Source organism: Triticum aestivum, chromosome 5D, assembly GCF_018294505.1.
Source record: "Triticum aestivum cultivar Chinese Spring chromosome 5D, IWGSC CS RefSeq v2.1, whole genome shotgun sequence".
Taxonomy (NCBI): Eukaryota; Viridiplantae; Streptophyta; class Magnoliopsida; order Poales; family Poaceae; genus Triticum; species Triticum aestivum.
This window is the reverse complement of record NC_057808.1, coordinates 501,998,104-502,069,974: the sequence shown is the minus strand read 5'-3', so window position 1 is coordinate 502,069,974 and position 71,871 is coordinate 501,998,104. Positions and strand designations below refer to the sequence as shown.

General features: G+C 46.8%; 3 protein-coding genes and 1 pseudogene across 3 annotated transcripts in view; 3 read left to right on the top strand and 1 right to left on the bottom strand.

Moving 5' to 3' along the window:
- LOC123125775 (trihelix transcription factor ASR3-like) overlaps positions 1 to 78 on the top strand; it is a 1,383-nt gene extending 1,305 nt beyond the window's left edge. The window contains exon 1 of the mRNA XM_044546233.1: positions 1 to 78. This exon is cut by the window's left edge and continues 1,305 nt beyond it. The gene's annotated coding sequence lies outside the window, so the exon portion shown is untranslated.
- A 903-nt stretch (positions 79 to 981) lies between these two features.
- On the bottom strand, positions 982 to 7,849 carry LOC123123229 (E3 ubiquitin protein ligase DRIP2). Its single transcript, XM_044543701.1, has 7 exons — positions 7,510 to 7,849; positions 3,492 to 3,591; positions 3,182 to 3,395; positions 2,169 to 2,521; positions 2,028 to 2,078; positions 1,872 to 1,944; positions 982 to 1,598 (listed from the first exon to the last, which is right to left on the bottom strand). The coding sequence occupies exons 1-7, from the start codon at positions 7,694 to 7,696 to the stop codon at positions 1,365 to 1,367; spliced, it is 1,212 nt and encodes a 403-aa protein (XP_044399636.1). The 5' UTR covers positions 7,697 to 7,849; the 3' UTR covers positions 982 to 1,364.
- Positions 7,850 to 42,679: 34,830 nt separating this feature from the next.
- Positions 42,680 to 47,250, top strand: LOC123123228 (diphosphomevalonate decarboxylase 2). Its single transcript, XM_044543700.1, has 10 exons — positions 42,680 to 43,042; positions 43,595 to 43,793; positions 44,495 to 44,558; positions 44,890 to 44,953; positions 45,049 to 45,129; positions 45,300 to 45,386; positions 45,645 to 45,802; positions 45,887 to 45,935; positions 46,594 to 46,715; positions 46,810 to 47,250. Exons 1-10 carry the CDS (start codon positions 42,827 to 42,829, stop codon positions 47,030 to 47,032), a joined length of 1,263 nt encoding a protein of 420 aa, XP_044399635.1. The 5' UTR covers positions 42,680 to 42,826; the 3' UTR covers positions 47,033 to 47,250.
- Positions 47,251 to 51,493: 4,243 nt separating this feature from the next.
- Positions 51,494 to 62,362, top strand: LOC123121018 (ankyrin-1-like; annotated as a pseudogene).
- Positions 62,363 to 71,871: the final 9,509 nt, after the last annotated feature.

Genomic DNA, 71,871 nt, shown 5'->3' with positions numbered 1-71,871 from the left:
TGTACTGTATGTAGGGTAATATAAGGTTATATATAATATATATACTGTCATTCAGGTGATCTGATTCTGAACTAGAGAGATCTTGATTGTGTATTGCGTCTTGTGCTGAAATGGAAATATGTATCTTTTGCTGAGTACAAAAATTGTTTCTAAGCTTATTTGCCCTGTCACAAGTGTGTGGGATATCATCAACCCAAAATGTTTCCTATGCAATAGGGATTTCGAAGACTTCGGGCATCTGTTTTTTCAAGTGCAAATTAGTGAAGCAAGTGTGGAGAGAATGTGGATTGGAAGAACAAAGGGTGATCCTTAGCTCCAAAGTAAATTAATGCTAGAGGTATGATGGAATGCAAGGAATCTGCAGCATGAAGGAGGACAGAATTTGCATTATAGTGTTGTTGATGTGGACATGGTGGAATGAACTCGACAAAATCCAGAGAAGGGGAAAACGCAAAAATTTCTGGAGAAGTAGCGTGGATGACGATCAAACACCAGACAGCGGAGTTCCTGGAAATATCAGTTCCAGGCTGCGGGTGAAGCACTTGCGATCGCCAGCGAGTCGGGAATGGGCAAGGTGCTCCTGGAAACTGGTGATATGGAGTTGAAGCAGGGTATGGAAGCTGAGAGCTCTAGTTCGTCGCCCCTGTGTGCGATTTTTCAAGACGTGAAGGCTTTTGCTACACTTCATTTTCTGAATTTCAAAAGTCTTGTACTGCCCAAGAACATGTAATGATATTGCTCATGACCTTTCAGGTTTCAGCAATGGTTTCCATATGCCTGATGTAACGGCTCTGTGCCTGATGTAATGTCTTTATTGAAGAGCAATTTAGCTCTTTGATGTAATCTCTTATTGGAGAGCAATTTAGCTCTTTCTATTAGTTGTTTACATGCTTAGGCATTAAAAAAACATCAGCCAACCAAATTGGCCATTTGGAGCTACAAGGCCACAGAAATTACTTGGAACTTGCAAGACAGTATCCATCAATCAATATCAGTACTCCACACGCTACTCCATATATAACTAACCAAATTTCCGGTTCGACGACAACTTGTACAAGAGCTTACAGTAAAAATAGTGCTACAAACATTACAGAGGCACACCATAAAGGCTTCAAGTCCAGTTACAGCAGCACTCAACAACTCAACACAGGATTACAAACCGCATAGGTACAGCTACTCCGTCAGGTGAAGAAAAATGGTAAAGAACAACAGATCGGATCAGAATCCCCGCAAGGCATGTGAACCGAGCATCTATCTACATATCACAAGGTGAGGTGAGCCGAGCTGAGCCTCACGAGGTTGGCATCAATGTGGCACCAACCAGAGGGCTCCGAAATAGACGACTGGAGTGAGGCCGAACTGGTTCAGGCATGAGGCTGCGCTCTGGATAAGCCATGGTGACTTTCAGGTGGTGGCGGTGGTGTTGGGGGTGTGGGCAGCTCCGGCCTGCTGTAGAACACCGTCGTGATGAACCCGGTGGCAGGGGAGCCCACGGACGACCGCACCCAACCGTTCGGTCCTTTGTCCAGATAGCAGTCCGTTATGTCATGCAGGGTGATTGCTGGGTCCACTTTCTTGCCAGCGCACATCAACTCCACCTGCAAGCACACCATAGGTCGATACATATGAAAAATATTGAAAGCTATCACTTGCTAGGAGGTTTTGATGAGCCGAGACAATGCTTCTCTTATTCTATACATGTAAAGCGGTGGCATGCACTCTGTTGCTGCATGCCCAAATGGGATTTATGATTACGCCCAAAAGAGGCAAAAGGATGTCCGACACAAATTCGGACTGCAAGCTGGGAACAATAATTTGAGTTTTTTCTCAGGTCTAGCTTATCACTGGCACTGGGAGAAGGGAAAACATACCTCAGCTTCACTTGAAAGATTGAGTTTCTGCACAAGGTACTTTTGTATGAAGGAAGCAGGCAATTCAACATCCCTAGGTCAATGTGATAAAGGCGCAAGTTAGCACAAACTTAACATATTGTGTTTGTACATGAAACAGTAGCCTGGATAACTCACTTGATCCTCAAAAAATTTGTAGGTAGCTGTGGTAAAGGAGGTTGTCCCTTCCTGAAACAAATGAAAACACCAAAAGCATGATTTCTGTGTTTCCTTCAAAACGTACAATAAACGTCATAAGAGAAGTCTAGTGCTTCTTACTGGTCAAAAGCAGCCACTAGATAGAACCATAATGCTCGCAGTCTTCTCTTTTTCCTAGGTTGTTTTGCCTTGAATATTTTCTTTTTCCCCTTCAGAGGGAACACTTTCTTGCTTCCAGTCTTCTTCACTAGATTCTCCTTTCTTGTCGGGTATTCCTTAGACTCCAACAAGCGTTTCAAGAGGCTAGCCTTTGCTTCATTGGAAGGAGCACCATGCTCTGGATCACCAGACATGATTCCAGTTCTATTGTCCTCTTCGGAACCTGATTTGAGAGATTTTTTACTTTTACCAACTCTAATATGAGAGGCCAAAGGTTTCCATCCTCCAACTTTCTTTGTTGCATCTTTACTGCCCTGCAAGGTAGAATACTGCATATAAATCATGTAAAGCATGAAAAGAATAATTAACCATATATGACTTATATATTCAAAAAGAGTGAAACCCAAACAAAAATAGACCAATACATACATTGCAGGGTCTGAAGGGTGTGGACAATACTTCCCTTACAAACAGTTATAGCATTTGATGCATGCATAAATGACATTAAGTTTCCAACACAAATTTAACGGCATTGTGCATCATATGTGTATAGAAAACTAATAAGAGTTCAAGACGAACACAAAGACCGTGTTGTGCATCTATCCTAATGTCACCAACCGATACGTACGTGTGTACACACCGTAAATCTCACCAAGGTTGATTGAAAAGAGTCAACTAAATCGATGTTAGTATGATCCCTTACACAGTCGATGTTGATGCTACTCAATAACGACCTATATGATTAAACAAGAAAACCTCAGATGCACATAAACACTTCAGGTACCAAACAAACAAAGGATCAAAGGGCCTCATGTTCTATTCATTTAGCATACCAGAAATGCAATGTATAAAGAAGTGCCCAGAACCAAGATGTGCCCAAGAGAATAAAGTCAACCGACATGTTTTAGCCCCAAAGTAGTCACATAGTGCTGCTACGAAATTACAGCCTTCAGATTAAAACAAAAGCTACATACCAAAGACAAGCTGCGTAAGCACGAAGCTTTTGTTCTCCTCTTTGTAAGGCATTTCTGTATAGACACCCGAGGACCATGGACTGTCAGTGAAGATAGAGATCGTTCTTTTCTCTTGACAGGTGATTCGACCGGTGATATGGCTTCTTGGTCCACAACCTTCCGTCTTTTAGAAGGAAATATCTTTGACCTCACATATTGTAGGCTGTGATCAACTCTGAACAGAAAATTGATTGACATGAACCATAAGCTTAAGTTGTTTATTAAAAAACAGACAATAACGTCTGCTTGTGATATGTAGGTTGAGACAAACCTGAGTTTCTCCTCTGGAGCACAGCCTAAATCAATGTTGCAAGTAGGGCAGTAGCAGATCTCCTTATCGATGAACTCCTTAGATATGCACTTTCTGCAAACTGATCAAAGGTATAAATCAATGGCTGAAGCACAAAAATGGAAGAACCAATTAAGATTGTACAGATAATTTCTGAAGGGCTGTTTTTTACAGTAACCTTAAAAGGCTCAAACACACAGAAATCTAAGAAGAATAGCTGAAAATGCTCACTCCTTTCCAAAGATAGATGACGAACTGCTTTGCAATCACCAATACGCAACTTTAACCATTATTTTTTAGGGAAATACAAGTAATATATTACAAAAAAGTTATTATTGTGAAACTAATTTTCATGACAATCAAATGGTCTCGTCTACACCTAACCAGCCTAAATAATTTTTCCTGACAACTAATGAAGCTGAAGATGCCATAGAGGATCCACCAATCACAATCTGTCTACATTTCCAGTAACTTTCTTTACAGTTAGCTGGTGACCTCACTGTCTCCTTGTTTTTTTATTAAAGATAATACTCACACGAACAATTTTCCTATGACGCAGTACTGTAAAATTCTATGGGAGATAAAAGTCTTTATCATCCACTCCATTGACCGCCACCAAAATGCTTCCATTTTGTCCTAATCACAATTAAAAAATTATATGACAGAGAAAAGTACGCATTTCAAACCTAAACAGGTTTATTTAATGAAATGTACCTAATGACCTCAGTTTGTTCGCTGAAAATTTTAACCCTTCCCGGTGCCCCGACAGGCTCATGACCAACCAAAACAAAATAGCACCTAAGCCTCCTATAACGACAAATCCCTAACAAGCATTCAAGTAACTATTAAGCCTGAAACAATGTCAGCACCAACATGGCCCTGACACCGTTGATCACCAAGACAGATGAGAAGGGCTGCCATGGCAGCGAAACAGAAGCAAGGTGTCTGGAGAGGCCGGAGACGTATGCGGATGGAAGTGGCTGACAGTGGGACCGGGTGCAAGGGGTCAGCGCCTGACAAAGGGGCCCAGGCAGAGGGTTAGGTGAGCAGCGTGCATGTGTGAGCTGGTGTCGAGCTGGGGTGAGTTGTAGCGGTATTGATATAAACAGTGGGAATCTCTCTGTAGTGGTATCGAAGAAATGAAATAGAATCTATTTTCTCCCTGGTCTCTCTTCTTCTTCCTCCCCAAGCTATCTTCTCCCTCACCTGACCGCTATTTACCAGATCTCAACGATCCATGGCTATCACAGTTGGTATTCAGAGCTTCATTCGGTCAGTGCGCGCTTCCATATTCTCTTGATTGTGTGCTAAAATCCTGCAGAAGGTTGTGGATCGCCCTCGGGCTTGATCTATGTAATTCCCGAAGCGGGTTCACCGATTCGGGGCGGGGATCGCGACGGCGCCGTCCAAGCCAAGTGCTCAGGCAAGGCAAGTGTTGTCCTCCATGGAAGCATTTGAGGAGAGGTTGATGAAGGAGCTGGAGTCGCTCAAGTTCGTCAGGGACAATATGGAGGGGATCGACGCGATCTCGGCTAGGCTGGACGTTCTGGATAGGCGGATGGAAGAGCAAACAGGGCGCATCGACGCGGTGCAGGCTAAGGTAGATCTCACCATGAACTCCCTGGCGGACGTAAGGCAGGACCAAATGGCTGCGGCAAGGGTGGCCAAGTCGGCCGCAATTCCAAGCTCGCCAGGGGCTACAGGGCAGGAAGGGATCATTCAATCGCCACCACCTCGTCCCCCTCTTCCACCCTTACAGATTCCTCGGCCGGCTACATTTCAGTATCAGCCCGACATGGCTCGAGGAGAAGATATGCAGTTGTCTGCTCGCCGAAGCTGGATGCCCAAGATGAATTTCCCCAAATTTGATGGTACGGACATGCAAATCTGGCTGGATGGTTGTGATGCTTACTTTGCCCTGTATGATATTCCAGAGAATTTCAAAGTCACTTCAGCAACTCTGCATTTGGAGCGTGATGCAGCTCACTGGTATCATGCATTCAAACTGTCAGTCAGATGGGTGTATTGGGTGAGTTTCAGAGAGGCTGTGCTCGCAGAATTTGATGTGAATGTGCATAGAGAAACAATGAGGACCCTGCTTCTTCTGAAACAGAAGGGAACTGTTGAGGAGTGCAAAAGGGAGTTACTGCAATTAGTGTATCAGGTCAAGCTATATAAGCCAGCAGTTAGTGACACATTTTTGGTAACCAGATTTATGTTAGGGCTTAAGGAGGAGCTCAAGGGAGCTGTAGAGATACAATTTCCCATCACCATAGCTGCTGCAGCAGCTTTTGCAATGGTGCAGGAAGCCACATTGGCTAGACAAAAAAACAGCAAATTTCAGTCTAAAGCAACCTTCAGCAAACCAGGGAACAGAATAAGCACTGGGTCTGGAGAATTGTGGAAGGCAAGGCAGTTGAAGGAGTACAGAAGGGCAAATGGGTTAAGTTTTGGTTGTGGAGAAAATTTTGCTCCAGGGCATGTTTGTGTGCAGAAGCCAGCTGGTCCAGCCTAAGCTATGGCCATCACCACAGATCAACAAGACAATGCACAGATATCTGATAACATATTGGATGCTCTAGCAGTGCAAGAAGCCATTGAGGAGGAACTGTTGCTGTTTGTTAATGCCCTGTCAGGAGCTGAGCACCCAAAAACAATCAGATTCAGAGCTCTAGTGGGTAAAAGTTGTGCTGTCCTGTTAGATTCTGGCAGTACACATAGTTTTATTGATGCAGCTGTTGTGCCTAGAATAGCAGCAGAGACCAAACAGTTACCCACTCCTTTAACTGTCAAGGTGGCTAATGGGGAAACTCTTGCATGTTCATCTGAAGTTCCTGCTCTAACTTGGTGGTTACAGGGCAATACCTTTACTTATGCTGCTAAAGTGGTGGAGCTGGGAGGCTATGACATTATTTTGGGCATGGATTGGTCGGAACAATGGGGTCCCATGACCTGCCATTGGAAGGAAAAGTGGATTGAGTTTCAGTGCCAAGAAAAGATGGTCAAACTGCAGGGAATTCAAACTAACCAACAGTCTGAACTGAAGGAAATGTCTATGGATCAGGTTGTCAAATGTTACAAAGGGAATGACATATGGGCCACTGCTATTTTATTTCCACAAGACAAGACCCAACCAGAAGAGCCTCCTGCAGAAGTACAGCAACTGTTGCAATCCTTCTCTAATGTGTTCCAAGAACCAACAGGCCTGCCTCCTGTCAGAGCCCTAGACCATACCATCCACCTTATTCCAGGAGCCACTCCAGTAAATTGTAGACCTTACAGATACTCTCCTCTGCAAAAGGATGAGACTGAGAAGCAAGTGAGCAAAATGCTAGCTGAAGGGTTGATCGCACCAAGCATGGGTCCCTTTGCTATCACAAACAAGTTGCCTACAGCCTGCTGGCAAACCATAATTCATCTGATTTCACTTGGATCACTGACCATGCTCAGAATCTCACTGTCCTTCGAGCACCCAATCACTCATGTTATCTCCTGAATGGGCGAAACACTCGCGAAAAGCATGAGCCGCAAACCCATACTTGCGGTCCTGGGGAATTGGTAGAAGTTAGCCTCTCCGAGACAAGCTAACAGAGCATGTATATACTGAAGCTACCACCTTTCCACATCAGACATTCAGACGAGCATACCTGCTGCATATATAACCTCTATAACCCATACAACGAAGCAAATGGCAACGAAAACGCCAATTCTCTGACGAGACAGCCAACGCATCCACCTTCCACGCGCAGCACCCAGAACAGCACACAAATCGCAGCGCGTGGGAAAGTATGGACGCACGCCGCCACCTTTCCACGCATCGCCTCGGACGCGCCGGGGCCAGGGGTCACCGCGGCGGGCGCAGATTTGGCGCGCGGAACGGCCGGAGCAAGCGGCCGCCTTCCACGCTATAATTCGGCCACATCGCGCTACGGTCGCAAGCGAGAGAGCAAGAAAAAAACCGTGGAGCGGGGAGGGAGCGGGAGCGGTGGGGGGAACTCACAGGTGTGGAGGCACTCGGTGATGGTGGCGGCGTCGCGGAGCAGGCGGCGGCAGAGGGGGCAGGTCAGGCACGCCACCAGGGCCGCGCGCTTCACCATCACGACGCCCGCGCCCCCGCCCCCGACCCCGCCGTCTCCTCCCGCCCCTCCGCCGGACGGCGCGGGGCACGCCAGCACGGCGTTCTGCATGCCGGCCGGCGAGGGCCTCCCTCGCAGCTCCGCCTTTCTCCCCGGAGCGGACCGGACGCGAGCACGACCGGACGGAACCCCCCTCGGTCGCTCCCTCGTCCCTCCTCTGCGACAGCGACAGTGACGGCCGCTGTGTTGAATGTCGATCGATCCCAGGCGACGTGTCGGCCGAGGTCTAGGTCGCCGTGGACCCAGCCCACTCGCTCCCGCCCTGGCCCGAGCCCACCAGCCCATCCACCGCCCACCGCCGGCCCGGCCCATGAGCCCGCAGTCATCGAGCCTTAACCACTCGCGTGGCGTGAATGCTTCACGTGGAGCACACTAATCCACACTCCCAGATCTGGAAGCCTCGGTGACCGCACGCCTCCCACCCACCCACGCGCCGCCCCGCCGCGCCGGAGCGCCGCCATGGAGGAGAGCGAGACCCAGCGCTGGGCGTCGCTGATGCCGGAGCTCGTCGACCGCATCGCCAACCTGCTTCTCGACGCCGCCGACGTCGACTGCTACATGGCCCTCCGCGCCGTCTGCCACAGCTGGCGCGCGGCGACCGCCGACCCGGGGGGCACGCTGGACCCGCGCTTCCGGCCGCGCGGCTGGGTCATGCTCGACTACCCGTCCCACGGCGTCGACGCGCGCCTCCTCGTCAACACCGCCACGGGCCGCTTCCACGGCCGGCGCATGCCCATCCTCCGCGCCTACTTCGTCGTCTCCGTCACCGCCGACGGGCTGCTCGTGCTGGCCGCCAGGGACCCGCCCCACGCCGCCTGCGTGCTCCACCCCTTCACCGGCCACGTGGTCCGCTTCGCAGCCCGCATGCGCGCCCACGTGCTCGCCGCCGCCGTCTCCGGCTCGTCCCCGCCCTACCTCGTCCTCTACTGCCAGGACACCATGAAGCTCTACCGGGCCAGCCCCGACAGCAAGGAGTTCGTCAGGTACAAGAAGAGGTACGCGTACCCTCTGGTCAGGAAGGCCGTCCAGGGCCTCGTCGCCGTCGACGGCCACCAGGGGCATCTGCCGCCGCTCCCGGCCGCGCTGGTCGCCAAGATCGCCGATCTGATGAGCCCTTTCAACGACGTGCCCGCCGACGTGCCCGCCGAGGAGATCGACACCGCCTCCTGGAAGCGCTGCTTCGTGGTGGAGTCCGCCGGGGAAACGCTGGTCGTCTTCAAGCTGGAGAGCCGCGTGGAGGTCTTCAAGATGGACATGGCCGCAAGCACGCTCGAGCGCATCAAGAGCATCGGCAGCCGCGCCATCTTCGCCGGCGGCTGTCACAGGTGCGTCTGCCTCGACGCCGACAAGTTCCCGTCCATCGAAGCCAACTGCGTATACTTCACGGACCGTCTGGGCTCGGAGTCCACCGACGTGTACCAGCTGAGCGACGGGGAGCAGTGTGAGAGCGTGGTGATGAGCGCTGCAACCGGAGACGCGCCGTCCGTGAACCTGAACCTGCCGGCCTTCCTGTGCCATCCTATGACCGCGCACCCGTTCACCATCATCCAGCTGCTCTCCATCTACACTTTCAACATGCAGTCTGGTCAGGTGACCCAGGTCGTGGAGGAGGAAGACCGTATCCTTGAGAAGCTCCGGACTGGTGAAATGTCCTTCTCTGACCTTCTCCGGTCCTGTCAAGCGGATTCCGATGCCGACGATTGAGCCAAGATTGATTCAGCATAGATACCGACGAAGATCGTATTTTGTCAAGCTTCATATGGTTAATCCATTGCAGTGTGTGTACTTTTGGTTTCACTGTCGTGGTTTCTTGAATGTTCTGTTGATGAGCCTTAAAACGTGTATCAATGCAATGCACCGTCTCTTTTACTTATGCAAGCTTTCTCGTGGTAATTCAATCTGGTGACCTGGCGATACAAGTGTATATCATGTTCATGCCAGTTTTGGGAGGAGATAAAGCTTACTTATTGAAGTGGTAATTAACTTGTTTTCAGTCTTTCTTTTCATTATCTGTTTGTGCTTACGTAGCCTCGGTCTTCCTCTATTGTTTCCCTAAATCTCTATCATGCTCTCTCTACCTTTCTTTCCTGAGGAGTGCTATACATTTGACGAATTGTCTTCCGATATTGCTCGCACGACTGTGAGCCATGCATCACCCTTTTATCAGAGCATCTCCAACAGCTGCGCTACATGTCGCGCCCCGTTCGCCTGGTTTTGCGCGGCCGCCAGCGCTGGCTCCAACAACCGCGCTAAAATGCAGCGCGCAAAAAATTTCGTCGAACACGTTGTGCGCGTCGGCCGCCGGCTCAACGAGTGAGCTCGTCGGCGCTTCGGTAGCCGCCGCGCCTGTCACACGCCCTGCAAGCTTCTTCCTCCTCGCCTTCGAGGTGCCGGAGCCGTCCGCCGCCTTGTTCTTCTTCGCCGATGCCTTGCCCTTCTTCGGTCGCGCCGCATTGGGGAGCTTTGAGGGGGGCGCGGCGGCTCGGGCCGGCGCCGGCGCGACGCCACCCGCTGCCGAGGTCATCCGCGGCGGCATGAAGAGGCCGCGCGCGAGGCCGGTGGTCGGAGGAGCTCCAGCGGAGGCGAGGCCAACGCCCCCCCCCCCCCCCCCCGCGCGCGCGCTAGGGTTTGCGGCGGCGGTGGACGGGTCGCGGCTATAGGATGGGATGAGCGGGGTGCTAGCGCGTGCGTCCATGGGGTGCAGTTCGCCGGCGCCGGCGCGCACGGGGCGTAGGAGGCGGAGAGGAGAGAGTGCGGCGCGAGCGCTCGAGTGTGCCGAGCGCGAAAGCGGGCGCTCCAAATACACCGCGCGAGATAGCGAATCGACAGCGACCCAACTCCTTATACCGCGCGCGCGGTTATTGCGCGCCCGCTGGAGACACCCGGCGGGTTGCGCGCGCTAAAATGGCCAAATTTGCGGCGCAGAGCTTGTTTAGCGCGGCTGTTGGAGATGCTCTCAGACGTGGGACACAAATCTGACGATGCAATGGGAGTGTCGGATGGAAATCGGACAGGAAATGTCGTACCTGAAGCTTCTTCTTTCTTTTCTCTATCTTTGTCTACTGTCTTGTTTCCTGAGAAAATACCTTTTGCATTCATTAGTGCTTATTCACTTGTTCAAAATCTATTGTCAAACTACCAACATTTTCCTGACAGCACCCACTTACTGTAGCTGACATCGTAAACGCTGACATTTCTTCCCGCAAAAAAAAAACGCTGACATTTCTTAGGATCTTTGTTGATTTATAAGTAGGTCATGCTCAATATTGTCTTGCCGCAACACACCATGATATTCAATGATGACCAAAAATGCTTAGAGAATACTCCCTCTATCCCAAAATGTAAGATCAATTTTGGATGGTGTCAAAAAATTTGGGACGGAGGGAGTACATTTGAATAGCCAATGGTCCCGGTTTCACAGAGTAAATAGCATAAGGCTACTACTTTACGGGCTAGGGTTTCAAAAAACTACCAAATTTGTTTTTTTCTCTGATAACTACCAAATCGGGGGTCGGCTGTTTCAAAAAACCCAAATCATCGAGTTCTTACCAGTTGATCACAATTATGACAATTAGGTCCCAAGATAGTCGTTTGTTTGACCGTCACTTTGACTGTTAACTTACATGTGGGTCACGTACGTCAGCTTCCTCTTCCTCTCCTTTCCTTTCCTCTCCTCCTGTCTCCTCTGACCTCTTCCGAGCCAGTAGTCAGCGACCCTCTCCCCTCCGAGCTGGCCATCCTTTCCTCCCTCCCAAGCCAGCAACAACCCTTCCCTTCCCTCCCTAACCTCTCCATGGCTGTGGTCGGAGCTCGCTGGAGATCGCCAGAGCTCTTGGTGTTAGATGTGCCGCCGAGGAGGCATACCAGAGGCCGGCCTGGACCGCGACGGGGGTCCCCGCTTCGCGCCGCCTAGAGACTCCGCCATGCGCCACGGGGCTCTGGCCCGGGTCGCCGCGCCTCCTCCCGCTCCTCGACGTCGTCGCGGGCTCCGGCGTGGCCTTGGACCTGCAGGACATGCTCCGGCGCTTCTACTTCGACAACGTCTGCGGCGTGGCATTCGGCGTCGAGAGCTCCACTCTGCTCAAGCTCGAGGCAGGGGATTGCGGCAGTCGGAGGCACGAGGCATTCTTCGTGGCGTTCGACGACGCCGTCGAGATCTCCTTCGCGCGGCGGGTGGAGTGCGGCGGTCGGCGGTGACCTTGCCGGCGATGGCGGAGGGCTGCTGGCCGACGACCGTCACGACGGCTGCTGGCGCACGGCTGCTACCTCTTGAGCACTGCGTTGGTTTTCCCTTGAAGAGGAAAGGGTGATGCAGCAAAGTAGCGTAAATATTTCCCTCAGTTTTTGAGAACCAAGGTATCAATCCAGTAGGAGGCCACGCACGAGTCCCTCGCACCTACACAAACAAATAAATCCTCGCAACCAACGCAATAAAGGGGTTGTCAATCCCTTCACGGTCACTTACGAGAGTGAGATCTGATAGAAATGATAAGATAATATTTTTGGTATTTTTATGATAAAGATGCAAAGTAAAGAACGCAAAAATAAAAACGTGCCAGAAATAGCTTGTTGTCGGGAGATTAATATGATGGAAAATAGACCCGAGGGCCATAGGTTTCACTAGAGGCTTCTCTCGAGAGCATAAGTATTACCGTGGGTGAACAAATTATTGTTGATCAATTGACAGAATTGAGCATAGTTATGAGAATATCTAGGTATGATCATATATATAGGCATCACGTCCGAGACAAGTAGACCGACTCCTGCCTGCATCTACTACTATTACTCCACACATCGACCGCTATCCAGCATGCATCTAGAGTATTAAGTTCAAAAGAACAGAGTAACGCTTTAAGTAAGATGACATGATGTAGAGGGATAAAGTCATGCAATATGATATAAACCCCATCTTGTTATCCTCGATGGCAACAATACAATACGTGCCTTGCTGCCCCTACTGTCACTGGGAAAGGACACCGCAAGATTGAACCCAAAGGTAAGCACTTCTCCCATTGCAAGAAAGATCAATCTAGTAGGCCAGACCAAACTGATAATTCGAAGAGACTTGCAAAGATAACCAATCATACATAAAAGAATTCAGAAAAGATTCAAATATTTTTCATAGATAAACTTGATCATAAACCCACAATTCATCGGTCTCAACAAACACACCGCAAAAGAAGATTACATCGAATAGATCTCCACAAGAGAGGGGGAGAACATTGTATTGAGATCCAAAAGGAGAGAACAAGCCATCTAGCTAATAACTATGGACCCGAAGGTCTGAGGTAAACTACTCACACATCATCGGAGAGGCTATGGTGTTCATGTAGAAGCCCTCCGTGATCAATGCCCCCTCCGGTGGAGCTCCGGAAAAGGACCCAAGATGGGATCTCATGGGTACAGAAGGTTGCGGCGGTGGAATCAGGTTTTTGGCTCCGTATCTGGTAGTTTGGGGGTACGTAGGTATATATCACTACAAAAAAATACACTTCCGTGATGATACGTGTTTGTCACAGTAGGTCGCGTTTTTTGTCATGCATGTACATCCATGACAAATTTATGACAGAATCAAGATAGTCATACCTGTGCTGTCGTAGAAGTGTTCCATGACATTACCAAAATTATCATCACGGAAGTGTCCATTTCCATGACGATAAATCGCGCGTCACAGAAGTGCTTTCGTCAAGGGTGACCGACACGTGGCATCCACCGTAACGGAACGCCGTTAAGCTATCGGGTCGGGTTTTGGATCCGATAACCCGTTAACAGCCCCGACCAATGGGGATTTTCCACGTGTAAAATCATCATTGGCTGGAGGAGACACGTGTCAGGTCCGCGTTGGCACAGGTGTCACTCATCCAATGGGCGAGACGCGCCTATGATATGTTGACACGTGGACCGGCCCATCAAGTTTAAATGGGCCGGCCCAACTGAAGGCCCACAAGATTTTGCGGACCATAATGGGCCGGCCCAGCTAAAGGCCCACGAGATTTTGCGGACCATAATGGGCTGGCCCAGCTAAAGGCCCACAAGATTTTGCGGGCCATAATGGGCCGGCCCAGGTAAAGGCCCACAAGATTTTTGTGTGCCATAATGGGCCGGCCCAGGTAAAGGCCCACAAGATTCTTGCGGATCATAATGGGCCGGCCCAGCTAAAGGCCCACGAGATTTCGCCGACATTAATGGGCCGGCCCAGCTGTAGGCCCACAAGATTTTGAGGACCCTAGTAGGCCGGCCCATTAACTGGCTGCCATGTTTTGGGCCAAATGCCGGCCCATATTTGATCCGGTCCATTAATGGCCTGCCACGCTCCGGGCCTAATAGTGGCCCATATGAGATCCGGCCCGTTAAAAGCCTACCACGTTCTGGGCCAAATTACGGCCCAGATCAGGTCCGGCCCTTTAAGAGGCTTTGGGCTCAATTATGGCCCATATCAGATTCGGCCCGTCAACTGGACACTATGCTTTTGGGCCCACTTGCTAAAGGCCCACTTAGTAATTCGGCCTGATATTAGTTTTGGCCTGTTAAGGGCCCGTTTAACATTTCGGCCCTATATTAATTTCGGCCTGTTAAAAGCCCGTCATATAGTTGGGCCTAACTACGGCCCGGTTTGCATCCGGCCTGCTCGCAGCCGATATCTGATTGGGCCAAACAAGGACCGAGACAATTTTGGCCTGTTAAAAGCCCGTGATTTGATTCGCACAATCATGGGCCGGGGTTCATTTCGGGCTGCTGCCGGCCCGTGAGCTGTTCGGCACGTTTCAGGCCCAACCTACATCGTGATTGCATGACGGCCCGATTATGTACCGTAATTTTACGGTTTGGCCGGTTTACTGCGAAGACAGGATATATATACAGTAAAATAACTGCAGCATCGTGAATAAGAAAAAACCTAGACTATACAATAAAGAAATTACGGCATATTACATCCACTGGGCATCAAAGTTCGCCACTATGATAATAAAGCACAAGCAGACAGCAGATTACATACACTGGGCATCAAAGATCGCCACCAGTGCAAATAAACACGCCGACAAAATAATATACAAAACCGACAGCACTTCAATAGAGTTCAAGAAAGGTTAGCCCTGCTGGGGAGCTGCAGCGCAAGCAGCTGAGCAAGATGATGAGACTGCGCTTGTTCAACACTTATATCTTCCTCACTCTGAAAGATAAACAAGCAGACAGATGACAGGTTTTGCACATAAAAGTATCAGTGCTGACAATTCATCACATTTCTTACTGACGAATAAAGTGACACAGTTTAAAATTGCATTAACACAATATGGTATTGTTCAGGTCAAGACATGGCAGGAAATGACATTGTGAAGGAGTTGGCAGCTTCACGACACCACTGGATTACAGATCAAGAACTCATAAGTATCAATGGTTAGTGTGCTGTCAATTTATACCATTTCAGATTGGCAAATAAAGAGACGGTTTAAATAATAGTAGAATGATATGACATTGTTCATAGTTAAGACATTGCAGAATATGACATTGTGCTGTAGTGGGTAGGTTCACCACACCACTGGATTACGGATGAAGAACAGAAGCATACATGCAGTGCAAAAGAAGATCACTTGCTCTGTATAGTTTAATTTACATGGTATGAAGAAGGAACTTGGTTGTACAACTGAAAACTTAAATTGAGAAAGGACAAACTTTTGTTTATGAACTACATAATAAACTTTAAACAAGCAATTTGATGCAAACACCAAAAATAAACAGCTGTTGCAGTCATGCCTAACCAAATATATACAACAAAGTTTGAAGGCTTGAGATGGACAAACTTACATTATTGGTGAAGACAGGCTCTATAAAGGCCTTGTCCATGCTGATGGGGGGGGGCAATTCAAGAAGTTTACCACAGAATCTTCTTCAAAAGCATTGCCTTTATTCTACATTTTGTTAAGAGTAAATATAGATGTGATAATATACGAAAAAATGGAGAATATTTAAGATAAGATGAAGAGTGATGCTACATAACCAAGTAGCTATAAATGTAAGTGCAGCGATACAGGCAAAAGGTACAGCCAAGAGCAATGCACAGCTAAACTTCTTCAGTACCAACCTTATGGTAAGAGTAAATATAGATCTGATGTGTAGAAAATGGAGGGCAAAGGAAAATAAGCTGCAGAGTGATGGTACATGAACAACTACCTGTCATTATAAGTACACTGATAAAGGACAGCATGTACTTACAAGAACAATGCAGAGCTAAAAAAACATTGGCATTGGATATATTCTACACTAATGTAACCATTCATACAGATCAGATAATTTGGAGCGAACAATTGATAAGCAAGCTATCATGCATACTGCTGTCACATAATGAACCAGGTATGTATGCAAGTACAGTGATACAGGACAACAGGTACTAACAAGAGCAAAGCAGCGGGCAGCATATTTGCGATATCCTGTCGTTCTTGTCAAACCGGAATTCTTCTTCGAGCAGATTTCCTGCAAAAAAGATCCGTAAGGCACATGCGGAAAAGTAGAAGTTCAAATTGTCATGTGATTTCATAGACAGTACCTCATCCTGGGAACGAGACCAGTGCATAACAAGGTTTTTCCATTCAATGTCTTCTAAATTTAGCACAGGAGACTTCACCGGAAATTCGTTTATAGACTTGCCATCAAAGTGTGATTTCCTCAGGTAACACCGATACTGCTGCAATGCTTCCTTGAAAAGCACAAGCAAGCTTTGCTCGTCATGACTATCCAGATTGACCCTCGCCTAGTTACAACAATGTAATGTAAATCATTGATGTGTTCAATCAGCAGAAAACAGGAAAATAATAACCATGAATAATAGCACTTACACGTAAGTTGGACAGGAAGATGTGAAAATGGTGTTTGTCTTCACAATAATCTTCCCATGATGGGAATATATGCACGTAGTCCCTAACAACATTGAAAGCATTGTCTTTTAAACTGGGAATAAATGGAATGGGGTTCCAATCTGCAGGAATTGGCCGTCTCTGCAGTTGGGATAGGTCTTCGGCCGGTGGACTTGCTGTACTTTTTGCTGGAGTGGGATTTTTCTGTGGTACAGCTGGTGCTATGGCAAATGAAATCGGTATACCTTTTGCTGGAGTGCAGGTCCTGTGTGGTGGGGCTAGTGGTGTGGCCAGTGAAGTATGGGTACAGTCTGCTGGAGTCGGTCCTACGTTTTGTGTCACTGGTTGTACAGCCAATATAAGTGGGGTGCTGTCTGATTTCTCCGGCACCACCACGTTTTTCAAGGACTTTGCTGGTGCTCCTTCAGGTTCGGCAATCACCCTCTTCCTTTTTGATGTCTGATGCACAAGAACAACATTTGAGTGGAAAAACATGGTATGATGACAGATGGAATATGTATTGATAATGGATGGGCATGGCATCTCGACATATATGATGAGTAAACTAAGCAGATGGCGGTGCAACAAAGTAGAAGAAATGCAAGACAACATATGCAAGATACCCGCAATCAATAAAACATTGCCAAATTAGAACAGGCACCTTGATGGGTGAACAGGACAGGCCATCTGCCTTTGACTCCTCGAGGTTAGAATAGTCATTAGGATCATATTCTGAACAAGAATCAACAGGTGGGGAGCGTATGAGTTTCATTGCATCCAGAATGGCACTCAATGCCTTGGTGCCAATTTTGTAAGTCATTGCAGTGTTTAGCTTCAAGAGTGGACTGCTGCTAGTGCGACACAAAGCAGCTACACAGATCATAGTGTAGATATAACGGGAAAACCTTAAGCATCAGAGTAAAATCAGCAAAGTGGAACTTGCTGGAATATATGTGCTAGTATTGCCGGTACGGCTAGAAAGGCTTCGGATACCAGCTCTCTTCAAGTGAAGGTGCGGTACTGTTAATATCAGTGTAACTCTCAAAGGCGACACAGCTCCCCGCATTTCCTTGCTATTCTTATAGGATTCAAGTGGGCAGGCCACTACAAATCCTATTCCTATGTTTACAAGATCCTACGAATCAAAGAGGCTCAAAGTGTCCATCACAACCGACCGTATAGACCTCTACACTGCAAATGTCCCTGCTCATCTTCAGTACAAGGAACATACTGTACTACTATCATACTCCCTCCGTTCCAAAATATAAGTCTTGGTAGAGATTTCCACTATGGATCACATACAGATGTATCCAGATACATTTTAGAGTGTAGATTCACTCATTTTGCTCCATATGTAGTCCATGGTGGAATCTATACAAAGACTTGTATTTAGGAACGGAGAGAGTACATATTAAAGAAGAACGGAAGAGGAACATGGTAAAGAAGAGCAAGCAGATTTTGGATAATAAAATGTTGGTTGCGCAGTGCCCACACATGATGAACCAGAGCGCATTAAGAATGCAACTCCCAGCTGTCTCTCGACCATTTCAGGCGGTTGGATGAAGATCCTACGTCTCCTAACCCTTCTTCTTCCTCGTCTCTGATTCTTCCCATACAGAACACCGCACGGGCCGCCGGCCGGACCACCGGCCCCCACCGCCTGTGTTCCTCCGCCACCCCCACCCCCACCCCCGCCCCAACCCCCACCCGCGTCGAGTTTTCTTCGTTCGGCGAGGCCCCACAACCACCCGAGCCCCTTCGATCGCACCGGCGAACTCCGGCGAGCTCTGAAAAATCGACTGACCCAATTTTGAAATTTAGTCTACTGTGATTTAACTAGTGTGGAATATAAAAGGGGAAAACCATAAGCATTGGGAGTATAGTGTTGAGCGTGCCATGGCGGATCTGAAGGTGCAAACCGGACAAAGGCAACTTCGCAACCAAGACAAGAAATCAGAGTAAAGCAGTGGCGATCTATTTTCTTGCTGCGATAAATAAGTTGAGCAGATACGAAAGAGTACCGCCTCTGGTGCGGCGCCGTGTACGCATCTGCTGAGAATTTGACGGTGCTGCGGTAGCGATGGCTGTCGGCGGCGTGGAAGCAGATCTAGGAGGGTAGACGGTGGCGGCGGGGCGCGGTGGACGAGACGGTCGTAGGAGCGGCGCCGGCAAGGTGGACGACGGCGGGGATGAAGCGAGAGGACGGGATGCAAGGATCCCGGTCCGAAGCCGTGGATGAGAGAGGTCGATCTCTTGTAATGGACGGCGGCGTCGGGGTATCAGCTCCGGCATGGTGGAGGAGGACGGCGGTGGATGGGGTGGCGGACGGCGGCGGACGGAGGAGGGTGGGGTGGAGAGGGTGTTTTGGCGCCCACGGAGTACGAATGGGGAAAAGGGAGGTAGAGAGGAAGGGGGGAACCATGTATTCAGGGCGCGCTTGTCTCAAATGCGAGGAAATTTACAAACTTAGCCCCCGTTTCAAATTTCTACTACATCACAGCAACATTAGTCGGTTGGGGATAGGACGGTAATCTCGCATACACCGAATATTTGCCGACGAGAGTTTGTTTTTGGCGCCCACCGTGTATGAATATGAATCGGGGAGGGAGTCGATTTCGGCCGAGGACACACTGTGTTTTGGCGCCCACCGTGTATGAATCCGGGTGAGAGGCGGTTACGTCACGTTTGGGTGAAATTACAAACCTACCCCTATCGAAACCTATAGAAATCCAGCAGATAGGCTTTGCGTGGCAGGGATAGGCAGTAGTGATTTCCATCTCGCAGATTTTGGTTTCGGGCGGTTACTGCGACTTTCCCCGCTTCGTTCAAATTTTGCAGAGTGCACGTTTACCGTGCCAACTCAATTCGAATCCCGTTTGTATTCTATTTTTTTCGGGCGGGATCCATTTTCAATTGGAATTACATTCTATATACATCATTTTTTATATATACTTTCAAAAGCACAACAAAGAATTCTGCTCCTTTATATGTATAATATGATTTACAAATACAACGATCTCGAAATCTTAAGGTTGAATTCGAAAAATTTAACCAAATTATGTTCTACTAAAATGTATGGATCAGTAATATCTACATATTAAATAACATAGATGTGCGTGAATTCATATGAGTATGCATGTTTGATAGATCAATTTTGGTTCGAGTATGGATTACATGTATCATCATCTCGAATTCAAATATTTGAATCCCTTTTTTGTTCACTCCTTTCACGCCCATCTCTCTCGCATGCATGCTCCTTCAGGTAGCTATCACTCTCTTTTCTCCAGCTCACCCGCACGCTCACTTCATGTTTCTCCTATCCTCGCAAACATGGTCTCTCGACGTCTCCCTTGAGAAGTGTCACACTCTCCCTATCATTATACATTACATGGTTTTCATTATCTCTCACGTCTCTACTGTTCTCTGGTATCACTCGGTACCTAAGCTTTCTTTTTCACCGCCACACACACAGTCTCCACTCGTCTTTCACTTTGTCTTTCTCTCTATGGGATTCTCTCACACACCCTATATGTCTCTACATATGACTCATACCACTAAAATTACTCTCTCTCTCTCTCTCTGTAGACACAACATTTGTTGCGGTCTCCTTTTCGTCTCCATCCCAGACTGACATTATTCATTTGTTTACCGATCAGACAACCCCGACTACCGTCTCCTCTCTCTCTCTCACAGACACACACACACAACTCCTGCTTCCACTCCCCTTCCCGACTACCGTCTCTCTCTCTCACACACACAAAACTCTCGCTTTCGCACCCCGACTCGTATTTCTCTCACAAACATTTATCGACTAGCTAGCCTCTAGATAGGTTTATACACCCGCACACTCGTGCTTCCACCATCGCATACATGTCTCTCTCCCGCTCCTTGTATCTATGTAGATTTTTCTTCCCTTCTTGAGACACGCCCTCTCGATCGTGCACACACACACTATCGCCTCATTTTAAGCTGATACCTATCGCACACACACTCCTTGTGTCTTTGTCACACATGCACTCCGTCCTCCTCCACTCTCCCTCTCTCTCACACACACATGGGCTTTTTGCAACAACTAGCAAGATGCCCATGCGTTGCACGGAACATCAAGATGCATTTGTATGAGTAGTTTATCTTGTGGGGGAAAAGGATGAACGAGGGAAGGCCTTATTTGCAAATGTGGAGAGGGGTGTGGGTATCTTTTTGCAAAATTGCCATAGTTTCCTTCCTATCCGTCAGATATAGATCGGACGGCCTATATTGCAGGATGGCAGGCACACGATCATCACCGACAATGCTTTTTATAAGAGTAGGGATAAAAAATAGAGTTGGTGATGATGGTGGGCCTGCCATCCTGCAATGTAGGTCGTCCGATTTATATCTGACGGATAGGAAGGAAAATATGGCAATTTACCCGCACTCTTCACCACATTTGCAGATAAGGCCTTCCCTCGTTCATCCTTTTCTCCCACAAGATCTTGATGTTCCGTGCAACGCACGGGCATCTTGCTAGTAAGAGTAGAAATTAGACATATACCACTTCTCGAATCTTGAAACCAACAACATTCCTCCCTTATCTCATCAAAACCGCCAAAGGAATATATTTTGAGTGAAACATAACATATTTTTAGTGATATACGTATTTCAAAACTAGACTTTTTTTCTATCAAATCGGTGAATATGTATTAATCTACTTTGATCGTGTGGCAACGCATTGGCACATTGCTAGTAGTTATTATAATTTTTTGGACACCAGACAAACGGTGGAGTACATATACGAAGAGAAGAGGCGCACGCACGCAGTCGGCCTCTCGCTGTCTCGCACACATGAGTGTTACGTAAAGGCGACGTTAACAAATAAACCCTAAAACCCTAGGTGCACGATTGCTGCATTCGCGGGTACCGGGTACGTGGTGGAGCACCTTTGTAGGAATAGTCAGCTCGCGTGATAATTTGATCCGTAGGAGTTGATGGTCGGGACCACAGGTGAACGACTTGGAGCGCGGTGGCTCGCCAGTTGCCACAGATCGAGTAGCCACGTTTAAAATATCGTTTTTTAGCGGGGTTAAGAGTTCTGATTTTCAATGGCGCGTTATAAGTAGTAAGTAGTTTTTAGAACGATTGGTATGGAGCGAAAATGGAATTCATAGTACTACGTACCTCCTTGGCGTATGGTTGTATGGTTTTTTTGCGATGGAGGTTGTATGGGTTTATGTTGCGAGATGTTGAACCTAGTAGTTCTAGGGCAAATACTATGGTCTAGATTTAGATGCTGGTTTTCAGTAATGAAAATCGGAAGGGGAAACCCTTCTTTGATTAAAAAAACTACTACGTCCATTCTGGTTTACTAGTCCCCATCGTACTTTGGGTCAAAGTTTGTCCACGAATTTTACTTGTAAAATGTGAATGGAAAACGAGATTTTGTGATACCCAAACAAAACAGGACTGGAGGGAGTGATTGCTCTGACACGGACACGACCTCTCATAGCGCAGGCATTGAACCGGCGCGCCGGCCAAGAGGGCCGCACTCGCTGCAGGCCCGGCTGAGCACGCCTCCTCGCTGCGTGCAACCAGCTTAAGACTGCCCCGCCTGCATTCATTGAATCCGCGCGTGTGCCGGCAGCACGTCCTTCCGCGAGCCGGCAGGCATTTTAGAACACAAAAAATGACTAAAGTATAATTAATTTACGCATGGTCTTGACTTGTTGTGCTCGCACTGGTAGCAGGAACTAGTAGAGGATTTTCTTTATTTATAACTCTCATCACATTTTTTGGCTTTGAAGTGAATCATGGTTGTGGACATTATGTATGAATGTGCAGATATCTGTGAACACGAGTTTGATGTGGAAGTTGAACTTGGAATGTCGGGCTTGCGCGTGAACTATACCATGTCCAATGCTTCGTCTGTTATTGTTTGGAAAGTAATTGTTGTTATTACATGACCCGAAAGAAAAATTTTGTGCCACATCAGTAGATGCACGGACATCACAACAGGCATGCTGACTGGATAAACATTTGAACATAGCTATTATGAAGGAAATTTTGTATTGACAACAGTTTTAGATAGCAGGAGACGCCTAGCCTGCTCTGCCTCTGCTAGCTTATTTCTGGCTTCTTCCATCTCTTCTTTGGCTTGGGTGAAGAGAGCATCTGATTGCTCTTTTCGCTTCTTCAGGAACTCAGCTACATTCTCAAGGGCTGCTGCACGCTTTCTTTCAGCCTTTACTAATGCCACGAGGACACGAACAGCTGACGACTCCACCTGGCTTGTGTGTAATCCAGCATCATCTGGGAATTTGCACCTTGTGTCTAATCCAGCATCATTAGGGAACTGGCACCTTGTGTGTAATCCAGCCTCATTTTGGAAACATGATCTCGAGGTTGACCATACTTCCCTCCTCGCAGGAACTGCATCCTGACATGAAGTTACTTCTTTTTTAGATCAATACTCAGAGCAACCTAGATCCATTTAGTAGAAGCCAGATAAACAGAACTCGGAGAAGTGAATTCAAAAGGAAAAAAAATAAAAACAGACTACAAGGTGAGAACACCCACTTCCTACATCAAGCTAAAAACGAAAGCATTAGGACGATTAAGACTCTTCTTATTACACATCGAAGAACACCACGCTTAAGAGAAACAGAAACTACAACATATACACATCGAAGAACACGAGGCTACACGAAAGTAATTGAAAGGGTGTTACTTACCAAAGCTCGTTTTACAGGTTCGGTGCAGCTCCTCTTTAACTTGCCACGCTCCTTGAAGATGTCCCGAATATCCCGTGTTTGGTCTTCATTGCTCCTCTGCATGTTCGCACTCGTGGTTTTAAAATCTCAACATGGCAAGAAAAATATACTACTAGTAATACTCGCGCATCTTGTGGGCAACATTAAAGCACTCGTCTGCCATGTTAGAGCATCTCCAACAGAATCGCAACGCGCGGCGCTTTAAAAAAGCGTTTACAGTGCTGAGATCGAGAAGTAGATACTAGAGAGTAGAGGATAGTTCTCAGCATAGATAGATAAAAAAAGATAATTCAACTACTCCTCGTCGTCCGACTCCTCCTCGGTGATGTCCTCCTCCGACGTCTGACTGTAGGCGTGAAGATACCGATCGTCGTCGGATTCCCAGGGCGACGCTGCTCCTAGCCTCATGTTGAATTGAGCGTCCGCTTTTCGCCTACGCTTGTCCTCGCGATAGGCGGCTCGCTCCGCCCTCCTCTTATCCCTCTCCGCCCTCCTTTGCGCGTAGAACTCGTGCTCTTTGATGATGTCCTGCGGGAAGTGTTGGCGCCACAGCGCCATGGCTTCCTCGTCCATCTCGGCGATGCCGAGACGGTGCTCCCGCCTCCGGTTGTCGCGACGATCCTCGTCGGTGCTAAGCCGCAGCAGAGGCGCGAGCTCCTGCGCCCGCTCCCGCGTCGGCACGTAGGGGAAGTTCAATGTTCTATGAGGCCACCGGAGGCGCCACACCGCCGCGTCATACGCGCGGGCGGCCTCGTTGGCGGTGTCGAAATTGCCGAGGCCGAGGCGCATCCCGCGGAACCGGATCTCGGCGGAGAAGCCGCCGGAGGGGCGCGCGCGGACGCCGCGGTATCCCCAAGTTTCCCGGTGACGCGGCGGCGGCAAGGCGAAAAAGAGCGGGGAGAGATCGGTGGCGAGGCACAGAGCGGGGAGAGAGCGGTGGCAAGGCACAAAGCGGTGGGAGGGCGTTGGATTTTATAAAGCGCGCCGGACGCCGCGGGCCAAAACTAGCGCACGCCCGGCCGCTTTTTCCCGCGCGCGCGATCCTTACCCGACGTCTCTGCTATCTCTACTCTCTTCTCTACTGTTATATTTATTTAATATTTAATATTTATCTCTACTTCCTTTACTGTCTACTTTTTTTCTCTATACTTTTTTTTCTTGCAATATAGGCCGCCCGATTTATATCTGACAGATAGGAAGGAAACAAATGAGAATTTTGCAAAAAGATACCCATACCCCTCTCCATATTTGCAAATAAGGCCTTCCCTCGTTCATCCTTTTCTCCCACAAGATAAACTACTCATACAAATGCATCTTGATGCGTGCAACGCATGGGCATCTTGCTAGTTCTAAAAACCTTTCCATCATTTGCCACACTACTGGTTGCAGATGAAAAACCTACCCAAGCACAGCGCGATACAGGAGCGACGCACAATTACAAGCTGATATTCTGTTGGACAATGGAGGCTATAACCAATTACTTTTACGGGAACAATAGCACCCAGGAAATTTGAAGGGTAGGTATGAACAAAATTGGAACTGCACATGTACTGCTAGGTGATTCAATACACACATTACCAATCGAGGAGGAGAACGATGGTCGCGGCGGCCTCTGTGAGTCATGGTCGGCAACGGGAGTCAGTTCATTGTCCACGACGGTGGTACTTCTGCGCTTGGCGTCGGCTTCCGGGAAGCAGATCCGAGACCGTGGAAGACGATGCCGGGGAAGAGGCTCCGTGTACGACGACGACGGTGGACCGGCTCCAGTGCGGCGTACGAGGTCGTCGATGAGGCAGATGCGCTGCGGTGGACGAGTGCGCCGATGTAAAGGGGAGGAGCACGAAGGCTGCGGTGCCGTGGAGAAGTCTATTTTGCGGTGGGGATAGAAAATGGGGAGTATTCAGGTGTACTACTCTGGGTGCCGGGGTGGGGTTGGCTGGGTAGGGTGAACCTGAAGTTACGAAAACAGCCCCCTACCAAGCGTCATCCGTAGGCCTGTTCCGAAGGCTATGATGGTAACTTCCCACTGCTCGAATCAGGGTCGCGGGAGATTTTCCCGCCGACCTCAAAATTTTGTGACACTGGACTCCCCGTGTGGCGTGTTGAGTGATTCGGCTAAGCAACTAGCGAGTAGTAGTAGTAAACTCTGCATATTAGGTTTGATCGAAGTCAAATTTCCTAAAGTTTGACCAAGTTTATAGGAAAAATATAAACATTTACCATAACAAATATGTATGATGTGAAAGTACATTCAATAATGAATCTAATGGTATTTATTTGTTATTGTATATGTTAATATTTTTTGTTATAAGCTTTCTAAGAGTTTACAAAACTTGACTTTGACCAATGCTAATACGCGGACTTAAATAAAAATGGAGGGAGTACACATTTGTTTTCTTAGTTTGTAGTGAACTAATCATTTGTTGAAATTGTGAAATAAATATATTAGGTTATTGACTTCGAATGTAATGGTCTATACAATTCAATAGTTACAATCATTGTCGAATCTCAAGATGTATACAAGGTCTATAGTACTTCACAACATGCTCAAACTCACACACACACACACAAAGTAAACTAGAAGACCGTTCTCTCATGTATACACAACGTATCGGCATCTGTCTATGTCTCACTCATGCATGATCATTTGCACATTCACACCTCTCTATGTCTGTATCACACGCACACTGTCTCCACATTGCCCTTCCGCCACAACACACATATGGACACATACACACGTTCTCTCTCAGTCACACACACAAAATCAGTATTAAAAAAACTAGGGCGCACCTAAAACGTCCAAATCCAAATAAACACGAACTGGAGCTAAATTCAAATATATGGAAATATTGCAGCGTCAAGAACTTTCACAGAAAAAAAAGTTGAGTAATATTCGAGGATTGTTTTCACACACACAAAAAGGTTCGGTGGATGTCCTTCGAGCGCGACACGGTGACGCACTGTTCGATCGACCGCGCGGCCGCGGTTCACGCGCTTGCACAGGATTCCGTATCGTGGTTGTGGTACTAACTAATAAAAGCGCTGCCTAAGTCTAATGTTTACGTGTACTAGTACGGTTTTCTTTTAAGTTTGACCAACCTTATATATAAAACTAAAGTAAGCTCCCACACGCGCACTCATCAATATGCCGCCGCCGCCGTTGCGCATGCCGGCGCCCGCCTGCTCCGGCCAACAATTTCTCGCCCATCACCGCCGTGTCGCCGCCATCCCTGTGCCATGAAGCCGAAGGCTCGCCCGCTCACGTCGTCTGCAGTCCCTCCTCGCGATGCCGCCGCGCTGCCAAGCACACGAGCAGCTGGTGGAGCCGCGTCTATGCACGCAGCGTACGAAGAGGAGGACGAGCGCGTGCTCCAGCACGCCGGTGAGGAGGAACTAGCATGTCATTGTCGTCTCCGCTCGCACGGAGGAGGCGCGCATGGTGGCTGTCGCGGCAGAAGCCAGTCGCGCGCGCGTCGAGCCCGCAAACCGGGTGCGGACGCGGAATCTACCTTCGAGACCTTGAATGCCACGTGGATCCTGCAATCTGAAGGAGCAATTTGGGTCAGTCGACTCATGTGAGCCGTTTGATGCAACATGGATGGCTAGAAGGGCTTCTTGCACCTCTTCTGCCGTCTTCTTCCTTCGCTCCATCGAACTTCTTTCACAAATCGACTGACCCAAATTATACTACTAGTACGAACGTATTAAGTACACTAGGAACACGAAGATACGAGCAGTAGTACCAACTGCAAGAAGAACAGTAGTAAGACATAGTACTAGTACTACTGTATGTACTAAAGAGTTCAAATAACGAGAAAGAACATAAACATAGTTCTGCTGGGGCCTCAGCACAACACACCCTTGAAAATAAACAAAGCAACTAGTCCGCTTGACACTGCACTAGAACCAGCATGAGCGACGGCACTGCCACCTACTCGGAGTCCGAGTCCACGTCCTCGACTTCGTCCTCGTCCCTCTTCCTCTTCCTCTTCGCCGACGCTTCTTTGCTTGAACTGGACACTGGACTCTGCTTCTTCATCCAACCCTTGTAGATATTTAAACAAAGGTAGGCATCCATTGCTGCGTACAGGATGTGATCTTCATCTAATGTCTTCGACTCCCATGCATGATGAAACTCGTGATGAGTTTTCTTCAGTTTAGCGTACGAAGGATCATCATGGCTGCTGCCAGGGTCAGCATTGAAGGTTGAGAGGAGGACACCAGGCTTGCCTTCTGGAGATCGAAGGGCTGGCCTACAACGAGACCTATGCGACGCAGGACATCCCTGTCGTTCTTAAAGCCTACAGTAACGAATTTCACTCTTTTGTCCTTGAGGAAATTCTTAAAATCCTGGCACTCAACGTCGGCATGGCATATGTGGTAGATCAAGCAAACATTATGTACGCAAACCTGGATCACGGCGAGCTTCTTCCTCTCTTCGTCCTTTAGATCCTTCTCTCGTCCCAGGACTGTGGTGTACTCAACATCTAGCCCAGCGACCCACTCATCCGTTGAACTGTTGAACATGCGTAGGAAGCGAGCAAGCCATGCTTTCACCGTCTCGGATCCACGTGTGTAGATGACGATGAACTGATCGCCGGTGATGGCTCTAACCTGGTACTCAGCGGCGACCATGGAGATTTGGGAGGCCATGGATTTTGGAGGAGGGTTAGGAGAAGTTGAACTGTTGTACCCCGCAAAAAAACTGGGAGCGAACTAATGTGAAAGGACGGGACGACTGGGAGCGAACTGTTGTAAGGTAGAAGACGGGGACGAGTAGGGCGTGCGAACGGCGTGGGGTTGCTGGCTTTCCCGGTGGATAAACGGCTGCAAGCCCCCAAAGAGTTCTCGAGAACTATGCGGGACCCACTAGATGTCATGTCTACTAGACCCATATCGTAGGCCTGACGGTATAGCTTCTGCCTGTTCGCACGCCATGCCGGCGCGTGGATGTAACTTCACTTAATTCCGTCAAACGTCGCGCCTCCCACGACCTTCGCCTCCCTCGTGCGGTCGCGCCCTTTGAGACTTCGACCGGCTATAAATAAGCAATTTTTTGCCTTTTTTTAGACAAGCAATTTTTTTTGCCTACTCCGCATGCATGATACTCCCTCTGGTCCTTTTTACTCCCGTCAACCGTTTGCAAAGTGTTTGACCAAATTTATACTTTTTTTGAACACCACCTTATATTAATTAACCAGCCACACCAGTACACTCATTCGATACAATATTCACCACACAGGGCAGTACGTTATTTACAAGAATACCATCTAATCTATTGTCAAAGCTTTCATCTTCAGGTCACGCATAGCAGATCTGTCATAGTCCCCCGATGCAAGAGACGCTACCACAAAAGCGCAATCAGTCTCTAAAATTACAGGATTATGAAGAGAAATACCTATGTAGAGACCGGCAATGCAAGCCCTAAGCTCCGCTTCCTCCACGCTTTGACAGGCATCAATGAAATCCCACGACCAAATTTATACTAAAAATATCAATACTGATTATAATGAGTATAAGAGAGAGATGATTATAGTAACATAGGTAGATACCGTAACATAATAAATGTGATGCTACTATGTGTCTTGCATGGCAATAAATGAGACCACCTATGATACTAATCTATGATACTATGCACTATAGAGGTAGTAACATAGACTAGTAACATATGCATGTTACTAGTCTAAGTTACTCCCCACTATGACCAGCCTTAGAGTACCACTACCTCCCTTCTAGTTTAAAGGGCTCGATTCAAAAATTTCACCTACTCTTAGCAGGATAGTAGAGGCGGTGGAATAGTTTTTGAAGTCTGCAAAAGTACTCAACTAGTGTTGTCGTTCTTCACAAAAAAATGTGTTTACCAATGCATGCATGAACACTAGTTACTCTAACCCCCTCTCTTCTTTAATTCTTTGCCACATCAGCATGTTTGCTATTCCCGTGTGCATGATACCAGCTAAGATACCACCATTATGGCCAGCCTTAATCATCGCATGCAATAATTTAGTGCACCTTGATATGAACATGTGTGGGGCGTGTATGTTTTTAATGGTTTGAGACTATACCTAGCCCGGCATGCAAGCTGACTTATTATGCACCGTTCCCCATACCTGCAGGAAGCCCGTTCGTCTCCAAATATTTTCCTCTCCATGTGTGGAAACAATATGCCTACCAAACTCTCCTTCTCCCTCCGGCGGTCCCACCACTCCACCCCGTGTGAAAAAAATCTGCATGCATGACTCTCCTCCCCCCACGTTCGTCCAATCCGTTGTGACTAGCAATATTTCCACCCCTTCGGTCCCCCGTAATTTACTCCAACAAATATGCCCACGTAGCTGTTACTTAACTGCAGGTGCATTGGGTCACTGACATATTGTAACACCCCGCATGTAACTTGCCATATTTGTAACTCCGACTCTTGCCATTTTCGGCTATGTGTTATGATATTCCCTCCGTGGTCGGGTTTTGTCTTTCGTTTTTGCATTTTGTTCATGTCATGCATTTCATATCATGTCATCATGTGCATTGCATTTGCATACGTATTCGTCTCATGGATCCGAGCATTTTCCCCGTTGTCCGTTTTGCAATCCGGCGCTCCTATCTCCTCCGGTGCACCCCTCTTGTTTTCTTTCGTGAGCGGGTGTCAAACGTTCTCGGAATGGACCGAGGCTTGTCAAGTGGCCTTGGTATACCACCCGGAGACCACCGGTCAAGTTTCGTTTCATTTGGAGGTCGTTTGGTACTCCAACGGTTAACCGGGCATCCGCAAAGTCCATTTGTGTGTGCAGCAAAACCCTCCTAAAAACCAGCCCAAAACCCACCAAACTCTCTTCCATGCTCTAGGTCGTTCGATCACGATCGTGTGGGCGAAAACCGCACCTCATTTGGAGCCTCCTAGCTTCCTCTACCTATTTATATGTGAGTACCCCGAAATTACATTCGCAGTCCCCGAAACCCTAACTTCCCCCGCCGCCACCGGACGTGTCCGGCGCCCGCCGGACATCTCCGCCGCCGCGTCCAGCGAATCGGGCGCCGCCACGTCACCCTCCGGCCTCCCACCGCCGCCGGCCCGGCGAGCCCGAGGAGGGCCCGCCCGAGCCCAGCCGCCACCGCTCCTCCCGGGCCGCGCGCCCGCCGCCGCCGCCTCCCACCTGCGCGCCGCCCCGCGCCGCCGCCGGCCGGCGCCGCCCCGCCGCGGCCGCCCGTCGCCGTCCCCCCGCGTCGCTGTCGCCGGCCCGAGGCCCCGCCGCCTCCTCCCTCCGCCGGGGCCCGCGTCGCCGCCCCCCCCCCCGCGCCGGCGCCGCCATCTCTCCCTCCCGTCGCCGGGGAACAGGGCCCCGAGCCCGAGCCCGAGCTCTTCCCCCGATTGGATCTGGTATACTGCGTTGACTTTCTCGTGCCCGAAAATCCTCAAGTCCTCAGTATTTTTGCATATGTGCCTCTGTTCAACAGTGCATAACTCCTTGCATGTAGCTCCGTTTCGCGCGTGTAATATATTGAATTGTTCGACTCGTGATGCTCTAAATTTTGTTCAATTACACCATGTTCATTAGAGGTCACATTGATGCCCAAATCTCTGTTGCAAGAGGGCTAGTTGCTGTTATCTGCTAGTTCTTAACAGAACTTGGAGATTTGTCATTTTTGTATCATTTAATCTGTGCATCTTTTGGGCATGAGCTCTACATGTGTTTTGTTGTATGCCATGCTATCTTTCCAGTGGTGTATTCCATGTATTTTTGTGATCTCTGTGGTGACTAGCACAAGCATGCAAAGTAGGCCCCATAATATTTCTGATTTCAAAGACTTAGTGATTTCTCCAAGTCCTTGTCTGCTGTTATTTTGTTGCCATATAAACTTGATGCTACAGAGAGATCCATGCATATTTTGAAGATGTTCAGTAAGGATGTTTTGTAGATATAGGTGTAATAGATCCATTCCTGCAAATTTTTGCAATTATGGAGTGCCATAGCATGACTCAATCTTGCTCTACTTTTGCTATAAAATATTTCTGGCAGATTCTTAACATGATATTCATTTTTGCCAAGCTTATTGTAGTTGATCCTTACATGATATGCTTTTGTTCTTGCCATGGATAGCTTCATAAACATGCCATATTGCTGTAGGTATGCTTGTTTTGTCATGCGTTGCTCTGTAGTGAGTGCATCAAGCTCACAAAGAGGCCTTCATATTATTATTTCTGCCATGCTCTGTTTTCTGCTAAGTCTGAAACCTGATAACGAAACTTGCTATGTTTACATGCTTGCCATCATATCTTCTGGTCCTTTTTGGCTTATGGTCAGTAAGGGACTTTTGTCTTATGCATTTAATAGAATACTGTCATGCCTTGTTTTGCCATGTTAAGTTCCTGTAGCATGTTGATTTTGTGCTCTGAACATTGCTACCTGATGTTGTTTTCTGCCATGTCCAGTTTTTCACCAAGTCTGTGATCCTGTTATCTTTTGCACTTTTGCCATGCTTGTTTGAGCTTGATATGTTGTGATCTAGCCGTAGCTCAGTGTTCATCTTTTGTCAAGCATCTCCTCTAGACTAATGTCATATGCTTTGTTGCTATGTTGGAGTGCTGTAGCATTGTTACTTGTTGCATTTTAAGTGCTATCATGCCGTTAATCGCAGATTCGTGTCATTCTTGTTTTGCTTGCCATTTGCAAACCGTGCATCCGTTTCCGGTGATCTTTATATCGATTTCGACCGAAATAATCTCATATTTCCAGTGGCATGCTTGGTTTGCTAAGTTACTGCCTTGTTCATCATTTTCCTTCCGGAGCACGCATATGCATCGCATATCATATCTCGCATATCATACTTGTTTTGCATCATGTTGCTTGTGCATTTCTCGTGATTGATTGTGGTTCCGTTGCTTGTGTTCTTGTCTTGGGTAGAGCCGGGAGACGAGTTCGTGAATGAGGAACCTGTTGAGTACGCTTACGAGGATCAAGCTTTCGACAACTCTGAGAACCTTGCAGGCAAGATGACAACCCCTCGAAATCACTTCTATCTTTGCTTTGCTAGTTGTTCGCTCTATTGCCATGCTGCGCTACCTATCACTTGCTATATCATGTCTCCCATATTGCCATGTCAGCCCCTAACCATCCTTTCCTAGCAAACCGTTGTTTGGCTATGTTACCGCTTTTGCTCAGCCCTTCTTATAGCGTTGCTAGTTGCAGGTGAAGTTGAAGTTTGTTCCATGTCGGAACATGGAAATGTTGGGATATCACAATATCTCTTATTTAATTAATGCATCTATATATTTTGGTAAAGGGTGGAAGGCTCGGCCTTATGCCTGGTGTTTTCTTCCACTCTTGCCGCCCTAGTTACTGTTATACCGGGATTATGTTCCTTGAGTTTGCGTTCCTTACGCGGTCGGGTGATTTATGGGACCCCCTTGATAGTTCGCCTTGAATAAAACTCCTCCAGCAAGGCCCAACTTTGGTTTTACCATTTGCCACCTAAGCCTTTTCCCCCGGGTTTTCAGCCAGTCTTTATTTTAACACCCCCCCCCCGGGCCAGTGCTCCTTCGAGTGTTGGTCCGAACCGAGCAGCCTGCGGGGCCACCTCGGGGAAACTCGAGGTCTGGTTTTACTCGTAGCTTGACTTATCCGGTGTGCCCTAAGAACGAGATATGTGCAGCTCCTATCGGGATTTGTCGGCACATTCGGGCGGCTTTGCTGGTCTTGTTTTACCATTGTCGAAATGTCTTGTAAACCGGGATTCCGAGACTGATCGGGTCTTTCTGGGAGAAGGTTTATCCTTCGTTGACCGTGAGAGCTTATGATGGGCTAAGTTGGGACACCCCTGCAGGGTATTATCTTTCGAAAGCCGTGCCCGCGGTTATGAGGCAGATGGGAATTTGTTAATGTCCGGTTGTAGAGAACTTGTCACTTGACCCAATTTAAAATACATCAACTGTGTGTGTAGCCGTGATGGTCTCTTCTCGGCGGAGTCCGGGAAGTGAACACGGTCTGAGTTATGTATGACGTAAGTAGGAGTTCAGGATCACTTCTTGGTCATTGCTAGATGACGACCGTTCCGGCTTCTCTTCTCGCTCTCTTTTGCGTATGTTAGCCACCATATATGCTTATTGCCGCTGCATCTCCACCTCTTTACACCATCCTTTCCTATAAGCTTAAATAGTCTTGATCTCGCGGGTGTGAGATTGCTGAGTCCTCGTGACTCACAGATTCTACCAAAACAGTTGCAGGTGCCGACGATGCCAGTGCAGATGATGGGATCGATCTCAAGTGGGAGTTCGATGAGGAACGTGGTCGTTACTATGTGTCTTTTCCTGATGATCAGTAGTGGAGCCCAGTTGGGACGATCGGGGATCTAGCATTTGGGGTTGTCTTATTTTCATCTGGATTTTGACCGTAGTCGGTCTATATGTTTGTATTTTGGATGATGTATGAATTATATTTATGTATTGTGTGAAGTGGCGATTGTAAGCCAACTCTTTATCCCATTCTTGTTCATTACATGGGATTGTGTGAAGATGACCCTTCTTGCGACAAAATCACTATGCGGTTATGCCTCTAAGTCGTGCCTCGACACGTGGGAGATATAGCCGCATCGTGGGCGTTACACATATGGGCCCAACAGGGGTCTGGCCCACATGTCAGTGACGCAACTGGACCTGCAGTTAAGTCAGTGCAGCTCAGTCCATATCTTACATAGGTGTGCCATTGCTCGCTATAAATACTGCGCCTCCCACGACATCGCTATCTCCTCCCCCTCACGTTCACGTTCATCGCTATCTCCTCCCCCTCCCTCTCACGTCGACCACCATGGCATTGCCCCTCCCAAGCCCTAGGAGCCCCTCGCTGCACCGCGCGGACGGTCACACGTCGCCGTTCCGTTCCTCGCCGCCACTAGTCGAGGAGGACGCGTCGGCGTTCCGCTCCTCGCCGCTATACGACGCGTCGCCGTTCCGTTCCTCGCCGCCACTAGTCGAGGAGGACGCGTCGGTGTTCCGCTCCTCGCCGCGACGCGACGCGTCGCCGTTCCATTCCTCACCGCCACTAGTCGAGGAGGACGCGTCGGTGTTCCGCTCCTCGCCGCGACGCGTCGAGGTGGACGCGTCGGCGTTCCCCATCTCGCCAGCACACGCGCCGGAGGACGCGTCGGCTCCCTGCTACGAGGAGAATGCCGCGCCGCCCGCCGAGCCCCCCAGCCTTGAGGAGCTTTGGAAAGAAATGGATGTCGCCTTGTGGGAGGCTTTGCCTCCAGCAGAGCGCGCCAAAATAGAGGCGGAGAAGAAGGCCGAGGAAGAGAAGCGCACCGCGGAACAAGCTGCCTGGGAGGCCTATGTCGCGTCCGAGAGAGTCAGGCAATTGGATCTTTGGCAGAAGGCTCGTGCGAGGGCCGTGAGGGTGGCGGAGGACGCCCGTGCCGACGCCCTGAGTGCAGTCGGGCCCAAGCGCCTCATCTACGCTTGGCGGTACGTGGACCGGGTGCACGCTTCCCGCGAGGAGGAGTACCTGTTGGCGCCGGATCACCACACCGGTGAGATCACGCTCGCCCGCCAGCAAGCCGCCAATCAGCACCTCGCGAGTTGCGAGGCTGAGGAAGAGGCGTTGTGTCGGCGCGCTGGGAAACGGCCGCACACCAAGGCACTCGTGGCGCGCCGCAAGCGCTCCTGCGAGCGTCGTGGCTTTTAGGAGGAGTATAATTTTTGTTTCGTAAGGCGATCTCATTAGTTTTGGGACGCAAATGATAAATCCCGAACGTTCAGGAATTTTTAGCGTCCTTAATTAAGTATGTAAAAGGGAAAGTTTGGAAACCTTGTGTATTCATACGCATTTTGCAAGTACGTGCATATAGCACAAACTTTACTATATACTATCGCACTACACGTCTCTCTCGATATATGCTTGCAGACTGTGCTACTCCCTCCGTCCAGGTCAATAAGTCATCTTTGGTTGTGCACCGTGACCAAGAAGGAGGGAAGACTTATACACCTAGACGGAGGGAGTACTACTATTACTTATGTACGTGCAAATGCACGTTTTAACATTACGATGCGGTTTTTGTAAAAGTAGAAAAACAACACTAGTCAAGCTTGTGAAACGATTCAATGCAAAACAAATGCAAAAATGCTCGTTTGATTGTTTACTTTTAGCTTCCTTCTCTGTGGTTATTTCTCTGTCGTACTTTGTACGGAGTATCTCACTGGTTGGAAAGGCATGCAAATTCCCAAACCGCTTCCTACACCCTGTATCAAATTTTTTGCCTAACAAGTTGTGCCGTGCAATTGGAATTCCAACTTGAGTACTACTACTAGTAGGAGTACCAGGGGCCAGTTCTTTTAGGCTTCTAGATTAGTAATCCCATAAGAGCAAGTACAATAGAGCTGAGTCAGCGGGCTATAAGAAATAAACTAGTATATTTCTGCTTAGTTGGAGGAAATAGAAGAGGAGAGAGAAGGTAAGCGGGCTCTTCGTGAAGAGCCAGCTCTAGCACGTGCTCCTAGGCACTTTGTGAGAATGAGAAGTGGGCCACATAATAAAAAAGTAGTACACTCTTTTGATCTATTATTGTACATGTTGGCTATAAGATGGGCTGTAGATGACATGGCACTGGCTTATAGCCAGTAGCTGGCTATACTATTAACCATGCTCTAAGTACTACCTCCGTCCTGGTTTATTGGTCCCCATTGTAATCTGTGTCAAATTTTGATCATAAATTTAACTAATGAAATGTTAGTGCATGTCACATGCACTACTCCATCCATCTAGGTGAGTAAGTCATCTTAGGCTGTGCACCGTGACCAAGGAGGAGGAGAAAACGAGAAACGTTAATGTTTATTTGCTAATTAATAGTATTACATGCAATGAACTAACCACTGCATGTCGTGTTTGATATCTCAAGTCATTAAAAGCATGCACACTCTTTATCTCTTATTAGTTGATATGTCAAGAACAAGAAACGAGGTAGAAGTTAATGCACCGCGCCTAAGTGTTTTGGGATTATTTGGTTTTCGTAAGATGAGTTACACACCTAGACGGAGGGATTACAATGGTGAGGAATAAACCAGTTAAATCTTTGGTCAAAATTTAGCACAAATTACAATGGTGAGGAATAAACCAGGACGGAGTAGTAGTTTAGAAGCCCAAATAAATGAGTGAGGCGCCTTATTGTTAATCTCCACTGTGACTAGTCTTGTGGGAAAAGCTGGGGAAGCCGCCAAAAGAACTGGCCCTAGGAGTAGTAGCTAGGGATCGAGTGTGCGAGATGAACCGGAGAAAGTAAATGCAGAGAGATGAAATGCAAAAAGACGGAGGGATGTGATGGTTGCTTGTCCGTTTATTTTACCAGGTCACTTATTACTGGGAGTGGTTGGGTTTTGTGATATGACGGCTTTACTGCCGCGCCACGAGCGGGGTGAGAGGTGAGACTCCCGTGCAGCGCCGCCCTCTACACTTGTACTACATCGGTCGTGGTTTATTAGTCCCCCATTGAATTTGACTGAAGATTTAACTGACAAAATGTTAGTGCATGTCAACAAAAACTATATCGTTGGATTCGTATTTGAACATAGTTTTGAATGATATAATTTTAGGTGACATGCATCAGTATTTATCGTACTATATATAATGTTCAATTTTTGGTCGTACTAATCTATAGTAGTAAGGTGCCCGTGCGTTGCACCGAAGAGTGAAATGCATTGATCGGGGAGTTGTTTATTTTGACAAAGGATGTGGGGGTCATCTCATGTGTAACGGGTATCGATAGGTTTCTTCGGATATTATTTCATCTCTAGAGCTCACAAACATCCGGGTGAAATAGATAAAAAGGTATCTTTTGCAAACAAAAGCGTTCAACTATTCAACATGCATCCAAAACGTGTGAAGAAATAACACTTATTGTGCTTTGCAAGAAATGATCTTTAAGAATTAGTTTTTGAGTATCAATTGTTATACATGTTGGCTACAGATGACATGGCACTTTCTTATAGTCAATAGTTGGCTATACTATTAAGTAATATTAACCATGCCCTTATACACCTAGACGGAGGGATTAAATCAGAATGACTTGCAAGCGGGCAGAGGAGATGTAAGAAATGGTTCATCGTAAGTCTTTCACCAGTACTGTAGTAAAAATTCATACATGGAAGATTCTAGACTAAACCATAAACGGATACACTTTTATTCATGCGCGATACTCCAATAGAGCAAGATCCTGCATGGAAGTCTCCACATGCTTAGACAGCGGATTACATTGAGCGAAGACTAATGATCAACATTTAACTTGATAATGCGTACTTCCAGGTGAACCTCCTTGGAGTCCCCGTGCACCGCGTCGGCGGGTAAAGGAGGCCATGGGTTTTCCAAGTCCACATTGGCAGGATAGTCCCAACTCCCCAGAGTCCAAGTCTGTTCGATGAGGCCGGTGTCGCCGCCCACGCGACCCGGAGGGGTAGTAACACTGACCACGCACCCGTACATCGGACTCGTGTCAGTGTCAGCAGCGTTGCCCCTGACGCACATTACAAAGACAGGGCGGCGGCCTGCGCGGGCCTCGCCGGTGCCCACGATCAAGAGGAAGACGCTGCCGTCCTCCTCCGAGACTAGCAGGCGGCGGTGATCCTGCAGCGACTCCGGCATGGTGAACGGGTAGCACGCCTCGTACTTGATGTTCTCCGCCAAGGGCCAGCAGTGACCGCTGCACGCATCCGTGAGGTGATGCACCATGTCCGCCGGCGAGCCACAAAACGGCATCGGGCACTCATAGCAGTGGACGAAGGGCTCCTTGGAGGCATCGACGAGGCCGTCCATGAAATGGGAGTGGCTGTAGGGGACGTTGTGCCAGTTGAATATATGAGCAAGTTACTACGAGATTTAATCCGAATAAGCACAAAATAAATCATGAAGGCTATAACAGAGATGAAACTAATCATGTGGACTAGCATAGTAGTAGGATACAGAGTAGAAACATGAATTCTACCACGATTTCGAACAGGAAGGACAGAAACACATACGGTGCAACGGGAGCAGCACCGTTGGCGTTGAGGTTGTCGCCCATGTCCAAACACCACGAAGAAACGGTCTTTGAGCACGGTTCGTAGTCGTTCCACGCTCGGGCATTGAAGTTTGTAACTATTTTAGATTAGAATATACTGCTCCTCTGGTGCTAGTAGTAGAGCAGAGTCCTACTCTACTACTCTACTCAAGCAAGTTAGGGCATAGCACTGTAGGAAGTACCAGTACTGTGATCAATCAAGCAAGTTGTCTGGCATCGACATGACCCTACGCTGCTGGTATGTGTCTCGTAAGTCAAGCGGCGTGCTGTAGTCATCATCACCTGTCCACTTCCCGCAACACATATTCGCTTCTCCATCTTTGTCCGCACATAATCTCGTCCAATCTTCCATCCCTGCTAACAATGGCAGAACCGAGCAGCATCCGCCGAAAGAGTGGCTGGAATTCGCTCCCCACAGAGGTAATCAAGCTCATTGTTTCGCGTGTGGACAATCTCAGTACCATGCCGCTCGCCGCGTGCTCGTCGGGGCTATACCGTTTACTCAAAGCCCTCAGGCCGGAGCTTTTTAAGCCAGCTCCTTGCTTGCTGATGCCGCCTGATCTTCAGAAACGGCGTGTCACACAGCATAACGATCGTAGGGTGGCGAGCATCAACCCCCTTGACTGCGATCCGATCCCCGTCAGCCTCAACTACATTAACGGTATGTACTGGGTCGGCATGAACACGTCTTGGATGGTGCTCGTCGACGGTCGTGGCAGCTGGATGCTCGTGGAGGTCTACACCCGGCCTACACCCGGCGATTGATCCCCCTTCCTTCGATTAACACTGCACTGCTTTGGCACCGCGGCCCAGAATACTCGGAATCTTACAGTAGCCAACATGATACCAAGTTTGATTTGCTCAACATGTTACAGCAGTATGTTACTTTCCTATGATATCATGATGGCTTGCTTATATTACTGTCAACATTTGCTGAAAAAATATTCATGCTCATAACATGTTGTTCTTAAGATTGACTAAATGAAGAGCCCTTTTTTATTTGACTCCAACTTCATATGATGTTGTAGGCCGCCTGGTGTCCCTACCCTTCCTAATCCCAGAACCTTTCAAAGAAAAGCGGCATGGCAGTTGCAGGTGGTTCCTGGCTCGATCAGACGACGGCGAAAGATTGATGATCGTTCGCACGTACCGGACGTGTTGTTTCGCGGAATACAATCACAGTCACTGCAAGGTCTTTGAGCAGGATCCCAGCTTCTCTAGGCCTTCAGGAATTTTTGACTGGAGGCTGGTAAGTAGCCTTGGTACACGCTCTCTGTTTGTCAGACTGAATTATCCGATTAACCAGGAGATAACCGACGGCAAGGATCATGATGGCAGCGCGGTTTCGTTCATCAGGCAAAACTGTGTGTACACAGCGTATCATGCGTCTCTGCATGCACCATACCCTGATATGTGCCGCCACGCTCTGCAGCCCAAAGTAGGAGAGAGGGTCGCAAGTATCAGACTTCGACCTGCTGGCTGGAGTTTTCCCCGTCAGGCACCCATCTGGTTCAAGCCGTCAGCCAATCTTCACAGCTTAATAAATAGTAACGTCTAACTGGGCCAGTTAGTTAGATGCGTACACTTGGTGTAGTAGGATCTTTATTTAGTTTGATGCATACACTTGTTCTTTTTTGGTAGCCCTTTTGTAATGATGGCTGATGTTTGGTTTGGAAGAGAGAGCTGCGTCTTCACTCTTCTGGCCTGCTTACTGCTTCTGTTGCACCCCCAGCCCTGGTTGCTGCTGCTGCTGTTTTCAATGTACAATCAGTAGTATATTTTGTCTGTTGGTTGAATAAATGTGTTGTTAGAACGACAAACACAATGTTTTGGAAGTCGTTCCACGGTTCGATCCTTTAGTGCCCCGTACCGTACGTAGCGCATACTATTTTTCGTACGGAACACATTTTCCACTTGTTGATAACATGCAGCCCATTGATGAAGGCCCAATAGAGAAGCCCATAATTAACTGGAAGGGAGGCTCTCACATGAATCCGGCCCAGGTACATGCTCATGGTCCCCTAAACATAAATAAGTAAATAAATGAATAAAGCTAAATGCTCATGCACCAGTTCTTTGGGAAAATAGGTAGCCCAGTATTTCTTTTTGAAGAATACCCAAGCTAGGCCTATTTGTTTTCCCCGAATTACTGGGCTGCAAATCTTTCAAGATGAGGAGAGATGCATTCCGGCCTGGCTTAAGAGTATGGTCAATGTCTGTTAAAAGTAATATCAAAAGGGGTTGGAAATTCCAAAAAATTTATAGCAAATGAGATATAAGTTTCTTTTTTTGTTTTTGTTCTTCACTGATATCTTATACGTATTTCATTGGATTTAACATGACATAGTACTAATTTATTTTTAAATTTGTTTTAGTATGGCCATTAATTTTTGGATTAAGAATATTTCGTTCCCCAGCAAAAATTTGCGAATTTTCAAAATTTCCCACATATTTAGTTAATTTTTTGACCCTGGTACTGACGAGAAAATGGCCAGCAATTCTAAAAATGGAAAACGGGCTGCAATAAATTCCATATGAATTAGAAAATGAGTAAAAATTATAAAAATAATAGCAAATGGGTTGTACACGCCACATATTTCGAGGCTGACTTGTTTACGCAAGGCTTTGTCAATGAACACACGATTCTAGCAGCAGTGATTGTTGGATGTCCATCCAACGGCCGACGTGCTTCTTCAATCTCTGATCTTCCTGCTCCAGCCGCCTAAACTAGCGCCGGCGGGACTGCCTGCTCCCTCCTCTTGTGGCCCGCTGTGATGCCGCGCAGGCTTCCCCGGCCCACCCTACTCCATCCGCTGGCCTGGCCGCACGCAATCAACTCCCTCCTTATTACGCGAAAAAAATGATTCCTCCCACTGACATCTGGGGCGCACCGGTTGGGAGGCTGACCTGTGGGCCTACTAAGTTGACGCGTACACAGGGCTTGTCAACTTAGTCAACAAACGATTCTAGCAGCAGTAACCGTTGGATTTGAATCGAATGGTCCTGCTGCTTCTTCAATCGCTGCTCTTCTTGCACCAGCCGCCCAAACCAGCGCCGGGGAGACCGCCTGCTCCTGCCTCCAGTGGCCGGCTGTGCTGCCGTTGAGGCCTCATCGCCCCCTACTACTCCCACCGCTAGCCAGGCCCTGCGGCGACGGCAGCCTCACACCGCAGCCGAACCAGTGAACCCTCGTACTCCTCTCCGCGTGGGCATCCACTGCCGCGTCTTCCCCGGCTCCGCGTCGTCCCCTTCCTAGGCCTTGCCGTCGTCCACCGCCTTGGTGCTCTCGGCACGGCGTGGTCAACGTGGTCAACGATATTCCATCATAAGAGTATTGTACATGGAGAGGCTGACAGCTGGGTCCACGGCCACAACCCAGTTTTTTTGTGATTTGCCAAGTAAGTCGCTTTGTCAGGCCTGTTGGGCTGCAAATCTTTCAAGACGAGGAGAGCTTTCATTCGGCTGGCCGAGAAAATGGTCCATCAGTAATGAGAAATGGGCTGTACATTTTTAAAACACATCAAACCGGCAATTAGTTTCAAATATCTTTTTTTTCATTTCGAGATTTTAAATTACATTAATTTTTATGCGTGTAGAATTTGTTGGATTTTATATTGATATACATTTATTTTTAAAATCAGTTTGAATGTGAGTCGAAATTTCAGGATTAAAAACAGTTCGGACCGCACCGAAATATGCAAAATTTCGTATAATTTTTTAACCGTGGCCACAATATGGCCTGTAATGCTAACAAAAAGAATATGGGCTCCAAAAAACCTTAATAATTAGCAAATGGGCTGTAAATTATTAGAAATAATGGCAGATGGGCTGTATGTTGTTTTTCACAGATTTGAGGCTTTCCTAAAAAAGGTTGACGCACAAGCACTGACTGTTGGATGTCCATCCAACGGCCGTCGTGCTTCTTCAATCTCTGCTCTTCCTGCTCTAGCCGCTCAAACAAGCGCCGGCGGGACTGCCTGCTCCCTCCTCCCCGCGGCCGGCTCTGCTGCCGCGCAGGCCTCACCGCCCCACCGTACTCCCATCGCTGGCCTAGCCATCCCTCTACTCACCCACACCTGCTGTTATTCTCCGGCAACGGCGGACGAACCAGTAAACCCTCGTACAGTCGTACTCCCCTTCGCGTGAGAAACAACTGCCGAGTCTTCCCGGCCTCCGTGTCGTTTCCTTCCTAGGCCTCGCCGTCGTCCACCGTCCTGGTGCTCTCGGCGCGGCCTGGTCAACGTGGCCAACGACCGACATGCATCTGAAGTGGACTGTACGTGGAGAGGCCGACAGCTGGGTGTGCACGAAAATACAGTCATATTAATAATGATACAGAGGGTGTGCACGAAAATACAGTTATATTAATAATGATACGGAGGGTGTGCACGAAAATACAGTCATTACTGCGGCCTGCGGCCGCCAGCCAGCAGCTTTCCTCCCAACTTCACTCCCCCTCCCCATCCTCTCCTCGTAGTCTCCGCCGGACGCCGACGCTCGCCCTCTCCCTGCGGCGAAACCCCAGGCTCGGCGTCGGCGGGACCTGATCAGATCCGATGGGGGCGACGGAGCCGCAGTGGGTGCTGATGGCCACGGGGCGGTCGCCGACCAACATCGCGGTGATCAAGTACTGGGGGAAGCGGGACGAGGCGCTCATCCTCCCCGTCAACGACAGCATCAGCGTCACCCTCGATCCCGACCACCTCTCCGCCACCACCACCGTCGCTGCCAGCCCCTCATTCCCATCCGACCGCATGTGGCTCAACGGCAAGGTGAACTCCCCCTCCCCCCTGCCTCGACTCTTCTATTCTTTTCTTTCCTTTTCGCCCCACGCTCCCTTCCCCCCATCGCCGCCGCCGCCCCCGCCCCCGAGATGTTTGTTCTAGGGTGGATGCTATCGAATCCTCTGCTCCGCCGAGTGTCGGGGAATCCGTTAGATTTCAAGCTTGAACGAATTTCTGTCTCGTGTTTTTGGCATAACACGATGATTCGGTTAGTGTTGACAGATTGGCTGTCCCTGCTTAGATCTGGATCGGGACCTGTTTGAGATAGCCCGCTGCATTTGCAAAGGCAGTTGGCGGAGCCCTGAAAAATTGCCTTGTAAAGAAGGGCCAAAAGGCACACTTCTGTTTTTATTGTCTGCACTAGCTCTGAAGTACTTACTGTATTGTTGCCCTGCTCATGCTGCGATATTGGGCATTGACTCTAGTGGCCGGTGCAAGATGATTCTATAGCAATGCTTTGGCCGGAATAATGGAATTGCTGTCTGTTCAGATGGTAGTGTGATTCTGATTCAATCATCCTTTTGATTTGGAATTGGGCAGGAGATCGCGTTGTCGGGCGGGAGATTCCAGAGCTGCCTGAGGGAGATACGGAAGCGGGCTCGTGATGTCGAGGACGAGAAAAAGGGGATCAAGATCAAGAAAGAGGACTGGGAAAAGTTGCATGTCCACATAGCATCCTACAACAACTTCCCAACCGCTGCCGGTTTGGCCTCTTCGGCCGCTGGCCTTGCTTGTCTTGGTAATTCTCCTAGTTCAGATGCCACTGTTATAAGTCAGGAAAACATATGTATAACCAAAATTGTGAATATTTCGTGTCAGGCTTTGATTTCCTTTTGTTTTCTGCTGTTCTACACGCACCCGAGTTGTGTTTAGTAGCAGAGGGGTTTCTTATTCTCTTGCCAACATTAATTTTTTATGGGGGTAGATGCATTTCTAGCTAGAAGTGGACTGTGCTCCTATCGAGAGGTTTCTACCTTCCAGATACACCTTTGTGTGCTATTCATAATATTAGGGAAATGTTATGGTTATCCAACTGCCTATACTGCCCTGAATCCTGCTGTTAAGGCTGTCCTATTTATCTGCAATTTGTTCTTTATTTGGTTGTATAGAGGCACCAAAACATAATAAGTAGAAAATATGTTTCTTGGTAGTGGTCTGCTGGTTAATCTTTGCAATAATTCTGCCAGACTTAGAAATGGCTGGTCCTAACAAGTTCCATGATATACTGCTAATATCTGGTCCCAGGTCTTGTTTTGTCCTGATTGTCTAACACTTCTCTGCATGCTTGTTTTGTACAAATATAGATTACTTTATTTTGTGTCTTGAAGTTTGATAGTGCTATCCAACACAAAATGACTATTTTGATCATAAACATGCTAAGCGCAGTCTTGCTTTCATGCCAATAGCACAGCACATAATTACTCATTTGAATACTTGCAGTTTTCACCCTGGGAAAGCTAATGAATGTGAATGAAGATTACGGAGAACTTTCTTCAATAGCAAGGTCTGTACTGATACATTATGGAGCGACACCCTGTCTGTGCTCTATCCCGTTTGCTTGATGTATGGCGCAACAATGGAGTACCTCATTTTGTTAAATGATAAGCTAGCTGCTTGATCATTTTTTGGGAAATCTAGTTGATTTCTCCTTATGGGTGTTGAGCAACTTTGTAAACCAGGCACCCTTCTTTTACCCTTCTAATACTTTGTACCGAACTTTAAGCTTTGAATGGAAAAGCTGGGCCAAGGCCTTTCATCTAAAAAAATGATAAGCTAGTGGATTTATGTCTTTGCTTTCCTTATATGCTTCTCTTGGCTGACAAATTTCAGTGCAGGCAGGGGTCTGGAAGTGCATGCCGCAGTATATATGGTGGATTTGTGAAATGGTGTATGGGAAAAGTAAGTTGTCTCTTGGTTATGGCAGAGAAATTGTATTTTTTTAAAATGCATGCTTTTCTGTTGGAAAACGATTAAGTTTGACTTTATACTTGTAGAATGACGACGGAAGTGACAGCATGGCAGTACAGCTTGTTGACGAGTCACATTGGGATGATCTTGTTATAATCATAGCAGTGGTATGTCAATGTGATATCTGTTATATAACATGATCTGTTTCATATATTTATCATTGGAAATTGCTCATCGAGTCATGGTTTCATTTACACCAAATCTCAAGTAGCTAGTGACACCATTTTCCCATTTTTGTCCCAACTTTTTTTCTTATTATGTTGCTTTGTGGAATTAGGTCAGTTCAAAGCAGAAGGAAACCAGTAGCACCAGTGGGATGCGAGACACTGTCGAAACAAGCCCCCTCTTGCAGTACAGGGCCCAGGTGAATGCATTTTCATCTTTAACTTGAAATGTTTTTAACAGTTCACATGATGTACATTTATTCTTATAAGAATCGTCATGAAGCTGCAATTTGAAATCTGAAATGTAATTTTATCCCTCCTGTTCTGTGGACCGTCAGGTTTTGTGGTTTTGAAAAAAAAAAACCGAAGTGTTTTGGAAATTATACTGATCAATCTCTTTAGCTGCACTTTACTGTTTCTTGCACTCACTGTGCACTGCACTGTTTGTTGTATTCCAGACTGTAGTGCCAAGTCGGATATTGAAAATGGAAGATGCTATCAAGAATCGTGATTTTGAATCCTTCGCCAGGTTAACTTGTGCCGATAGCAACCAGTTTCATGCTGTATGTTTGGACACGAGTCCTCCCATCTTCTACATGAACGACACATCACACAGGTAGTTTTTTCCGCAGTCCTGATTTTGAGGATCTGTTCCTACTGAAATTCCAGAGTTAAGAATTGCTCTCTCAACCAACTGCAGGATAATTAGCCTTGTGGAAAAGTGGAATCACTCAGAAGGAACACCACAGGTATATTCTGTTCCTGTTTAACACGTGCTACCTTTTCAATTCTCTGAACTGTGTCTGCTGCCTAGGGATCTTAAATATAGTTCTGGTATCCATCAAGGCGGGCTAAACTTAATTATGACATGGCAGTACAAGCAGTGTTTACTGCACTGGACCAAACATGTATTAGTAGCATCACTTGTTGGAGTAATTTATCCTAATTTATAAGGTGTGAACCTTGGTAAAATCATTGCATGTTTCTGAAAAATAGCGAATATATGAGTCATGCTTATGCTTTGAAGTTTGAACCCTTGATTTTTATGGAACATATTTTTTAGAGTCCTTCCTTACTACATGAACTATTACTACTAGTAATAGTTCTGGAGCTGCAGACTTTTAAAATACTTCTATTGTTCTATAGGTGTTATATCTATTAAATAGCATCTAAAGTTTGAGTTATGAAAAGAATGCATGATAAATATCTTATTGTATTTCCTTCATCAAACGATAAAACTTCATTGCAATCTTGGCAGTATTATTTTTATTTTATTTGTCTTTGTCTGGTATGCATTTCACCTAAACGACAAATCATTGGTACTGGATGGTTTGATTGATCTGATACCGAAACCAACTCTTGTGTGTAAGACTTCTAAATTTGAAATTTGATTTCTTGTAATTGCAGGTTGCCTACACATTTGATGCTGGGCCTAACGCTGTCTTAATAGCACGGAACCGCAAAACTGGCACCCTTCTCCTTCAGAGGCTTTTATACACTTTCCCCCCACAGGAGAATGACTTGGACAGGTGTGTCTGATATTATCAAGATTAAAACCTAGTATTTATTTGTTTCTAGGTATACTACAAACATGTGAACATCTGACAAACATGATCATGGCAGCTATATGCTCGGCGATAAATCGATCCTAAGCGATGCTGGTTTGCAATCCATAGCCGATGTCGAGGCCCTTCCAGCGCCTCCGGAGATGAAAGCTCCAAACCAAAAATTCAAAGGTGATGTTAGCTACTTCATCTGTAGCAGGCCTGGGGCCGGCCCAAAAGTTCTCACCGATGAGAGCCATGCCTTGATTGATTCAGCCACAGGGCTTGCGAAAGGAGTGTAATTTTGGACGACGATAGGTTTCGGTAACAGTCTTTGGTTGAGATTAATGTAGAATTGTCACGTTGTTGTACACTCAGTACTTTCGTCATTTTGATCTTGTACTGTACCTTCGATCTTGTACTATTTCCATCATTTTGTCCCTGACTGTTGTAGCCGCTTAAAGAACATGTATATTTCTTCAATAAAAGTTCGTGGAATGAATTATCATTTTATCGATCCCATTTTCTGTATAGTCCAATGCATGGATGGAATTGTTCTTGTTACTTTGGCATTCGAAAATAATAATGAGTAGTACATAAGAGCATGAGGACTTCAACAAATTGTTACTTCTGGTGTTCCTTAGAGCATCTCCACGCGTTGGCGCTCCCAGGAGGTCCTTTTTTCGCGGCTTGGGGTCGCGCCGGCGGAAATTTAGGCTTCGGGAGACAAATTTTCCCAGCCGTCGCCTCACCCAAGACGCATTCTGAGGACGCGTCGCGGCACCCTGCAGCTCGACACCGTCTCCAGCACCATCGAAGACGCCCGCCACCGTCCACCACGCACCACCAGCCCTCCGTCCTCGTGCCCTCCGTCCAGCTCCGTGGCGGCACCCTGCAGCTCGACACCGTCTCCAGCACCATCGAAGACGCCCGCCACCGTCCGCCACGCACCACCAGCCCTCCGTCCTCGTGCCCTTCGTCCAGCTCCGTGGCGGCACCCTGCAGCTCGACACCGTCTCCAGCACCATCGAAGACGCCCGCCACCGTCCGCCACGCACCACCAGCCCTCCGTCCAGCTCCCTCCTCCACGCGAGCCAGCTCCGCCACGGCCATGCGCGCTCTCCGCTCCGCGCCGGCCATGCGTGCTCGCTCCGGCCGCGCGAGCGCGAGCTCCGCGCCAGGCACGCGAAGCGCCGGCCTTGTTGCGGTCAGCTTCGGCCTTGACGGAGACGTCGTCCGCGACCCCGAGTAGGGCAGCTCCCAGGCGGACGGGCGCGGCCGAGCTCCGCCACGCACAGGCGGGCGTGGGTGCGGGCCGCCCCGGCCACGCACAGGCGGGCGCGGGCGAGCTCCGCCCCGGCCACGCGCGGCGAGTGCGAGCTCCGGCCACGGCTCCTCCCCGTGCAGCTCGGCGTGCAGAGGAGGCTGGTCCCGAGGCGGCGGCATGCGCCGGAGGCGAAGAGGGAGAGCCAGGCGACTAGCGGCGTGCCGAGGAGGACGAGCCCGACGGGCACCATCCAGAGCTGCTCCCGTGCCGGGTGGAACGCCACCGCACACCACACCAGCACGCCGGCGCCCGCCAGCCCCACTGCCGCCACGCACGCTGCCACGGCGCAGCACGCCCACGACCAGGCCCACCCGGCCTCCGCCCCCGTCGACTGCCGCCCTCCTGGTCCTCGGCCCGCCGTCTCCATGGCCTCCGCCCCCGTCGATGTGCGGCTAGCTGAGAGGAGAGAGAAGGGGGTGGGCAGAAGGAAAAAGAAAAGAGAGGAGAGAGAGGAGGAGAGGAGAGTGAGAGGGGGTGGGTGGCTGACGTGGGGGAAAGAGATTGGTTAAGCAAAAGCGCCGGTGCTCCCAGACGCCCCCCGATAGCCTGGGTGTGGGCTGCGCTCGCCGGCGGTGTTTTTCGTCAAAATCCGACGAAAAGTGAGGTCCTGGGGGGCCAAGTGGGGCTTTTTTGCCCACCAGCGCCCAAAAAGTGGCCTGGGGAGGCACCCTGGGGCGCTAGTGGAGATGCTCTTATACTAGATGATAAAAAAAATTAACACAAAAAGTATCTAAAATACATTTTTCCTTTTCCAGTGTAAGTATTTGATTGCAACACTTGTGAGGAAAAAAAATTAAAATATGAACGGAAATGATATCTAGCGAACATTCGCTGGGAGCCAATCTTAGCGAACACCTTCCCTGACATTGCGTGGATCTTGGTGCAGGGCCGACGCCACGTAGATAAGCTAGAGTCATTCACTGTAACCCGTTTCCAAGCAAAGGCTCTCTTTCTATCTAAAAAATCCACGAACCGATGTGGGTGAGGAGGGTTCAAAGCGGGGGTTTGTGAAATCTTGAGTTTAGGACGCTATATGTATCTTTGAAGCTATTTTGTGTTTTAATTCAATTTCTCATTTGAAAATTTGACCAAGTAATATCCAGAAAACCAGATTTTTCATTGCTTCTATTTGAAAGGTCAAAGTCCTATTTTTTTGGCCATGTGCCATTTTTTACTAGTCCATGGCAATATTTTGGAATTGTTATTCACTTTATCACGTGGCAGTTTATTATTTACAATATGACATTTTTAGTATTAATAACTTGTCATTTTTATTATTAAGAGGATTTAATTTTTTATTGTTGAGAGGATGACATATTTATTATTGCCTAAAATCTAAAAAGTCGGATGTTAATTTTTTTTGTCTCGTAGTGCATGTGGCTGTTAGCATTAAATGTGTTCACACTGATTACTTCATTCCGAAAACAACATATCCACGTGTATTTATTTCTGGTTTCAAACTTTTAAAAAGTCATATCTTTCAAACCACACGTCGGAATTCAGATCCGTCTTCATCATTGGATTCCTCGTGACGAGATCTTCGAAACTAGATCCCGCGTGAGTATGTTTTGACGAAATTTTTTCGATGCCAACTTTGGTGTTGTATGGTGCAACTTTAGTACAGTGTTGTACAACTTTAGTACGACATCATGCAACTTTTTCGAAAACCAACTTTTGGATCTGCATGATCCAACTTCCTATGAGATTGCAATCTAGCAACCATGACAACTTTGATGTGCAACTACTCTACCGTCCCGACCAACTACCTAGTAGTAGATGTGCATTTTTTAAGTGTTGGCACACCCTACCCTCATCTCCCCCTGCAAAGCGATATGTGCAACTTAGTCTATTGCTCAAGCCAACTGCCTATTAGTCAATGTGCAACTCCATCCCCTCCCTATTTGTGGACATGTATTTTCAGTTGGCGGGGGCGACAAACAGAGTTGCACATAGTCTGCTAGGTAGTTGGCCAGGGCAACATACGAAGTTGCACATCTCACGGGCAGAGACAGTTGAATGGTGAAAATTTGGCATTCATGAGGGTAGTGAAAAGTTGCATATAAACAGTGCTAAAGTTGCAAATCTCACTAGCAGGGGTGGTTTGGGCCGGGTGCTAGCAGGGAAACTACACATCCATGGGGGTACGAGAGAAAGTTGCATATCACTGTTAGACAGTTGACCGTGGCAGTATCCGAAGTTGCACAATCACTGTTAGGCTGTTGGCTGATGCAGTAAACAGTGAAGCACATCCAGGGGGAGGGGGTGTTGCAACTACTATGCAGTTGGCATGGGCAACAGATGAAGCTGCACATCTCGCTAGAAGGAGGTAGTTTGGGTGTGGAGGTAGGTACCATAATTGAAAACTGCACGTCTATGGTGTAGGAGAAAAGTTGCACATCCCTATCAAGTAGTTGCACATCGACGGCTAGACAGTTGCACAAAACAAGGACAAAATTGCACACACAAAAATTCGTCGAAACATACCCATGCGGGATCTAGTTTCGAAGAGCACGCCGCGAGGGTTCCAATAGTGAAAACGGATCTTAATTTTGATGCGTGGTTTGGAAGTTATGGTTTTTTAAAAATTTGGAAACACGAATTAAATGCGTTCACGTTTATTTATGTGGGTACTTTGCAATAGTTTATCATGTTCACACATGTCCACATCTATTCACTTTTCCTAATATGGATTAGGAAGACAAAATATTTCTTTTTTCGGCCGGCCACCGCGGAGTGCTAACAGGCCAACTGCCACCCGCTAGACCCATCCTTATTATTGAGAGGATGCTGTTTTAAATTCTGAGAGGATGGCATTTTTATTAGTATAAGAGGATGATATTTTTATTATTAATGGCATGGATTTTTTTCTTTTATTGGCCAAGGCAATTCCTGTGTGTGATTTTTTATTTTATTTTTTAAAACGAAACAATAGACTCTAATTTCGGGCTTATCCAGATAAAATATTTCTTATTTAGAGGATGACAGTTTTTGAAGTTTACCATGGCAATTTTACTTTGTAGATCACACGACATTTTTCTTATCATACTCATTGTAGATTTATAAATGAGAGAAATGACAGTAATAAAGAAGGCCAACATTTTTTCCATAATTAAGATCATGGAAATTAGGGTCACCTTTTGTTGGTGACATTTTTTGAAGAAAATACTTTCTTTGTTTCATAATATAAGACATTTTTACAAGCTACTCCCTCCGTAAACAAATATAAAAACATTTAGATCACTACTTTAGTGATCTAAACATTTTTATATTTCTTCACAGAGGGAGTATTACACATTATGGGGATGGAGGGAGTAGTAAACTGGGCATCTGGGTCAGGGTCGCGCCAGACATTTCGGCGCAGTGAGCGTCAAGTGAAGCAGGCAACCAAGGATTCCATTTCGGCCCACGGACTCCTCCCCTCCCCGTCGTCCGGGTCTCCTCGTCTTCTCCACAGCCCCGCAGTCTCGCGCACTGCCGCTCTCGAAATTTCGCGACTCCCTCTCGCCGCCTGCTCGACCGCCATGGAGATGGAGGCGATGGGGAAGCAGCAGCGGGAGGAGGCGCTCCTCCAGGCCGCCGCCGCCGGCAACCTTCGACTCCTCAAGAGTAACCCCGCCTCCTCCTCCTCATGCTCTTTCTTCTTAGGGTTTGATGATGGTATGGTAGTAGCTTGACGGATTAGTGCCCGACTCTGACTTGGCTCCCAATTCTCGCGTCGCCAAGAGATGGCGAGGTGGATGGGCTCAGCCGGGCAAGGCGAGGGCGCCGTCCTGGCGGCGGTGGAGGACGGCCAAGGGGACCGCGCGCTGCACCTGGCGGCCGGGGCGGGGCGGGTCGAGGTCTGCAGGTACCTCGTCGAGGACCTCCGCCTCGATGTCAATCAACTCAACTTCATAGGTGACGCCCCCTTCCTTGCTTCCCTTCGCGTCACTTGCAGCTCTGTCAACTTCTATTTATGTATTTTTATTTATGCTGATTCTGCTTACTGTCAGTTACTCCCACGCTGTATGGTGGAATTCGCATTTCAGGCTTCAGAATTGGTGTTACATGCTGTATGGTGTATGCATTTGTAAATTGTCAACTTCTATTTATGTATTAATATGCGGATTCTGCTTTACTAGTTAGTTACTACTTACTACCATGTGAAATCCGCATTTTAGGCTTCAAATTTGGTGTAACATGTTGTATGGTGTATATATGCATTTGTAAATTGTGATTAAGTGACAAGTGGATCGATTTCAAATATTCCCATGTCCAATATATGCACAGAGACATACCGCGAACATCGCCGGTTTTCTTTGGATATGTTGCATGGGCAAACCGCTACTCTTGTGGACTGTATATATAAAGTGTCTCCTCTGTCTGTCGTTGTGCAATTTTGTAAATAGTAAACATGTGTCAGATGGAAAGGCATTTGATACTGCACTTCTCTTTGCACGTTTGGCTCTCTTGTGTACAACTTTTTGTATTGAGGCCAGGATTGGCGTGATTTTGTTGAGCTCCTCATGTTTAATTTTTCGACTGTTGCAGGTGACACGCCACTGTACCTTTCTGCCTTGCATGGGAGGGCTGATGCTGCAAGATATCTTCTTGATCATGGTGCTGATCCACTAGCTGGCAAACTACACTCACCTCTCCATGGCGCTGCAAAGGAAGGTCTCTCTCTTTCCCAACAAGTATGCTTATTTATCACGTGTCAGTGCATACATTAGTCAATTTGATTTTTTGCCTTAGAAAGCCACATCACTGGATATAAGCAGCATTAGACTCCGACCAACATGGCCCAACAGCTGTGGGCTAGCAGGCATAGGGATCCTAACCGGTGGTAGGAGACACCGCATCAGCCTTAGAGATAACTGGATAAACCGTTTTCGTAATGGTTTTGCTAATTCTCTTTTTTTTTCATGAATACGCAAAGATTGTGTATCATTGCATTGATAGGAGGGGTGAAAAAATACAGAGGGTGATTGCTACAGCGGCCACGCGTACACGTTGGCGCGGGCTCAAGTAGCAGGAGCAGTTAGGGTAGGGGCTGCTCATCCCCGATACGTCAAGCTAGAGCCTATCTCTCAGGGATCATCATCGCCAAGCCGTTGGCGCCGGCGCTAGCCTATAGGCGCGCGTCTTCCTGATTAGATCGAAGCAAGCTAGCGATGGAGGGGTGTAGCTGGTTGAAGACACACCCATTCCGGTGTTTCCAGATTGCCCAGGCGGTTTTGCTAATTCTCGGTCAGTGAAAATTAGTCTCAGGATTCTTTTTTTTTGTTCTATCCGGCTGGTTATAAAATAAACTTTGAATTTGCCATTGTTAGATGAAGTAAGCATTTCTGGGTCGACTGATCCAAATTGGATTAATTTGTTAACATTTGTCTCACTAGTAGAAAACAGGGCTTTCGTTCGGGCCAGATAAGCCCATTAGTCCCGGTTCGTGCGGCTAAAGGCATTAGTCCCGGTTCAGATGAGCCCTTTAGTCCCGGTTTGAGACACGAACCGGGACTAAAGGGTGCGATGCCCTTTAGTCCCGGTTTGAGACACGAACCGGGACTAAAGATTAGACCTTTAGTCCCGGGACTAAAGGTCCCATTTTCAAACTCTACCCCCCTTGCGGTGGATCGCCTTTCCAGTTTTGTAAAAAGCAAAAGAAAATGATAAAAACTTCAAAAATTTGCATACGATGTCAGAAAAAAACGTATAATATATCAAAATGTTCAGCACGAAAATCTGCATCCAATTTTGACAGCCTACGGCCTGTTTGCAAATTTTGAGAATCCTCAAATTCCAAAAGGGAAAAAAGATATGCTCAAATTTCAGTTTTTTGGTTAAATCTGGTCAAACTATGGTCAAACTACTTATTCAAGAAGTATTAGTGTTACTACATAATTATTCAAGAATATTAGTGTTACTAAATAATTATTTTAATTTTTTTGAATTTTGGTCAAATTTGGTCAAATTGTGGTCAAAATGTGGTCAAATTATGGTCAAACTACTTACTCAAGAAATATTAGTGTTACTAAATAATAATTATTTTTTAGAATAATAGTTTCAAACTCAAACAGTGAAACATGTGACTTCATGCTCAAGCTAAACTCCCGAGAGTTAATAGGATTGACATCTTACTATTGTCAGGAAAACAACAAGGGCAGACTTGGAAATCAGAGAGAATAGAACCCGGAAGTTAAGCGTGCTCAGGCTGGAGTGTTACCAACCGGGACTAAAGGTGGAGCTCCAGGCAGCGGGCACGTGGAGGGCCTTTAGTCCTGGTTCGTATAAGAACCGCGACTAAAAGGGGGCGGGGGGGGGGGGGGGGCTTTAGTAATGACCCTTTAGTCCCGGTTCGAGAACCGGGACTAAAGGCCCTTATGAACCGAGACTAATGGCCCTTTTTCTACTAGTGTCTGGTAGCCTCTCTCTGTTTGGTTTTGCCCCATATCGTTGAGAGAGAAGTACGCATTTCTGGGCAGCTGATCCAAATTGGATCCATTCCTTCAAACTAGTTATTAGTTTTTGGTTGATAAGATTAGTATTTTGTTAACATTTGTTTGGTAGTTTCTCTCTCTTTGAATAAAGTAAGCAAGAAACACACATCACAGCGCACAGAGCTACAACCTTCACTCTTGTGATCGTTATAGTTGACTACTATGACACCTCTCTTGGCTTGTGTGATGCTTGATGTTTATATTTTAGCATATACTTCCTCCGTTCCTAAATATAAGTCTTTGTAGAGATTCCACTAGGAACCACATACGGATGTATATAGATGCATTTTAAGTGTAGATTCATTCATTTTGCTCCGTATGTAGTCCATCTAGTGGAATCTCTACAAAGACTTATATTTAGGAACGGAGGGAGTACATGCCATATTTTTTTATGTGATTTCCATCGAACAAAGCTCCCATATACTTGCCATATTTTTTATTTGGATGATGGCCGAAGAAACATTAACAAGTGTGTGGAGAGAATAACTTTGAGGTTGGGTATCTAATGTTATCTAAGGTTTTGATTATCATCTTATAAGCTCAAAATTGACGACTTCTTCTATTTCCAAGGATAGACAAGTAAAATTTGAATAGTCCCAATCCGTCCACTTTTGAAAACCTGGTCCTTGATGAGATATGTGGTAACCAAAATGGTTACTGGGCAGTTCATGATCACAAAACTGAAAACTGGCCCAGAGTTAAGTTTTAGTGCAAAATGAAAACTGAAAGCTGGAATCAATGTTGGGAAATATTCTTATCTCATTCATTCTTTTTTGAAACCTCGTTTTTCAGGACATTGTGAAATAGTAGAACTGCTGCTTTCAAGAGGAATCAATGTGGATTTAGATTCTGCACAAGGGACGCCATTGCATGCAGCCGCTATTTCTAAACACCATGACATAATTAAGATCTTGTTGGAGCACCATGCCGATGTAAGACACCAGTTTCTTGGTTCTCTTCTTTGCGGTGAAAAAGAGGACTCTGGAACGGAATATCTTGTGGCCAGTGGTACTCGTGCTTCATCTGTATATTCTATTTGGGAGTGCACTGGAATGGAAGATCTTGTTGCCTCTGATCTTGTGCTCCATCTGAACAAAAGATCTGCATTGTACTCTCCCTCTGTACACTAATATAGGACCATTTTTAGTGATCTAAATGGTCCTATATTAGTTTAAGAGGGAGTATTTGGTAACACAAAAATTCATCATGGACAGTATTTAGTTATCCTAAAGTAAAACGTGCTCACTTTCCCAGAAGCCAACAAGTACATGTTATGTCTAATTTCTATGTAATATATTTCTTTCTGTTCCCTTCAGAAATACCAATATATTTAACACACCACGAGTATACTTTATTTCTCTATTGATGTATCTCAAAATTAATTTCTCTACTGGTCGCTCTTTTTCCCCGACTAGTGTAAGTGATTGATTCTTCCACTTTTCGTAGCCTAACAAGGTTTACGGTCTTGGTTATACCCCATTGAGTTGGGCCATCCGTGCCATCAGGCCCATGCCTAGAGAGCCGTTGGAATGTGTCAAGCTACTTGTTAAGGTCAGTACTCTTTCTTCGTATGGAGCTTTGTAGGCACAACTTCATTTTCTTTGTGTATATAACATATAAAGCATTAACCCAAACAAATGATCAAATAGTTATTCATTTGCACAGGCTGGTGCTGATCTGAATTTTATTGACTTCGATGGTGGTAGTTACGTGATGTTGGCAGTGAAGTTTGACTCACCTGGCATCATGAAGTTCTTACTAGATGCTGGTGCTAACCCCAATATTCCCGATGAAGTGAGCTTTACTTGTTTCCCTGTTTTGCTGTTTTCACTTGTCATCATCTACTTTTCATGCATATGCTGTAAGTTAGCCGACATTATCGTTCCATTTTTTTTATCTACGAGGTCATGTTAGGCTGTAGACTCTTGACACTTGACAGATTAGGATAATCATCTTACCCACACATCGTCTGACACCAGGAATAGGCTTGCATGAGGAGAAAACACTACTTCCTTGGGCTACAAAAAGATGGCATACACATTTTCGAGATTTAACTTTGATCATCAATTAGAGAAATAATACACAAGTCATGTAACTTAAAGATTATACCATTGGAAAATTCTTTATATAGTACGAATTTAATGGTATAATTTTTGTGACACATAACCCACATTTTATTGGTTAAGGTCAAGGCTTAAGACATTTGTGACGACTATATATGCAGTATGCAATGCAGCAAGCAGAAGAGAAGATGCTGCTTCTGTGCATAACCGAAATCCATTTTTCAGTTGCGAAGAAGAAAAATACATGATTCAAACCTATGTGGGATTATAAAATGGAATGGTTAGGTTGTATTTATACATCTGACATTCACTCCGGTCAATTCCTGATGACACATGGTCAGGGGAATTCAGTAACCTTATTTCACTTCTTATTCTGTGAGGGTACCTTCTTGCATCTTGGATTAAGTATTATAGGTACTGTAAATACTAAATACATAAGCAAAAGATGTAAAAATAGAGAACTTATGGTAGAGCAAAGTGCCAGTTATTATGCCATAGGCGAACTTATGCCAATATTCCTCAATCTCTTCAATCCATCTCACATTCTCACTTACTCATGCTTGATATCTCACCTCCATGTAAAGCGGACCTCCAAAACGCCATCTGAATAATTTCACTCTCAGATCAGCATAATAGATTATGTTATTTCCCTACTTGAGCTTTTGGTCACAATCAGAAGTCAGAACCTAATAACTACCTCAATAGATCTACAGATGCTCCATGTCCTGCTTCACGCCCTAACAGAACAGAAATATAAAGGCTCCCGTCAAAACAAAATACCTATTATAATTTATAAAGGATGCAAATATGAAGAAAATATGCATCACTGTTTACTTTCCTTGTATCATTAGAATTGATGGTATAAAGTTTCTTGCGCCCAGGTCATATATATCCTGAATTAGGGTGTACAAGCTATAAGATGTACTCCCTAAAATTTTACTAAATCAAAGACACTTATTTTGGGACGGAGGGAGTAGTTATGTACAGTCATTTTTCTTGCACATGCTTTTACAAAGATTACAACAATCTAAAAAAAACATGCGAAGAACATTAGTACTGGTGCTTTACATCTAGTTATTTATGATAAAAGTATAGCTTTTTAAATAAAGGGCATTTTCATTCAACCGATATATCGAGGTGATACAACTTCACTGAGCAAATGGCCGGCCTCCGCATAGCATGATGCACACAGCCAACACGTCCAACACAAAAAGGACGGACCCAATGTTAGAAGCTCCCACACCAGGTGGGGTCTAGAGAGGGATTATATGAGGCAAGCCTTACCCCCGCACATTGCAATGCAGAGAGGCCGCGTCGAACCCAGGACCTCTTGGCACAAGTGGGAGTACTTCACCACTGCACCAGGCCTGTCCTTCCAACATGTCCAACACAACTAAAAAGAAAAAAGAAAAAAAATGCGGATATAAGATAAAAATATAGCTATACCAGTGAATGTAAATAAATCAATGTAAATCGCAACCTGAAATCATGGAAGAATTCAGCACTGAAATCCATCACTACCTAGAGGTTTCTGCTGGCACGTCCCAGTGCCTCGATAATTTAGTGTGGGATAATGCATCAGACGCTTAGAAGAGGATCGGATCATGTGTCCTACCAAGGACCCCTTCGCCTGAACTTTGACTCTGCGGCCAGGAGGCAATGGAGGCCGGCACCAGTGCAGGAGGGATTACAGGTGGACTCCACATAACCTCGCTGTGACAAGGGCAGCGGTGGTGTAGAGAGGGAGGGAGGGAGACAAAGAGCTGTGTCTTTATAGTAGCAGAGATGATGTCGAAACATTGTAAAATTTGAATCTTCTGTGTTGTAAATTGCAGAGTATGTCATGTATATGTTTCTTGTCTACTGAATTAGGAATTGAAAAAAAATCTCCAGCTTCTTCATACCTGGTCAAAGAAACATAAAATGTTACTTCTGCAAAGGTTTCTTTTGCCCCTTCCATGTATATTTTGGTGTTTGTATCATCTTCATCCTATTGTGTTTTGAAAAGTCTATGCAATACAACATATTAGTTGAAGCTTTCGGTTATTAGTGTTAGTGTACTTGACGTAACCCTTGTCTTACAAATTTTGTTCGGAAGGATGAACGAGACTGTTCTATCATTTGTCCTTCATAGTGATCCTCTTGAAGTCCATCCAGCCATTTCGTTGAGATCTTAGGCTGTGATTCCAAAATATTAATTTGGAAATCTTTCAATTACATTTTGTATTTATATTTGTTATTTACTCTTGCAGTGTGGTAGGACACCAATTGAAGTTGCTGCCTCTAAAGGCAGTAGGGACATGGTTGAAATGCTATTCCCTTTAACTTCTCCTATTTCAACGCTGCCGGACTGGAGTATTGATGGAATCATTTCTCATGTGAAAAACTTTGGTTTGAAGCCGAGGGTATGTGTTTCATTCTGTGCTCACTTGCAGTTCCATATGTTATTTATCATCACCCTTTAGTTATGTTCTTTGGCAGTTCTGTCCATTTAGAGTACAAATAGGTTTAGTTCACGATTGTTGTAAATTCCACTGTGCAAACAAAAAATTCCATGCACAAATTTTACTTTTCGTGCATTGCATCACTATTAGCAAACTTTTTCGTATCATATATTAGAGAAGGAAGTGGGGAGAAAGAGCCCCATCCACATAGCATTCTTACATCATGTTACATGCAAGAGTCCACACCATGGAAGTATCAATTCAGGAGAACTAACTACTCTCTCTAACCAACCTAGCTAGGCCTCCGAAGAAGGCGGCGAAATCGCCTTTGAGGAGGCCAGCGGTACTCCACGCTCTACCTTCTTTCTCCATGTTGGCAATCACGATCTTAGCGGAGGGAGTCGCTCCGTCGAAGACGATGGCATTTCGATGTTTCCATAGTTCCCATAGTCCTAGAGATAGTATGGTGCGGCTATCCTTGGCCTTTATGTCTGTCGCCGTGCAAGAATTGCACCAGGGTATCAACTCCGCATCCGGCGTCGGCATCCACTACGGCTTGCGCAGGGCCTCGAGCGCCATATGCCATACTGACCTCGCAAGGACACACGACACAAGAATGTGATTGATCGTCTCCACGTCTTGGTCGCAGAAGGGACATGCCGGCTGATGAGGGAGGCCGCACCGCGCCAAGCGATCCGAGGTCCAACATCTATTCCGTGAGGCAAGCCAGTTGAAGAACCTACACTGTAAAGGGGCCTTAGATTTCCAGGCCATGTCCGCATAAGCTGCCACCTCGAGGCCCCAAAATTTGGAGGCGTACGCCGATCGCGCCGAGTAGCTGCCGTCATCCTCCCAGGCCCACCGAACCCGATCTCGTGCATCCACTGTAAGCATGGTTGGCGCCGTCCTGTCCCAAAGGAGGAGGACTTCCTGCAATGTCTCCTCATCTATGTCCGGCCCGACCTCGAGTGCCCAGGATCCACCTTGTATAGCATCATGGACTGTTCTGACTTCCCGAACGCGCCGCGGGATCCTCGCATATACTCTTGGAGCCAGCTCTTGGACCCTAAAACCTTGGAGCCATCGGTCCTCCCAAAACAGCGCCTCCTTGCCATCTCCCACATGTGTGATTGTGGCTGTTCTAAAGATTGAACGCGCTTCCTCAGAGATGCTGATCTCAAAGCCTTTCCATGGGCGTGAACTGTCCGTACGTTGTAGCCATGCCCAGCGTGCCTGGAGCGCGAAGTTGAGCCAGTGAAGATCCGGTATGCCTAGGCCTCCAGCCCATTTGGGCGCACAAACATTCCTCCAAGCCACCTTACATTGTCCATCGTTAGCCTCCTCTTTCCCACACCAGAGAAAACCCCTACAGATCTTGATGATTGCCTTAATCGTCCTTGGGGGAAGGCTCAGGGCAAGCATGGCATGAATCAGGGCAAGCATTAGCAAACTTCTAGTCTTTGGTATGACCTTATGGTGAACTATTAATGTGCTAGACTTAATAAAGTTATCTTGGATGATATTGTGCCAGCCCTGCAACTCCGGACAACAGTTTTTATTACGAATTTATAGTCTTATACATTAATTAGGATACGTCCTGATCTCCGGATAAACCCTGCAACACTGCAGTACAACCATAGTTAGTTTTAAATAGCGGGCTATGACTCTTAGCAGAGGACATCTCTAAACGCTATAGCGCGCTATTTAAAACTTTACTTCATCCGTTAGGACCAAAGTCTCTAAGCGCAGGATCTCTCTAAACGCTATAGCAGCGTTATAGCGTTTTCCTAGTCTTATACTCCCTCCGTCCCAAAATAAGTGTCTCAACTTTGTACTAAGTTTAGTACAAAGCTAGTACAAACTTGAGTTGCTTATTTTGGGACGGAGGGAGTACATTAATTAAGTGATATAGGCTGAGACTTACACATTTTTCTAGTCTTATATATTAATTAAGTGATATAAGCTGAGACTTACAAATTTGTACATTTTTCATGTTTACATTACAGGATATTTCTACATATTTATCCTAACAGCAATTTTTCTCTGATCAGGATAAAGAAATGTACGTAAAGAGAAGAACTGAAGTGAAACGGGAAGCTTCTGAGGCTTTAAGAGAGGGGACTATTATATGGCATCAGAGATGTATAGCTCTGTAAGTCACTAGGGCCCATTTTTATTGCCTGAAGGAGTGATGGTTATTTTTTTATATCTGTAAACTGTTGATCTCAGTCCACAGTTCCACACTAGTATATTTTTGTTCACACCGAAAATAAGGTGCACGTACTGCCACCTCTTTCTGGTAAAAACATGTGCTGTTAGATACTCAGTTCCACAGTACAAGGCATAGGCAATCTAGGCCAGCCGTCCTGCCCTCTTAGTAATTACGAGGTAGTTGAACAGTTTGTGTTGAAAGGGCTGAGGTAACACAGTACTGTTATACAGAAGTTCCTATATTGAAATGTATCTGTTTGTCCAATACATTTGCTGGTTTCATGTGTACAGAGATCTCTATATCGATCAGAATATATAACACTATCCGAGCACCATCCCCATTGATATATTTATTATCTTGTAGTACTCTTTTTTTAGGTATTGCTAAAAGCTGCATGTGATTGATGTGTTTGTAGACAAGGCATTTGACTCTAGTCCGGATGAGTATGCAACCATATTGGCAAATATTAGTCTATGCGCGTTGCGTGCTGGAAATGGAAGAGCTGCTCTGTCTTATGCTACCATGTGCAGAATGGGGCGACCTCTTTGGCCAAAAGCCTGCTACCGAGAAGGGGCAGCTCTTATGTTATTGAAGGTAAAAAGAACACAGTAGTTTTCTTCAAGCATCTGTGATCATGATCGTATAACTGATCATCTTATGGTGTGTACTCGTAGAAGTACGAGAGAGCATGTGAGGCTTTTGCGGATGGCTTGAAGCTTGACCCTACAAGTGGTGATATTGCAAATGCTTTAAGGTAACTGGTCCATGTTTTCGTGGTGTGTAGGGTGACGTGCAATCCCCTGCTTCGTAAGTTAAGTAAAAGAACAAATGATATCTTGATAGACAATTGTGTGCATGGAAGATGGTCTCCATCTCTAGAAGAATATTACATGGATTTGGTCATTCAAGTCTGTTAAGTTTTGTTTTTTCTTGAGCTGGAGCGATTTACTAATCGCGGAAAGAACACCACCTAGTGTTGATCTGTTTATTATCATGATACATCTTCAGGGCAAGCTGTACACAGATTCCTGACAATTCTCATGTTCAAAATATTTTGGTTGCAGGGAAGCCCAAGAAGCAGCGAAGAATGCTCGTCGCCGTGAAAAGTGACCAACTGACAAGTCTTACATGCAGAATCCGAGGCTTTGTTTTGTTGCTGAGCACCTTTTGTCTAGTCTGAGAACTTGTGATGATAGTATTCTGTGGTTCTTAATTAAGACTTCCGTCGCACCTATCGTTTTTAAGTATGACTGGGGATGAACTTGCTAGTTTGATTCCAGTTCAAGTGTCGACAAACTTTATCGTCACAGAACGTTAAGCTTGTTATATCTTTTGGTTGAAATCATGGAATTCAGTACTGAGGTTCCTTTGTGCATTGTGACTGGCAGCCATTCCAAAGTTGGTCTAGTCCCTTGCAGACAGGGATTGACCCTTGGGGGGTCCAATGGCACTAACCACAAAGGTTTGGACTTGAACTTGGTGTATTGGGCCAAAGGTCCAGGGAAACGTTTATTGTTCAGGAAATGTAGGGTATGTTATGTGTCGTGCCCTGAAGTAGTACTATCCTGATGCTTCAACTAATTGCTGTTTTTACCTGTTATTATTGCTGGTGCTTTAATTTGTTTGTACTCCCTCTGTAAAGAAATATAAGAGCATTTAGATTACTAATCTAGTGATCCAAACGCTCTTATATTTCTTTACGGGGGAGTAACATCTTGTAGCTTCACTAGTCCGATCAGTTACTGGAAATATCCATGTTTAGACATGGCAGATTTCCCCACTTCGACAATGAAATCATTTTGATACGAATACGGCCATATATATGGACAAATAAACACCATGCCAGGAAACAGCATGCCAAATTTTTGCCACAAACAACAAACAAGAGCCCTACCAATTTTTCGCAAAATCGAAATGAGCATGCAAAAAAAGGTTGTCTAAAGGTATGTGAATTGGGCCAAATATCCAGGAATGCAAAAGATAATGTAGTCATGTTGTTTGGTTGCCTGCTGCATGGTAGTTGACACGTGGTTTCCTAGTGTGCAGGCACATTTGGTACACATTTGGTAGCAGCGGCTTCCCGCTTGCGATGAGAGGAGTATGAAGCCTAGGACAGCAAATGAAGCCTAGGACAAAAAATAAGAGAATCTTTCTCACCTCGTGGTCTGCATGAGTCTGCACGAGTGGAGACTGCTAATTCGGCCTTTCCTCCACAGCCTAGTCCCTTGTGTTTTTAAACACCGTGTGATGCAAGGAATTGATGTGAGTCAAGTAACTAAACACCGTGCGAAGTAAAAGATTTCATCCATATGCAGTTTATCAACCGTCATGTAGCCAACCAAACACCCTCTAATAGTAGTATCTTGACGACGCAAGCCAACCAACGCACATGTCCCCAAAGGCAACTGCCAATGGTCTTGTACAAGATGGATTAACAATCCGAATATCCATTTTTGAGCGAAGCCACATCTGCACCCAGTCAAGAAAAATTTCACAAAAAATTCAAAATAAATTCCAAAAATTCAAAAAAAATGCATGGTATATAATTTGGTGCATGAGGTGCGCTCTTAGACCATTTGAACATACGAGTAGCTCTCAGCAAAAAAGACAAATTGGGTCGGAAAAATACATGAACAATAAATCTTTTTACACACCCCAATTTTAGGAGACTCACATCGAACAAGGAGTAGTATGCCACGGCGAGAAGCCATGGGGGCGGAAAGCATCACCGCGACCGTGTTGGGTTAAGCAGAGGAGTCGGGATGCCGTTCATGTCACTCCATGCTGACGTTGGGAGGAAGTTTAAGCGCGTCCGTGCTTAAACTGCCTTTCAACTAGTTCAAATCATTTATCGGCTTTGGTAAAAAAAATGCTTGATATTGCCAGCAAACTTCATGTTGATAAAGAATCCTCAAAAAATGTGGAAATAGTACGAGGAGAGATGTGTTTGATATGTGGTTAAAACTCCTTCAAACCTGAGGGGAAGGTGTGCAGGGAGAAAGTGATATAGCATATAAAGGCAAGTTCGTCGCAACGAAGCCCGACAAATAAAGGAGGACAAGAGTCCCCCCCCCCCCCCCCCCCCCCACCCACCCACACACATGAAGCGCTGTTTTAATGAGTATCTTGATAATAATGGATTGTTCGGCAGTCGAATCTGGTAGTGCTCCATGCTTGGTAAAGAAGGCACTAACAAATCGGCGGGATGACTTCCCACCTAAGACCACCGCCACGGCCATCAAGAGGCCCCATGTCTTTGCGCGGATCTGGCGTTGTTACTCCAGTGCTTCATGATTTGCCAAAAAGGCACTAGCAAATCGATGGATGTCTGGCCAAAAAATATTTATGCGTCCTCTAGCACACCCCCGCGTCGCCCCCGTCTCGGTCGACTCGGGCGGCTCTTCAAACCCTAGCCGCCCGGGTCACCACCACCTCCCTCCCTTCCCTCCGCCGCCGCCGGAGGACGCCGCCGGTCTAAGCCCGGGGGCCGACGGAGGTGGCGGAGGCTCTCCTCCCTGGATCGCGTCAGAGGGGATGGGGCGGGACCTCCACGTGCGTGACGGCGCTGCGGCGATCTGATCCATGGTGGCACGACGGCGTGCTCTGGGCGGAGGCCTTGGGCGGCGGCGCGGTTGCCTGGTGGCGAGCCGGCGGCGGCGGCGTGAAGAGGGTGCCGTGGAGGTCCGGGCGGGCCAGGTCAGGATCCTGGGGCGGCGGCCCTGGACGGCGGCGGCGGGTGAAGCTCGGGCTTCTCGCGGCGGCATGGCGTGGTGCAGTCCATATCCAAGGCGGATCTGCGTCGGCGATCTCGTGGTTTTGCCACGGATTGGTTCCGATCAGAGACGGTGATGAGCGTGCGGGATCCATCTCGGCGGCTCTTGCGGTTTGGCGAGGGGGGTGGGAGTCCTCCTCCCAGGCTCCAGTGGTGTGATACGTCTCCAACGTATCTATAATTAATGAAGTCTTCATGCTATTATATTATCAACCTTGGATGTTTTATATGCATTTATATGCTATTTTATATGATTTTTGGGACTAACCTATTAACCTAGAGCCCAGTGCCAGTTTTTGTTTTCTCCTTGTTTTAGAGTATCGCGGAAAAGGAAAACCAAACGGAGTCCAATTGACCTAAAACTTGATGGAGCTTATTTTTGGACCAGAAGAAGGCCAAGGAGTCAAAGAGTTGGGCCAGAAGAGTCCCGGGCTGCCCACGAGGGTGGGGGCGCGCCTCCCTGCCTCGTGGACAGCCCGAAGACCCCCCCTGACTTGTTCTCGACGCCAACACCTCTCATATATACCCAAACTTCCAGAAAGAAACCTAGATCGGAAGTTCCGCCGCCGCAAGCCTCTGTAGCCACGAGAAATCAATCTAGGCCCTCTCTGGCACCCTGCCGGAGGGGGCCATCATCACCGGTGGCCATGGAGGACTATCCCGGAGAGGCCATCATCGCCATGAAGGCCAAGGACCAGAGGGAGAACCTTTCCCCTGTTAGAAATATGCCCTAGAGGCAATAATAAATTGGTTATTATTATATTTCCTTGTTCATGATAATCGTTTATTATCCATGCTAAAATTGTATTGATAGGAAACTCAGATACATGTGTGGATATATAGACAACACCATGTCCCTAGTAAGCCTCTAGTTGACTAGCTCGTTGATCAATAGATGGTTACGGTTTCCTGACCATGGACATTGGATGTCATTGATAACGGGATCACATCATTAGGAGAATGATGTGATGGACAAGACCCAATCCTAAGCCTAGCACAAGATCGAATACAACGGGTGTTGACGAGCCTAGCATGTACAGACATGGCCTCGGAACACATGCGAAACACTTAGGTTGACTTGACGAGCCTAGCATGTACAGACATGGCCTCGGAACACGGAAGACCGAAAGGTCGAACATGAGTCGTATAGAAGATACGATCAACATGAAGATGTTCACCGATGATGACTAGTCCGTCTCACGTGATGATCGGACACGGCCTAGTCGATTCGGATCATGTATCACTTAGATGACTAGAGGGATGTCTATTTAAGTGGGAGTTCATTAAATAATTTGATTAGATGAACTTAATTATCATGAACATAGTCTAAATTGTCTTTGCAAATATGTTGTAGATCAATAGCTCGCGTTGTAGCTCCCTGGTTCAATACGTTCCTAGAGAAAGATTAAGTTGAAAGATATTGTAAGCATTGACGCGGACTAGGTCCGTTGCCTGAGGAGTGTCCTCACTGCTACACAGAAGGCTTATGTCTTTGATGCACCGCTCGGTGTGCCAACCCCTCCAGCGTCGTCTGTGGATGTTATGAACATCTAACAGATACGTCTTGATGACTACTTGATAGTTAAGTGCACCATACTTTACGGCTTAGAATCGGGATTCCAATGACGTATTGAACACCATAGAACATATGAGATGTTCCAAGAGCTGAAATTGGGATTTCAGGCTCATGCCCGTGTTGAGAGGTATGAGACCTCTGACAAGTTCCTTGCCTACAAGATGGAGGAGAATAGCTCAGCTAGTGAGCATGTGCTCAGAATGTCTGGGTGCTACAATCACTTGAATCAAGTGGGAGTTAAACTTCCAGATAAGATAGTGATTGATAGAGTTCTCTGGTCACTATCACTAAGCTACTAGATCTTCGTGATGAACTATGACATGCAAGGGATGGAGATGATCCCGGAGCTGTTCGCGGTGCTTAAGACCGCAAAAAGTAGAAATCAAGAAGGAGCATCAAGTGTTGATGGTTTAACAAGACCACTGGTTTCAAGAAGGGCAAGGGCTAGAAGGGAAACTTCATGAATGGTAAACCAGCTGCCGCTCCAATGAAGGAACCCAAGGTTGAACCCAAACCCGAGACTAAGTGCTTCTATTGTAAGGGGAACGGTCACTGGTAGCGGAACTACCCCAAATGCATGGTAGATAAGAAGGCTGGCAACTTCAACAAAGTATATACGTGTTATTAATGTGTACCTTACTAGTACTCCTGGTAGCACCTGGGTATTGGATACCGGTTCAGTTGCTATTATTGGTGACTTGAAGCAAAAGCTACGGACTAAACGGAGACTGGCTAAGGGCGAGGTGACGATGTGTGTTGGAAGTGTTTCCAAAGTTGATGAGATCACCATCGCACGCTCCATCTGCCTTCGGGATTAGTATTGGACCTAGATAAATGTTATCAGGTGTCTACGTTGAGCGTGAATATGATTAGATCATGTTCATTGCAATACGGTTATTCATTTAAGTTAGAAAATAATGGTTATTCTGTTTACATGAATAATACCTTTCATGGTCATGCACCCTATGTGAATGGTTCATTGAATCTCGGTCGTGGTAATACACATGTTCACGCCAAAAAGATGTAGAGTTAATAATGATAGTACCACTTTCTTGTGACACTGCCGCTTAGGTCATTTTGGCATAAAATGCATGAAGAAACTCCATGCTGATGGATGTTTGGAGTCACTTGATTTTGAATCGCTTGACACATGCGAGCCATGCCTCATGGGCAGGATGACTAAGATCCCGTTTTCAGGTACAATGAAACGGGCAAGTGACTTGTTGGAAATCATACATGCTGATGTGCGTGATCCAATGAGAATTAAGGCGTGTGGTGGATATCGTTATTTTCTCATCTTCATTGACGATTTGAGTAGATATGGGTATATTTACTTAATGAAGCACAAGTCTGAAACGTTTGAAAAGTTCAAGCAATTTCAGAGTGAAGTTAAGAACCATCATAACAAGAAGATCAAATTCCTACGATCTGATCGAGGGAGAATTTCTGAGTTATGAGTTTGGCAATCACTTAAGACATTGTGGAATTGTTTCACAGTTGAAGCCACCTGGAACACCACAGCGAAATGGTGTGTCCGGACGTCGTAATCGAACCTTATGAGATATGGTGCGATCTATGATGTCTCTTAGCGATCTACCGCTATCATTTTGAGGTTATGCGTTAGAGACAGCTGCATTCACTTTAGATAGGGCACCATCTAAGTCCGTTGAGACGACGTCATATGAACATTGGTTTGGCAAGAAACCAAAGTTGTCGTTTCTTAATGTTTGGGGCTGCGATGCTTAAGGCTTCAGCCGGAGAAGCTCGAACCCAAAGCGGACAAACACATCTTCATAGGATACCCAAAGGTGACAGTTGGGTATACCTTCTATCTTAGATCCGAGGGCAAATTGTTTGTCACAAGAACGGGTCCTTTCTCGAGAAGGAGTTTCTCTCGAAAGAATTGAGTGGGAGGAAGATAGAACTTGATGAGGTTGTTGAACCTCTACTTCAACCGGAAAGTAGTGCAACACAGAAAGATGTTTCTGTGGCGCCTACGTCTGTTGAAGAGGAAGTTAGTGATAGTGATCATGAAGCTTCGGATCAAGTTGCTATCGAACCTCGTAGGTCGACAAGGATATGTACTACTCCTGAGTGGTACGGTAATCATGTCTTAGATATCATGTTGTTAGACAACAATGAACCTACGAGCTATGGAGAAGCGATGGTGGGCCCGTATTCCGACAAATGGTTAGAAGCCATGAAATCCGAGATAGGATCCATGTATCAGAACAAAGTATGGACTTTGGTGGACTTGCCCGATGATCGGCAAGCCATTGAGATAAATGGATCTTTAAGAAGAAGACGGACGTGGACGGTGATGTTACCGTCTATGAAGCTCGACTTGTGGCAAAGAGTTTTTCACAAGTTCAAGGAGTTGACTACGATGAGATTTTCTCACCCGTAGCGATGCTTAAGTCCGTCGGATTCATGTTAGCATTAGCTGTATTTTTCGATTATGAAATCTGACAGATGGATGTCAAAACAAGTTTTCTTACCAGTTTTCGTAAGAAAAAGTTGTATGTGATACAATCAAAGGTTTTGTCGATCCTAAGGATGCTAAAAGGTATGCTGGCTCCAGCGATCCTTCTATGGATTAGAGCAAGCATCTCGGAGTCGGAATATATGCATTGATGGAGTGATCAAAGTTTTTAGGTTTATACAATGTTTGCTAGAAACTTGTATTTACAAGAAAGTGAGTGGGAGCACTACAACATTTCTGATAAGTATATGTGGATGACATATTGTTGATCCGAAATGATGTAGAATTTCTGGAAAGCATAAACGGTTGTTTGAAAAGTGATTTTCAAAGGAAGACCTGGATAAAGCTGCTTACATATTGGGCATCAAGATCTATAGAGATAGATCAAGACGCCCGATGATACTTTCAAAAGAACACACACCTTTGACATGATTTTGAAGGAGTTCAAAATAGATCAGTCAAAGAAGGAGTTCTTACCTGAGTTGTAAGGTGTGAAGTTGAGTAAGACTCAAAGCTTGATCACGGCAGAAGAAAGAGGAAGGACGAAGGTCGTCCCCTATGCTTTTGTCATAGGCTCTATACGGTATGCCATGCTGAGTACCGCACCTGATTTGTGCCTTGCCACATGTCTGGCAAGAGGGTACAAAGGTGATCCAGGAGTGGATCACTGGACAGTGGTCAAAATTGTCCTTAGAGGAATAAGGAAATATTTCTCGGTTATGGAGGTGATAAAGAGTTCGACGTTAAGAGTTACGTCGATGCAAGCTTTAACACCTATCCGGATGACTATGAGTAGAAAAACCGGATATGTATAATGGAGCAACCATTTGGAATAGCTCCAAGTGGAACGTGGTAGCAGCATCTACGATATGACATAAAGTTTTGCGAAGTACATGCGGATCTGATTGTTGCAGACCCGTTGACTATAACCTCTCTCACAAGCATAACATGATCAAACCCAGAACTCATTGAGTGTTAATCACATAGTGATGTGAACTAGATTATTGACTCTAGTAAACTCTTTGGATGTTAGTCACATGGTGATGTGACCTGTGAGTGTTAATCACATGGCGATGTGAACTAGATTATTGACTCTAGTACAAGTGGGAGACTGTTAGAAATATGCCCTAGAGGCAATAATAAATTGGTTATTATTATATTTCCTTGTTCATGATAATCGTTTATTATCCATGCTAAAATTGTATTGATAGGAAACTCAGATACATGTGTGGATACATAGACAACACCATGTCCCTAGTAAGCCTCTAGTTGACTAGCTCGTTGATCAATAGATGGTTACGGTTTCCTGACCATGGACATTGGATGTCGTTGATAACGGGATCACATCATTAGGAGAATGATGTGATGGACAAGACCCAATCCTAAGCCTAGCACAAGATCGTGTAGTTCGTCTGCTAAAGCTTTTCTAATGTCAAGTATCATTTCCTTAGACCATGAGATTGTGCAACTCCCGGATACCGTAGGAATGCTTTGGGTGTACCAAACGTCACAACGTAACTGGGTGGCTATAAAGGTGCACTACAGGTATCTCCGAAAGTGTCTGTTGGGTTGGCACGAATCGAGACTGGGATTTGTCACTCCGTGTAAACGGAGAGGTATCTCTGGGCCCACTCGGTAGGACATCATCATAATGTGCACAATGTGACCAAGGAGTTGATCACGGGATGATGTGTTACGGAACGAGTAAAGAGACTTGCCGGTAACGAGATTGAACAAGGTATCGGGATACCGACGATCGAATCTCGGGCAAGTACTATACCGGTAGACAAAGGGAATTGTATACGGGATTGATTGAATCCTTGACATCGTGGTTCATCCGATGAGATCATCGTGGAACATGTGGGAGCCAACATGGGTATCCAGATCCCGCTGTTGGTTATTGGCCGGAGATATGTCTCGGTCATGACTGCATGGTTCCCGAGCCCGTAGGGTCTACACACTTAAGGTTCGATGACGCTAGGGTTATAGGGAAAGTATGTACGCGGTTACCGAATGTTGTTCGGAGTCCCGGATGAGATCCCGGACGTCACGAGGAGTTCCGGAATGGTCCGGAGGTAAAGATTGATATATAGGAAGTGAGGATTTGGCCACCGGAAGTGTTCCGGGCATCACCGGTAATGTACCGGGACCACCGGAAGGGTCCGGGGGTCCACCGGGAGGGGCCACCAGCCCCAGAGGCTTGCGTGGGCCAATAGTGGGAAGGGACCAGCCCCTAGGTGGGCTGGGGCGCCCCCCACCAAGGCCCAAGGCGCCTCAAGAGAAGATGGGGGCAAACCCTAGGGCAGATGGGCCCTAAGGCCCACCCCAGGTGCGCCTCCCCCTCTCCCCCTTTGGCCGCCACCCTAGATGGGATCTGGGGCTGCCGCACCCCTTGGGGTGGGAACCCTAGAGGGGGCGCAGCCCCCTCCCCTCCCCCTATATATAGTTGAGGTCTAGGGGCTGCCCAATACATGAGTTATTCTCTCCCAGGCGCAACCATACCTCTCTCCCTCCTCGTCTCTCGTAGTGCTTGGCGATGCCCTGCTGGAGTTCGGCGCTCGTCCACCACCACCACGCCGTCGTGCTGCTGCTGGACGGAGTCTTCCCCAACTTCTCCTTCTCCCCTTGCTGTATCAAGGCGTGGGAGACGTCACCGGGCTGCACGTGTGTTGAACGCGGAGGCGCCGTGGTTCGGCGCTTAGATCGGAATCAACCGCGATCTGAATCGCTACGAGTACGACTCCTTCATCCGCGTTCTTGCAACGCTTCCGCTTAGCAATCTACAATGG

Excerpts from the sequence above, each read along its gene's own strand:
- LOC123123229 (XM_044543701.1), bottom strand. The coding sequence starts at position 7,696 with ATGCAGAACGCCGTGCTGGCGTGCCCCGCGCCGTCCGGCGGAGGGGCG. Across the intron at positions 2,522-3,181 it reads GCTTACGCAGCTTGTCTTTG|GGCAGTAAAGATGCAACAAA; the intron begins GTATGTAGCTTT and ends TCTACCTTGCAG. Across the intron at positions 2,079-2,168 it reads CTAGTGGCTGCTTTTGACCA|GAAGGGACAACCTCCTTTAC; the intron begins GTAAGAAGCACT and ends CATTTGTTTCAG.
- LOC123123228 (XM_044543700.1), top strand. The coding sequence starts at position 42,827 with ATGGGGGCGACGGAGCCGCAGTGGGTGCTGATGGCCACGGGGCGGTCG. Across the intron at positions 43,794-44,494 it reads CGCTGGCCTTGCTTGTCTTG|TTTTCACCCTGGGAAAGCTA; the intron begins GTAATTCTCCTA and ends GAATACTTGCAG. Across the intron at positions 45,803-45,886 it reads ATGAACGACACATCACACAG|GATAATTAGCCTTGTGGAAA; the intron begins GTAGTTTTTTCC and ends AACCAACTGCAG.